The 70672-nt window shown below is 38.3% G+C and overlaps 4 protein-coding genes, 1 non-coding gene and 2 pseudogenes across 5 annotated transcripts in view; 4 read left to right on the top strand and 3 right to left on the bottom strand.

The window, feature by feature from the left end:
- The window catches only part of LOC122061924 (zinc finger CCCH domain-containing protein 64), an 11792-nt gene extending 8515 nt beyond the window's left edge, over positions 1-3277 (bottom strand). Inside the window, exons 1-5 of the mRNA XM_042625495.1 lie at positions 3035-3277; positions 2656-2929; positions 2394-2523; positions 2171-2290; positions 155-272 (exon numbers count right to left, since the gene is read on the bottom strand). Coding sequence (XP_042481429.1) covers positions 155-272; positions 2171-2290; positions 2394-2523; positions 2656-2929; positions 3035-3112 — 720 coding nt within the window. The 5' untranslated portion in view covers positions 3113-3277. The remainder of the gene's footprint in view (positions 1-154; positions 273-2170; positions 2291-2393; positions 2524-2655; positions 2930-3034) is intronic.
- Positions 3278-19586: 16309 nt separating this feature from the next.
- LOC122060942 (pathogen-associated molecular patterns-induced protein A70-like) lies at positions 19587-20596 on the top strand. Its single transcript, XM_042624056.1, has one exon. The coding sequence runs from the start codon at positions 19703-19705 to the stop codon at positions 20399-20401; it is 699 nt and encodes a 232-aa protein (XP_042479990.1). The 5' UTR covers positions 19587-19702; the 3' UTR covers positions 20402-20596.
- Positions 20597-25863: 5267 nt separating this feature from the next.
- On the top strand, positions 25864-25937 carry TRNAV-CAC. Its single transcript has one exon. It is a non-coding gene; the product is annotated as a tRNA-Val (tRNA).
- A 69-nt stretch (positions 25938-26006) lies between these two features.
- On the top strand, positions 26007-35050 carry LOC122060908 (annotated as a pseudogene).
- LOC122060626 lies at positions 29126-34268 on the top strand (annotated as a pseudogene).
- LOC122060625 (ATP-dependent DNA helicase pfh1-like) lies at positions 34635-37075 on the bottom strand. The gene is made up of 2 exons (XM_042623756.1): positions 35644-37075; positions 34635-34747 (listed from the first exon to the last, which is right to left on the bottom strand). Exons 1-2 carry the CDS (start codon positions 37073-37075, stop codon positions 34635-34637), a joined length of 1545 nt encoding a protein of 514 aa, XP_042479690.1.
- Positions 37076-37570: 495 nt separating this feature from the next.
- LOC122060624 lies at positions 37571-41736 on the bottom strand. Its single transcript, XM_042623755.1, has 5 exons — positions 41537-41736; positions 39929-39969; positions 39573-39771; positions 38629-39486; positions 37571-38549 (listed from the first exon to the last, which is right to left on the bottom strand). The coding sequence occupies exons 2-5, from the start codon at positions 39929-39931 to the stop codon at positions 38209-38211; spliced, it is 1401 nt and encodes a 466-aa protein (XP_042479689.1). The 5' UTR covers positions 39932-39969; positions 41537-41736; the 3' UTR covers positions 37571-38208.
- Between the last annotated feature and the right edge of the window lie 28936 nt (positions 41737-70672).

Here is a 70672-nt window from a genome sequence, read left to right as displayed (position 1 = left end):
AAATGAGCAGAATGGGTATGTAACACAAGCCTTTTACAGACACTCAGTAAAACCAGTTTGAGAAACAAAATATAATGGTAATTCCCACTATCCAAATTAATGCAAAAATATTTGATGAAACCATTTCAAATGAGTTCGAGATGAAGTACGACACCTGTTTATCCTTATTTCCAACTGATGCAAGGCCCACGAAGCGAGTTACATGGACAGCGTTATCATTAGAGTAGGGCTCCCGTGCATAAAACACACCTTTAGTACCTGCAATATGATATCTACAAACAAGATAACAATTACCAATACAAAACAACTGGCCCCAGCCTGACAATTGGCAATATAGTCATCTTCGACATCAAAAAATCCATAGAGAAGACGCATACCGCAATTTGAAGCAAAAATTAAACTGATAGTTCAGTGTCAATGAAGTCAAGCGAAAAAGTAACCAGAAAATAACCAAAAAATTATTAGAGCAGGAAGAAGAGAAGTAAGAGGAAGAAAATAAAAGGTTAACAAAAACAGCAACTAATCACCAGGACACATATCTATGAAAAGTTGACAACTTTGGCAAGGAGGCCTACCATACCATTGGTTGACCTCAGAACTTGGGAGAGCAGCAGACGCAAACTTTATCGAAACTCATAGAATCTCTTGATTGGCATTAGGTTAGGCTTTCTTACTACCCTTTCTATTGTATGCCTACATTACAATTTTTATGTTCACTGACTGCTAAATCAAACCACAGACACTGATTTAGCACTCATGGTTCTTCTCTTTACCTCCCACAATATACGGTATACAGTCATCTACTGGGCAAGACAGCCTGGTCCTGAGTTTTATACACCTAGCTCTACGTGAAAAAGAATCCAATACACACAACAGAGTTGTATTAATATTATTTTTGGTCACTAGAATGAAACTCCTTAACACGAGCTTTTTCTTTCATTATGTGCGACTCCCCATTTGCTTAAAAAGGAAACATCGTCGTATTTTAATATTAAAGGGGGGAAAAAAAGACCAAATCCAAAGTATTGCCCACATACGACCAGGATATGTAAGTGCATATCTGTTTATTCTTTATTTTATCTATAAAGTAGTCATTCATAAAATTCTTGGTTACCTAATAATGATAAGATTTTGAAGTTTCAATAATGTGCATGCAGCTAATAGTGGGTAAGAATCACTGTATTTGATGCCTAGCTGTCACCAGCATAAGGAATAGTAATGTCATGTGTGAAAGCAAAATACATGAAATTCTTGTTTGTAAGGTGAAAGGAGAGGCATGAAATTACTTGACACAAAAATTGAATGAAAGAAACAAAAACTATTGAAGGAACCAGCATGAACAGAAACACGCTTATCAAATCTGGATGAGCATTCACATAATGCTCAACGCTCAACCATCAACCATCAACCATCAACCCTCAACAGGAAGGAAGAACCAAGGTAATGGTGGCGTAAAATACAACAAACAATCAAGCAGGTTGAATTTTGGATCTCCTATGGATTACCCAAGTCTGCAACCAAACCATAGGAGATACCAAACTTGTCTCAACCAAATAAACCTGAATCCTCACCCACATATACATCATCCATAATAATCACCAGTGCAAGGGATACAACATCAAAATTTGCTGCATGGGCTCTATGTATTACCTTGAATGAACAATGTATTCTAATGGAATCCAATTATTGTTTGACAGGAGAGGATGGTGAGGCAGAGGCTATAGGGCTGCTATATGGACTAACCAAGGCCAGAGCAGGACAGCTGAAGATTGAATCAGTGTGGAGTGATGCTAAAGAAATCGGATGGGTCATAGAGAAAAACTACAAACCTCTTTTGAATTTATGGCCAAGAACTATAATATCTTTAGATGTAGAACTTGATAATCATGCTATACACCCCAAATTTTGTAAGATAACTAATACTAGTTACATAGGGGATCTCAAATCGCTGGCCAGAGAGGCATTAGCGAAAAGACAATATTTATATAAATTGGATATGTTATGTAATATGACTATGACTACCTTTAAGTAATCTACTTTTATTTTGTTTGAATAAAAAAAAAAAAAAAAAAAAAGGTAATGGTGGTGTTTAGCAATCTTCAACTGTGATAGCTACGTCACACTTGCATGCACAACAATTATCAAAAGAACAACAATGTCAATGTCATACCGAGGCTTGATCTCAGTAGCTAGCTCTGATACAATACGATCACTACCAGCTGAATTTGAGATTCCAGGTGGAGCTTCGGATGTATTAGCCCTGTTCAAGATTCCACTGGGCCATTCATTAGTGCTAACCAGTCAAGGAAGTCAAAGAAGGTAGAAACCATTTCTGGAGCCAAGCCAACTACCATAAGCATTAAATTGCACAACCATGAGAGAGTGAAGGATATGTCAGAAACAGATCAACTACCCCAGGCTCTTCAGCCAAAGCTCGTAACGCATCAATGTCATCTTGACTATAAGTTCCAAATGGTTGACCATCTGCCGATTGTTTTCCCGATAAGTAGACCACAGATAATCCTATAAAAACGAGTTCAACAGATCAGCGTAACAGAAAATAAGAGCAGGCTACATATAGCGAATGAGCTCACCATCTTCATGACAAAAGGATGCAGAAAGATTGGAAGCTCAAATCTGAGGAAAGAAGAGTACCATGGAGGTTGAACTTCCCACTCCCTTTGAGCCAGTATAAGTTCTCACATATCTTCAACCCGTCCATCTTGAAACCTTGATTCGCCGAACCCTTTGAAGCAGCAGTGAGAAACTTTGCAGCACCAATGCCGTAATCGCCGATGAAGTAAGTTGGGATAGGGACTTGCGAGCGCCCTTCGACGTACTCCAAGAGCTCGTCAAGCCGATCAGAGAAGTCGGCGAAGAATTGTCCCACACAGATAAGCGCATCGAATGGGCCAGTTGATTTGTTCACCTTCAAATGAAATTGAATAATTCAAAATAAGTCAGTAAAAGATTAGGATATACGAAGAAACCCTAGAAATGACACAGACGATTAGAGAGAAAGAGAGAGAGATACCGATGAGACTCGCTTGAACAGCTGATTGAGGCGACCTAGAACATCTCCGCATAGTAGAATCCTGGGAGGAGTTGCCATTAGAGCTGAGACTACGAGAGAGCGAGCGCGGCAGAAGAGAATCAATAGATGCAGAGGAAGGCGGGAGGATGTTAAGAACTTTCACAACGGCTTGCAACCTGAGATTCTCTACGGATCTTCCCCGTGCGGCTGCTCTGTGATCATGGTTTCAAGCATCGGAATCGGAATCGGAATCGGATCAGAATCGGCAGTCACCGATCTTGATTCCTGAGTGAAAACATTAGAATCATTGGAAACAAATAAATGAAGCCGATTCTCTTCCTTTTCAGACCGATTCTGGCTGATTTCGAAATTATTTTCCCCTGATCGATTCCAAGTTTTTAAACCTTATAAGAGTTAGATCGGTCTTTCGAATTTAAAAGGTTTTCTAATTATGAAAATTTTATTTTCTTAATCAGCCATTGTTAAAACACATCTATTTAACATTCTATTGTAGACCAGACCTTGTTCATCAAGGATTCAGATGTTCTCTAGTGGCATTGGAGATTCAACGTGCATCCGATAGTTAAGAAAACCTAGGGGTGTACGCTCGGGTCCTCCCAGCCGTCAAATGCATGCTTAGCCTCCAGTGACAATAGATAGGATATGTTTCCTTTCCTCAACCCTCAATCCTCAGCTCCAGTCTAGCCCAATATCAGACTAAGGATAGCCCAGCCCAACCAAGCTCAAACTGGGCCAAGCCTGGCCAAGAATTTGATAGATTCCTTGTTGAAGTTTGGATGAAAAAATTGTGAGGAAAAAGATCCCTGCGTCAACAATGTGTGAATGCTTTCTTATGCCCTTTCACATTCTGATCATGTGGGTTTCACATTGGCACACATCTCTCTCTCTTTGAGAGAAGAATCTCTCTACTAATAGTCCATGAACCCTCCGTTTCCTGCTTCATGATTGTTATGGCATAGGAGATTCACCCCACCACGATGTCTATGCGGTGAATCCTCTCCCTACAATTAAGGAAAAAAAAACCAGTCCAACTCTAAGGTCTCTTAACTCAACCCAAGTCATTCCCATCCCTATGTCGAGCTGGGATATCTCACACAGGCCCAACCCAACCTGGCCTGGCCTGGCCTTGGGCCTGAAATCTCAACATTAGCCCAACCTATGGGTTGAAATCTCAGCCCAGACCCTGTTTGGGCACAAGGCCAACTAAGACGAGATCGGGCTGATTGAGGTTTTTTAACACCCCTACCCACAACTATATTTTGATACACACGTATTCCAGTGTACTAATTCATCAAAGATTAGGGGCCAACTAGAGAGTCAGCCCTACCCCAGCCCATGGATTCGAAATCTCAACCCATAACTTGGGAGTCATGGTTTTTGTCATTGAATGCCCGTTACATTGTGTACTTTGGAATTGGTGCTTATTATTATTATTATTTGTTAAAGATAAATAGTAGGACTAAGTTTCCTTTCAAATGTGGGGAAGAGAAAATTTCCTAATTAATAAGACAATAAGACTTGACCCATGCGATTGCACTGAGAAAAGATATTTTAGATATTTTGAGAAAAGATATTTAGATATTTATAGATAGAAATAAAATTTAATGATGACATTTACTGTTCTAAGCTTCCAATCATAGCACCAATTACCTTGGATGAAGAATTCGCTCCTCATTTCAGATGGGGGAAAACTTTCTCCTAATAAATATTTATTTTCTTCATGGTTAGGACAATGTAACTAACCACGCATGAAGTGCCTATGAACCAAAGGGAAAAACTATGATGGATGGAAGATCGCTTACTTGGTCATGTGACCATTATACAAGCTTGGGGACTAACTAGGGGAGGTATGCATGCATCCAACCAAGGGGCGGTGTGATTTTTTGCCAATGCCTATTTTGAGACGTAAGAACACTTCACCAAATAGTAATCTTTTCCAGAAATATGAAGAAAAAAAAAAAGAACTTATTCTCAAATCTCATGGCCTATGTCAGCCGAATTGCACCCTTATCTAGTGCTTTTTATTAACTTGTATTTCTCTTCCCAAAAAAAGAAAAAAAAAATCACTTGTATTTTACTTATCCAATGAATGTACGGCTGGAGGTGTCAAATTGGGGCCCCAAAACTGTTAGACCGATCCAAGACCGACCGAATGAAACCAAAATCGACCTGGTTTTGACAATAGCTACTAAATTACTGGTTAGGATGATATTAGGACCAAACCGAATAACTGATGGGACAGATCGAACCAAAATTTTCCATGTTATACTTTTTTTTTTAGTGGAATCCTCCATGATCTAATGTGCCATTAAGCCAATTTTATAGAATATTCGCACGATGGACTTAAAATCACGGATTGAACTCCTTTGTGACACAACACAGTGTTTGGCGTGTATCCAACAGTCAAAAACGCATTGGTACGGAACTCAAGACGATCACATGCAACCCAAGACGTTTATGGGCGTTGAATGCGCACCAGACACTGTGTTGCGCTACAGAGGAGCCAAATCCCAAAATCACTTGCTTTTGGGCTCAATTAACAATTTTTAGTATTTAAGACCATTATTAAATACCCTCCTATGTCCATTTATTCTTGTATATATATATATATATATATTTAGTTGGCCATACATTTTCTCATACTCTTTAGATTTTTAAAGTCTTTTCTTTTCAATTGGTGAAATCCGTATGGGTTGATACTTGATAATTAATATATAGTCGGGGAATTGCGAGTCTACTTGTTCACAAATTTTGAACCCCATCTAATATATCATGTAATAAACATTTGAGACATCTTCATAAATGATCGCTCTAAAAAAATTCCCACTATTATTAGTGGCACTTTCCCATCTCTTTTGGTAAAACTTCAACACAATACCTGTTCTATGCATGCATTGAAAATATTACAAATTTGTATTTTTTTCTTTTTTTTATAAAATTTTGTCAACCCTCGAATATCTAATATATCAAAAACTTATATAAGACTGAATTTGGTATTCATTCTTGGAATGTATTCTAGGTCAGTTTCGCATTCTTGTTTTTATTATCTCAAAATGAAATAATGAATTGATATATGTATATACAATATGTGCCAAGGTCCCCTTTCTACCACATATTCACGTGTGGTTTAGTGTTCCACGGTCCCCTTTCTACTACATATGCATAAGGATCTCACAATCAAGGTGGTCATAGCTTCTGATTCCCTTTGGCTGAATAATCAGAATTGACAATACTATAAATCCTAAACGGTTGTTCAGTTAAGGGACCACGTTTTAGAAAATATTGAGTTCGACCCTCCTTGGGCCCACTTGCACCGCGCATGAAGCTTCTATGGCTCTCATGGCCTCAGTATTCATGTGGGTTCTGTTGTCTAATATGGGCCCCTGGATTGTCCAATTTACCCTTTAAGTAGGTGTGCCATGTTTCTTATTACCAAAAAAAAAAAAAAAAAGGTTGCAATAGTATTAGCCACCAATACACAAAAATCTGAAGGTACAACTTACTTCTCATAGGCACTGCTCCCTTTGAAAATGCTTAGGGACTTGGTTAGTGGATTAAGTCTCTTGCGACATAAAAAATGACACTTGATCTATTGGCCCATTATGTACTATTTTCAGTTTGGCCCCAATTCTTGCCAGTCCTCCTAGACTCCTATGTGGATCCCTTGTATGACCCCTCAGTGGGTCTTTTAAAAAAAAGAAAAAAAAAATCAAATCAAACCAAACCAAACCTTATTGGAACCTAGATTACATATTCACAAACATATACGTTTCACGTGCCCATGAATGATGATATGTATTTTTTTGCTTACATAAATATTCTTCCACACACTTTTAGTGAAAACATGGAAAGGCATTTAGTGAACAAAAGCATACATCATGGCTTAATTGTATGTGAAGTGCACCCCTATGGTATGGGCGGTAGGTGATTTAGACTCTACTTTTGTTATCAAGGCTCTAATATATCTTTTTCAATGCTAATCAAAGGTCAAATATTTGTGGTGGGAAGATTCACATTTTACCATGGTGTGGAAAAATTGGGTTATAAACAAGACACTTATGATAGAAAATATACATATAATACATCGCATGGAGATCATATAAGTATATAATATAATTACTATGGAGACAAAAATGAAGTACCTGAATCAATTGTTGACGCAGAACAACCCATCACAATCCATCATCGCAATTCGAACGTCGTCGTTGGTTTGGTTTACCCTCTTTCCCTTATCATTTTAGATTTTTTTAGTTGTTCACTTAATGGACCCAATGATAATTATTTATAAGGGTGAAGGTAGGGACCAACCCTGCAATGAAATTAGGGTTTTCTTCTCATTAAATAAATAATACCTTAAATCTAAATATTGTAATGTATATTTCATACTATAAAGGTGCGCTAATAGAATCTAATATTTTAGAAATCACTTACCAATATTGAATTATTTATTCTTTGTAGTCAACACCATTAAATCCATTTTAAAAATAAATCTTATAACATATGTTGCCCAAATGAGAGATTGAAGGATTTTCAATTGATTGAATATGATTTCAATCTCTTATTGATATGATATAAGATTCAGTTCGGTTTACGTTTTATATATATATAAATATATATATATATATATATATATGTGGGAACTATATGCACAAGCGCCACGTGTTTAGCACATGTCGGTATGAGGTATCTGTTATCTAACGTGGTGACCAACCAAAGGTCAGTGATTACATAATACATTTATTGACCGTTAAACGAACCCATTCATGAGTCAGATTCCTTCAAACTTCAATGTTCTAACGCTTAGCTTTCTAATTATTTTAAAAGAATGGAAAGTCGTTGGAATGGCCATGAAAGACGACACAGTTTAAATTTACACTACACGCACTTACCCACCCTTCCTTCATTAATTGGATTCACACTTATTCATACTCTCGTTGCTGCTGCCTCGTTTTGCTTAATCGAAGTTGACTTTTCTTATAAACATTTTATATCTCTCTTGTATCCATCTTGCAACTTTTTTTTTTTTTTTTTTTTTAAGACCTACAATCGGGATAGAGAAGGCACCCACAAGAGGTCAACAAGCCAATCAAAGACCCACAAAGGCCAAGTAGGGAGTTGGGACCTCTGTTAGTTAAAACGGGAACGGCAAAAAAACAATGGATTCGGTACAGGCATATTTTAAATGGATCAAAACGTGAACGGGATGGTCAAAGATACGGTCAAATACGGTAAAAATGGAAAAAAATAAAAAACGAACGATACGTGTTTTAAACGTTTATATTTAAATAATACGGTGTCAAAAAAAGGGCAATATATAGACATAAATTAGCATAATGATTCTCTAAATACCTAGATAATAATCAAAACAAATAGCCCCGTTTTAAACGTTTCTATTTTAAAACGTTTATATTTTTTAAAATCCGTTTTTTTACTATAAAAAAAACGGGACGGCGTTTAAAATGGCAAAAAAACTTCAAATAGCCCCGTTCCTGTTTTTTATCGACTTTATGTGAAAAATTCGGCAAACGGCGTTTAAAATTTAAAACGGCAAAAAAAGGGGACGCCGTTTTAAACGCGTTTTAAACGCGAATAAACTAACTAGGGTTGGGACCCCAATGGGTTTGACGGTAGGATCAGCTAGAGAGGATCCGGGTTTTAGAACAACTGCTTAGTGTAATTGATAGTGAGTGGTACTGTGAAGCTCATCTTATCAAGAGGTCTTGAATTCGAGTCTCTTAGACCACTTCATGGAGAAATTGTATAATTCATATGAAACCCACATGATCGTGAAAGAAAAGAAAATAATAAAAGTGTGTTTTTCTTTTACTACTTATAAATTTCACGGCTAACTTTTGCCCCTACCAACAGAAGTCTAAAATGCTCTTTTTAATTCAATAAAATGGTTATCGACTGAAGAGTTTCTCTTCCCGGCCATCGATGAAGAAAAATTTTGTCTTTACTTCTTATAAGGACACTATTTTCAAAAGTTTTCAGAATCCAGGGAAGGTGATCCCATGGGGAAATTTGATACGACCAGGATTTTAAAATTAGGAATTGGTTGGTAAATTGAATGAATCGATTATGATTGATTCAGTTGATTTATGTCGATTCTATCATATTTCTGCCGATTCTTACCTATTTAAATTGGAATCGACACTGCCCAATTCGATCCCCTAGTTCAAACTATCAAACCCACCACAATGAGAGAAAAAAATAAAAAAGATGTTACCTTTTTGAGAAATATTAAGGAGGTGCACCAAATTGAAAAATCACATATGGATTTGGTTTTTCATTATTGGCACATTACAACAATGTTATTCTATATGTATATAAAAAGATGGTTGAAGGAGTCTTGATGTCCTGTAAATATTTATAGTTCATGGAGGGCCATCGTCAATAATGGAATTAATGTCATGGTTAGATACTCAATGGTGTCATATTGTGAGTTGCGAGTCTTGCGAATGGATCACCACCTCATTGGATTAGAATTTAGAGTGGACTTTCTTTCATGCCCTGGTCCTAAGTCCTAAGTCCTAGCTACTATTGGACGGTTCAGATTTTGTTTAAATTTGAAGATAAATTAAATTTCAATGATGTGATTAGCAAATGATTTGGTGGTCCGACCATTGTTTTAAAATTGAATCAGTGGTTGTATCGGTTTATCACATGTAAATTCAAGAACATTTTGCTTTTTGGGCAATTTTTCTTATCTGTATCAATGATATTCATACATATTGATCGACATAATTGATACGATACTATAGTTTTATAATATCAATATCGACAATGACAAATATGATACCGATACACATTGGTGGCCTTACCAAAAAAAAAAATACACATTGGTGGTATGGTAAAAAGAATGTAAAAAAAAAAATCTCATACTAGTGTCAGCAACAATTAATAGATGCAATACCAATGGTGATTAAAGGTGTCAACATCAAATCGAAATCGCTCACAAAATTCAACTGAATCATTTACATTAGAACCATGAAACTATATAATAAATGTTTCAATTTTGTTTAAAAGATGAAACCATTTAATCCAATCACAATGGATTAAATTTTGATTAGTTATATTAAATAAAAAAAAAATTTCTAAATCTTCGACATCCCCATAACTTCATGCATCGATCCTTATATTGATGAATTTATTTATTTTTTATTATTATTTTTTTAACAGCCATTCAAAATTTAATCTTGTTTGATCCGATCCAACGACCACAAGGTTTCTCTACTACTCTTAGATGACATGGGTTATGGGTCTTCCTCGCATTGATCTTTAAAAGATCATGGACGTATAGTCCATGACGTATACCCACCATTAAAGCTTCAAAGTGAAAAAAANAGATTACATATTCACAAACATATACGTTTCACGTGCCCATAAATGATGATATGTATTTTTTTGCTTACATAAATGTTCTTCCACACACTTTTAGTGAAAACATGGAATTTATTGAACAAAAGCATACATCATGGCTTAATTGTATGTGAAGTGCACCCCTATGGTATGGGTGGTAGGTGATTTAGACTCTACTTTTGTTATTAAGACTCTAATATATATTTTTCAATGCTAATCAAAGGTCAAATATTTGTGGTGGGAAGATTCTCATTTTACCATGGTGTGGAAAAATTGGGTTCTAAACAAGACACTTATGATAGAAAATATACATATAATATATCGCATGGAGATTAGATAAGTATATAATATAATTACTATGGAGACAAAAATGATGTACCTGAATCAATTGTTGAAGCAGAACAATCCATCACAATCCATCATCGCAATTCGAACGTCATCATTGGTTTGGTCTACCCTCTTTCCCTTTTCACTTTAGATTTTTTTAGTCGTTCACTTAATGGACCCAATGATAATTATTTATAAGGGTGAAGGTAGGGACCAACCCTGTAATGAAATTAGGGTTTTATTCTCATTAAATAAATAATATCTTAAATCTAAATATTGTAATGTATATTTCATACTATAAAGGTGCGCTAATAGAATTTAATATCTTATAAATCACTTACCAATATTGAATTATTTCTTTTTCTATTTGTAGTCAACACCATTAAATCCATTTTGAAAATAAATCTTATAACATATGTTGTCCAAATGAGAGATTGAAGGATTTTCAATTGATTGAGTATGATTTCAATCTCTTATTGGTATGATATAAGATTCAGTTCGGTTTACGTTTATTTATATATATGGGAGCTATATGCACAAGCACCACGTGTTTAGCACATGTATCTGTTATCTAACGTGGCGACCAACCAAAGGTCAGTGATTACATAATACATTTATTGACCGTTAAACGAACCCATTCATGAGTCAGATTCCTGTAACTTCAATGTTCTAACGGTTAGCTTTCTAATTATTTTAAAAGAATGGAAAGTCGTTGGAATGGCCGTGAAAGACGACATAAATTTACACTATACGCACTTACCCACCCTTCCTTTATTAATTGGATTCACACTTATTCATACTCTCGTTGCTGCTGCCTCGTTTTGCTTAATCGAAGTTGACTTTTCTTATGAACATTTTATATCACTCTCTAGTCTCCATCTTGCAACCTTTTTTTTTTTTTTTTTTTTTTAAGACCTACAATCGGGATGGAGAAGGGACCCACAAGAGGTCAATAAGCCAATCAAAGACCCACAAAGGCCAAGCAGGGAGTTGAGACCCCAATGGGTTTGAGGGTAGGATCGGCTAGAGAGTATCCGGGTTTTAGAACAACTGCTTAGTGTAATTGATAATGAGTGGTGCCGTGAAGCTCATCTTATCAAGAGGTCTTGAATTCGAGTCTCTTGGACCACTTCATGGGAAAATTGTATAATTCATATGAAACCCACATGATCGTGGAAGAAAAGAAAATAATAAAAGTGTATTTTTCTTTTACAACTTATAAATTTCATGGCTAACTTTTGCCCTTACCAACAGAAGTCTAAAATGCTCTTTTTAATTCAATAAAATGGTTATCGACTGAAGAGTTTCTCTTCCCGCCATCGATGAAGAAAAATCTGTCTTTACTTCTTATAAGGACACTATTTTCAAAAGTTTTTAGAATCCAGGGAAGGTGATCCCATGGGGAAATTTGATACGACCAGGATTTTAAAATTAGGAATTGGTTGGTAAATTGAATGAATCGATTATGATTGATTCAGTTGATTTATGTCGATTCTATCATATTTCTGCCGATTCTTACCTATTTAAATTGGAATCGGCACTGCCCAATTCGATCCCCTAGTTCAAACTATCAAACCCACCACAATGAGAGAAAAAAATAAAAAAGATGTTACCTTTTTGAGAAATATTAAGGAGGTGCACCAAATTGAATAATCACATATGGATTTGGTTTTTCATTATTGGCACATTACAACAATGTTATTCCATATGTATATAAAAAGATGGTTGAAGGAGTCTTGATGTCCTGTAAATATTTATAGTTCATGGAGGGCCATCGTCAAATAATGGAATTAATGTCATGGTTAGATACTCAATGGTGTCATATTGTGAGTTGCAAGTCTTGCGAATGGATCACCACCTCATTGGATTAGAATTTAGAGTGGACTTTCTTTCATGCCCTGGTCCTAAGTCCTAAGTCCTAAGTCCTAAGTCCTAGCTACTATTGGACGGTTCAGATTTTGTTTAAATTTTAAGATAAATTAAATTTCAACGATATGAATAGCAAATGATTTGGTGGTTCGACCATTGTTTTAAAATTGAATCAGTGGTTGTATCGGTTTATCACATGTAAATTCAAGAACATTTTGCTTTTTGGGCAATATTTCTTATCTATATCAATGATATTCATACATATTGATCGACATAATTGATACGATACTATAGTTTTATAATATCAGTATCGACAATGACAAATATGATATCGATACACATTGGTGGCCTTACCAAAAAAAAAAATATACACATTGGTGGTATGGTAAAAAGAATGTAAAAAAAAAATTGCATACTAGTGTTAGCAACAATTAATAGATTCAATACCAATGGTGATTAAAGGTGTCAACATCAAATCGAAATGGCTCACAAAATTCAACTGAATCATTTACATTAGAACCATGAAACTATATAATAAATGTTTTAATTTTATTTAAAAGATGAAACCATTTAATCCAATCACAATGGATTAAATTTTGATTAGTTATATTAAATAAAAAAAAAAATTCTAAATCTTCGACATCCCCATAACTTCATGCATCGATCCTTATATTGATGAATTTTTTTATTTATTTTTTATTATTATTATTTTTTTAACAGCCATTCAAAATTTAATCTTGTTTGATCCGATCCAACCACCACAAGGTTTCTCTACTACTCTTAGATGACATGGGTTATGGGTCTTCCTGGCATTTTATCTTTAAAAGATCATGGACGTATGGTCCATGACGTATACCCACCATTAAAGCTTCAAAGTGTACAAAAAAAAAAAGAAAAGAGAGACATTCCAAAGTGTGAACACTGACCACCACCTTTTGCATATATAATATAAGACTTTGATGATTTATTTTAATGATGACCGCTGAGATCCGGAAGACTTCGAAAACGACCGAAAGTATAAATTCAATAATGAATGTATGTAAATACAACAAAAAAAAAAAAATTCGCCAATCAAATGACCAAATTTACCGGAGGGCAGAGGTTGGGCACGTGGAGCCTTGCGACCTGCTTATACAGGAGGAAGTTTTCTTACACCATAGGTGAAGATCAACTGTGATGTAAGTTTGATTATTAATTCTTCCAAAGGTGATCTTGGATTTATTTGCCGTGGTCATGGGGGTATCTCAATTTTTACAGTCTCTTCTCCGCATCAAGGAAGTTACTGCAATGAGATCAATATTGCTTGAGTGCATATTTGAAGGATGTGATACACTCATAGTTGAATGGACAACTCCAATAAGATTTCCAATAAGATTACTCATGCAGCAGGATATCTTTGCATTTATTTTTTCCAAGGAGGGGGGGCTAAATGATATCTCCATCTCACCTTGATGATTCACTCTATTTTAGATGATGTATTATTTTCGTCTTCTAGTTTCCAATTTGTTCTGAAGGAGCACAAGAGCTTAGCTGAGATATCAATAAACTGTTTTTTCTACCCAAAATATAAAAGATAGTATCATTTTATCTAGGGGTGTCAATCGATCAGGTCAGACTGGGCCAATTTCGGTCAAGCCTAGCCGGGCCTGGCGAGCCTATATCCTCGGACCATGACCTACCTATTTAAGGAATGAGTCGATCTCGATCGGTCTCCTGTGGGGTTCGATCGAATTTTGGGCTTTAATCAAACTTCTCCTAATCGGGGTAATTGGGCTATAATCAGGTCTTAAACGGTATTTTATACTTTTCTTAGATTTAATATACTTTAATATATTTTTTTAAATCATCAGCAATTTTGAAAAGATATTACACTTAATTATATTCAATAATTGATAAAAATATCAATATATATATATATATATTCTATTCTATTCAAAAAATAAATAAATAAATTCAAAGTATACATATAAACGGTCGGACTAAATGTGTTGATCCAAGTCAGGCTTGTAAATGGGTTGGTCTGATCAGGAGACCCATCTGGCTTACACTTTGCACCGAGTACTACTTGTTTATAAATGGGTCGGGCTTAGGCCCAAAACATTTAATAATCAGTGCAAGTCAGCCCGATCTTTAAACGATCAGACCCCATCGGTCCAACCAATGCGGGCTTGGGCTTAAGACCCCTAACTTTCTCATTCCGAATCTCAATGTCCTCTCAATACCTCAATCAAGGGATCCTTCCTTGATTGTTGCTGAAGCTAGAATGTCTTAAAAATATATATACTTCGGAAGAAAATTTATTAATCATAACAAAAGGTAATAAATTTGTAAGATTCAACATAATTAGGAGGACAAAGTTTCTCTTGACCGCACAGTGAGGTTCATCGTGTGATCCAAGTGTTGGAGATCTTGCACCCTCTCCTCCCCCCTTTAAGTGGCCTTGATAATGCGTGGTGAATGAATTCTCGTTCACTATAGCTTTAAGGAAACTCGATCCTAATTAGAAAAAGAAAAATGATAAAATAACGATTTGAGTTTGATATTGGATATATGGTATTCAGCCATATTAGCTTCGAAAAACTACTTTGAAACATGAGGATCCAAACACCTACCCCCTCTTATGGTCTCTCAACAACTTTTGAAACCTTTTACCCCACTTTTGTTTCTTTGGGATTTCCAGAAAAAGAAAAAAAAAAATTAAGCAAATAAATAAAAATGAAAGCCTTTAGTTATGCTTGTTACAAATTACAAGAGAAATTAAAGGAAGAGAAAAGAAAATTTTCTAATCTAAAAAACAAACTTTTTTAATCAATATTATATCACTAGCTCCATATTATTTCATATTTATTTATAAAAATTGACTTTACTTTGCATCAAAATGCTTTGGATTTGAAAAATAACATAAGAATTACGTCTATAAATCATCACTACTAAATATGACAAGAAATTTAAGTAGTTTATACAATCATGTTGGATAATGTTTTTTAAAGTTTCAACTTTAGATTTAAAATATTATACCTACCGTTTTTAATTTCTCTTACAACCAAAATGGAACCCATGCTTTTTATGAGTTATTTTATCATATGAGAATAAGATAATTTTAAGAGAAATTTAGAATGAAACAAAGAAAGATTCTATTAGTAATGGGGAAAAGATTCCCATAACTTCAGTATATGTAATCACCTTTTGCAACATCCACACATATTTCACTATTTTTCATCTGGAAAATGTGAAAACTTGCAAAGAAACACCCCCCATTACAAGATTCAAAAGGAGGAACCCTTAAATGGCCACATAAAAAAATGGACATAAAAGGAAATCCTCTCTCTAACAGATTGGTCATGTCAGTCATGATCGATATTAATATCTAATTGATACGGATCGTGACGTGAATATTTTTAAAAAATGATACTATACTTAGAATTAAACGATACAATCGACGGTGATTGATACTGTGAACTAAATCCATCCTCCCTATTAACACCCCCTCTAAAAAGAAATGGCCACGATAGGCTTACTTGTTCAGCCATATCATGGGTGACGTGGTAAGTTTCAAGTATTGAACGTCAGAAAAAAATTGGGCAATCACCTATACTCATGACTTTTAACGAACCTATTTGATTCGTTGCTTTGAATTCTACGTTTAATTGTGGAATTAGCCTTCACATCAAATTTAAGTGGTTAGCAAGCCACCACGTGGTAACAATGACTGAAACTATATCGTTCAACTATCTTTTTCGAACCTTTTCTTTCCAAATTAGAAAAAGACAAATCTCTAGATAAATATATCTTCTTGACCGATCATTTTGATATACTATTAATAGTTGGAAACCTTGATTTGACTCTTAGGCATATCTGGATAAAGATATCTTCTTAAACTTTGATTTGCTGTTGTATATGTTGGTAGCATCATTAATTATCCACAGAATTAACTATTAAAAGACAAATTTGGAAAAAGATTGGGCATGCCGCCGATATCATGTAAGCTAGCACCCATTGTGTCTATCTCTCTTCTTTTCTTTTTCTGAAATAACGTTCATATCCTTCCTAAATGATACTCCATCATGTGTTCCCATTAGTGCTATTTACAAACATACTTGATATCGGTGACATACTTATCCCTCTCCCGACAAATTCACATGCACACACTGAGAAGAAAATTAGTTTGTGAGCCAAGGTTGGTTGGCCGGCTGCCTTGCCTGGCCCACCCACCTAAGTTGAAACGTCATATCTTCTTCTAAAGAAATAATTGCACGCTAGTCAAGCGGTGTAGGAGCCACCTTTGTATCTCCTATAATAATTAAGATTGCTACAGAAGATTGTTGTGGGAGATCATGGTTTAGGAGAGGATCTGGTCTTCTAAGTTAAATGAATAGCACATCTATTTCTACCATGTGGTATACTCACCGGTTGAAATTTAGTGGACAAATAGATCTTAAGGGTCAGCGCTCACATGTTAAATTTCAGCACAAACAGAGTTTGCTAAGTGTTTAAATAAAAGATTGCAAAACCAATGAGTACCATAAGAGAGAATTATCAAATTAGGCCTCACAAAAATCGACTAATTGACACCCTTAATGTGGATATACATTGAAGAGTTTGACATTATATGAAAGGATAAATGATTGAATGTGAAGTTGAAGCGTGAGTGCACCACACATAATCTAAGGTTATAAAAATCTGAATTGAGGATCAAATAGGTCAGAATCAGCTGAATTAGTTTAGACACCTTAGAATCGGTCCACACCTTAGAATTATCGGTCCCTAAAATATGAGAACCCAAAGATACAATGTGAAAAACTTTGAATCGGCCGATTCGGAATGACCACATTCAGAATTGGTCGGGGCAATGTCATTGGAATTGGGTAATTCAGTCCATCCCATGTTCCAAACCAATCTCAAGACATTCACTAATTGAAATTGACACATCATCATTTCATGTGGTAAGTTTTTTTTTTTTTTTTTTTTTTTTTTTTTTTTTTTTTTATAAATAATGAACCCGACCCACCTAACCAAACTTAGGTGAACAGGTCACCCATCAACCTTTTGCCTTAATTTGTTGACACTATGAATTATGAGAACCACCCATGGGGGGATCTAGCTCCTCTTCATAGAGCCTAAGGACCAGAGAGTTATTCCACGGTTGGTCATTGGGTTCTATGGAGAGGAATCCTATTCCCCAAAGGGAGACAATGAACTAAAATTGTATTAAATTTACTATCTAAATGTCATAACTAAGCGTTAATGACAAATTTTTAATTGTTTAAATGCAATAAAAATTTATAGATAACTTACTTTATTTTGTTTATATATACCATATTATTATTTTTTATTGATGAAAAGTTTGTATATCATATTAAATGTGAATAAATACATCAAGCACCCTTCAAAATTTAATCTTGAGGGAACTCGCATAATAATCTCTATTGTTAATAAATATTTTAATATGGATATAATATAAGTGGGTGAGCCACCCACAAAACCAGTCACATTAATATTAGTCACTTATTATTTATTAAAAACATTAACTTATGCATTCATGTATTTTTGAATTAATTAGTTTCACAATCAATTAAGAAGTATGCACATTCAACACTCAGTCCCTACTCCCTAATATGTATAACACTAAAAAAAAAAAAAAAAAAAAAAATCCAAGACAAAATAATATAACATGCCTATTGAAGACAACTACTAGCATAATTGGTTTCTCAATCTCCCATTGTATAATCCAAAAATAATAATTAGGCCCACAATCAAAAAATTAACAACAAGATATTAATAGAAAGATAAGTTAAATCATTGCATTTGCTAAATTATCATTTTTTCGATTGGTATATTCAATTCATTGAAAGATCATCTCTATTTCTTTGTACATTATTTATTTATTTATATATTTTCATCCAAACTTTTATATTTTTCTTATGCAAAATTTGCATGACATTTTAAATGTTTTATATTAATTAACTGGCTTGATGTTGAAAGTATACATTAAAAATATCATAAAAGCTGAAACATGCCACATTTCAAATATAATTTTTCTCAAGTTACTAAACAATGGAAATATAAGTTTTTGAACATGAGTTGAAGAAACAAGTCTTCTCATTAAAAAAAATCACACATCACCTATTTCTAGGTCACATATATGAATATCTTCTTTGTGCCCCATCCCTACAAAATAAGAATACAACAAGAAAATAATGCCATAGTAGCCAAAAACTTGAATCTTATAACAATACCAACATTTTTAATAAATTCTGACTGATAAATAGGTAATCAATTCTGAAAATCTTACAACCTAAGATTTTAAAATTGAAATTAGAGTTCAAATCCGTCCATTTAAATTCTAATTCGATTGATTTCAAGAACCCTAGAATCAACTCTTCAAATATGAAAATTCAGCGATCAAATTCCCAAAATCCTAAAATCTACCACTCTGAAATATCGGGAATCAAAATTGGTCATGATTGACATTGTTCCTATTTTAATTTTTGAAATATTATTTACAACCAAGTGATTATATAAAATAGATTAATCTCCTTCACTGATCACCATGGTGAGGAACACTTCCATCACCAAATTCAACAATATAAGATTGCTAGTAGTGTGCAAACATATTGACTCAAAAATTCTAACCATTTTTTTCTTTTTTATTTCCAATTGTCTATCGTCTGTCCTTCTATTATCAGGATTCGACTCCTCTCCTTAATGCTGATCATTCAAATTATTATAATTATCTAAATGAACATCACATGGCCAAACGATGATCCAACACTTTAAAAGAAGTGCGAAGAAGAAACCGAGTTGTCATCAATTGTTATTATCTTCCAGACTGAATGAAGAGTCCCAATTTATCAACATATGTGTCTTTCGAGATCATCAAAATTAAATTATTTTTACATCTTTGCAACGGAAAATTTGACCCTTTTGCCCCTTACAACATTTGGTTTGGACAAAGGTGAGTTGAGAGTTGAGATAAAAGCCCCCCTTCATCTCAAATCTTCAGCCTCTGCAAACCACAACCTTCACCCTCTTGGAGTCTCTGCAAGTCTGCAACAGAGTGAGCTTAGTGGTGTAGAGACTAGCGAAATCATGCTCGAAGACTTACTTCCATCGATCTGGGCTTCTGTGTATGGTTGGTTTACCCCAACTGTGCTTTTCGTTCTTTTGAATCTGATGATCGGTACCATCTTCTTCACTTCAGGTTTTGGAACCCAGAAAAATCAAGCTATGGAAGGGAAACAACCCCCGTTAACTCGAGCTCCTTCCGTTCTGGAGCGACTCAAATCCATCAATCTCTACCGCTACAGATCCGGAGAGATAAACCCATTTCCCTCCGTCACAACCACCGTACAGCCGGCGGAGCCGTTGACCTATCAAACGATGGAGCAAGAGCAACCAGGCCATGAGGAGGAGGAGGAGACCCTAGATCACCACCTAGAACATGGAGATGAAAAGCAGGTTGACGACCATCACGTCAAAAGGTCGATGTCGGACACGAAACCGGCCTCCGGCGACATTCCGGTGAAGCTGCCTCAGAAGATGAAGAAGTCGGCGAGTTCGAAATCGGCTTTTGGTCATTTCGAAGAAGAGGAGATTGTCGATCGTCGTAGACCGTCGACTGTGAAGGAAAGGAAGAGCAGAGCAAATGAATTACAACACTTTGGAGAGGACGATGAGGTAGATGCGAAGGCAGATGACTTCATCAACAGGTTCAAGCAACAGTTGAAATTGCAGAGGCTTGACTCGATTATCCGATACAAGGAAATGCTTACCAGAGGAGCCAAGTGATGATAAGTGAAGTAGTAGCAAACCCTTTTTTTAGTTTTTCTTCATGTTTACCTTTTTCAGAATCTTAGGAGTTGATTCCAAGTTCCAAACTTCTTTATTTAGGGTATAATTGATGCTTGTAGATCTAAATCCATCTTCGACTCAGTGTTTTATACATATGCCCGCTTATTAAATTCCGTAATTTTTTTGTTTCCATTTTCATTTGTCTTCTCCTGGGTTCATTTAAGGATCATGGATGGATCTTTGATATCATCTCCTTAAACTGATGCTGAAACATTTGGGCTTTTTTTTCACCAAAAAGAAAAAAACATTTGGGCATTTTTCTCAGTTCATATCATCTGATTCTGGGTTCCTTCATTTCTGAATTCTGATAGATACATCGATTCAGGTTCGTTTATGGGTTTAAAGGAGTAAAGTTATGGAAAAGGTAGGAGGAGAAGCGAGAGCTTGTTGAGTCAAGATGGGTCCATGCCTCCTATGGTGGGCATCTTTCATGTTCCTATAATGGCTTTATCGTATATTTCGCCGCGAAGCTAGTGACGGTAGTGTGTCACTGTGTTGCAAAGTCCATTCCTTTTGTGATAATTAAGTAAGCATAATATGTTGGGAATGGTAGTCATATTTAGGACCTCCTTCTCTCTTTATCCAATTTTTAGGTTAACTGGGTTTTTTTTTGGTAGAAATATGTCAACTGTGTAAGGACCAAGGACTAAGGACCAAGGAAGGGTTGGTAACTAGGTAATTAGTAATTACCGTATTAGCATGTGAAAGTCAATTTATTTGAAGTTTATGAACTGTATTAGAACAATTGAACTCGACTGTGATGGATTATTTTTTTAGTAATTATGGATTTTTAAGTAGTTGACACGTGTTTGGTTGACTTATTTGATGCTCTTGCTTACGTGGTTATATAAAATAGTATTCTTAAATATATGAATAATGAAAAAGGACAGGGACAGGGATAGGGATAGGTATGCCGACGATAGATAAGTTAGCGAACAACATCAATGGGGTGCCGAAAAAGGTATCCTACATGAAGAGTAGGGGTCATTTTCAAATGGGGAAGAGAGAGTTAGTCACAGGGGGTGTTAGCCTATGATATGTCGGCAGCATGACCAATCTTTTTCCTAATGAAAATATGAGTAAAATGGTATTTTATGTAATCTGATATGAAGATAAGATATACTTTCCATAATATATATTCTATATGTGTTTTAATAATTTTTTTTTCTAATTTTACAATGCAACATTTTTTTTTTTTTGGATAGAAGTATTCTATAAGAACAGTAACACATTTTTTTTGACTGGGAAATATTGAGGAGTTTAAATTTTAAATTTAAATTGCCATAGAGCCCCTAGTTGTCATGGGGAGATTCCCTAATGTCATTTGGATGGAAGGTTTCGTCTAATATGTAGGGGAAGTTTTTGGTCACTAAGGTGGCTCCCAGATCCTCTATGGCCGCCGCAATATGGGTGCAGTGAGCATCAATATGGCAGCTGCCGTGGTGGTTGCAAAGCTCTATCACGGGCTCAATGAGTTGAGTAGGCGGGTGAAGTGGTAGTTAGCAGCAAGGCCCAACAGCTCCAGCTGTCAGATGCAATAGAGGATTCGGACTCACTGATATGGGGTTTGATATGGGGATTTGGTTGGTCTCCAATTCTTCACCTTCCAGTTCTCTATCAATTTTCTTTGTGATAGTGACACGTGTACATTATCAATCCAATGCTTGTTATTCAAACCCTTTCCCTTCTCAAATGGATCTGGTTCTAACCGGAGAGAAGCCCTTCCATCGTCTCTAGAATCCCATTTCCAAACCTGAAACAGAGGGAGGGAATACCTTTAACGAAGGAGAATGGAGAATGAGATTGTGAAAGCTATTAACCTGAAATGAAGAAGGAGAAGGGGGTTTCTATTTCAGGGGAGCCCCCTAGAGTCCTAGAGTTTCAGCTTTCAACCTGAAACGAGCAAGAAGAAAGGGTGTTTCTGCTTCAAGGGAATCCCTTAGGTTTTTGGCTCTCAACCTGAAAGGCTGAGCATTTGTTCATACTTTGGGTGGAGAAATCATCGTTCTGGATTTTCCATTTTGATTTCTAAGTTTTGTTCTCTAAAAGCCCAGTTTTAATTCAACAATTTTCATACTTTAATTTCCTGTCTTCGGAATCCCATTTGTTAATTTTTGTTTTCTCTGGAAGATTTTTGTGGATTTTTGAAGAGTTTGTAGATATGATCTTCGTGTTTCCTGGTGAACAAAGGAAGGAAATGAATTTTCTGGTTTTCCCTCTTCTTCATGCTTCCTTCGTTCTTCCCCTAATGGTTGCTCCATATTGGTCTTGGCATTGGCAATGACCAATGTGGTATCTGTTTTACATCAATGCCTAGATAATAAGTGTCTGGGTCTTGGCATGGGCGGTGACATGGGATAAAAATCGTCTGCTATGAGCTAAGTGGGTGGGTCAAGTGGTTCCGCTTCATGGGGTTTGAATGAAGTTGAAAATCGATTCTTTTTTGGGAAAATTACATGATTACCCACTTTTGGGTTTTCCTTTACAAAATTACCCACAAAAAGTTTTGGCTAACAAAAATAACCAAAATTGAGTTTGAGTTTACAAAACTATCTACCCAAAGTTTCAGTTAACAAAACTACTCAAAATCAGGTTTGGGTTTACAAAACTATCCAAAATAGTGAGTCTTCATCTTCCACATATAATCATGTATTTTTTTATTAGTGAAACTTTGAGTGGGTAGTTTTGTAAACCCAAACCCAATTTTGGGTATGTTTGTTAACTTAAACTTTTAAGTGGGTAATTTTGTAAAGGAAAACCTAATTTTTGGTATTTTTGTTAACTGAAACTTTTGGTGGGTAATTTTGTAAAGGAAGACCCATAAGTGGGTAATCAAGTAATTTTTCCTTATTTTTTTGGGTAAAAATGGATTCAAGCTGCTCTCAACCGTGGATCTCAGTAAGGACAAATGTACTACGCCGAGACCTTCATTGCCAGTCTTTGTCAGATTAGCTCACAATAGATTATTTTTATCTACTAATATGGTATCTATGGATGGAGCCATGAAGGGGATATGCGACTTTGATCCGATTGGTTTTAGAAAGCATTGAAGCAACATTGCTTTGGATATTCAACAGATAGGATAGAGAGGAATCAGTCTATGATCTCATGGATGTTCTCTCCAAAAAATAATAATCTATTACACGTCTAACACGCTTAAACTTTGAAGTTAATAGGGAAAAACATCGCAATTCAAGTGGGGGTTTTGGATTTATTCCCCAAAATACCTTTTGATTCTTTTTCCTTTAATTTGAATGTGACATGGAGAGCTATCTATTGCTGGAATCCACGTCTTATGACTCAAAAGTTGAAAGTATTTTTCTATATTTGCACACAAAGTGTGGGGTCTATTTTGTTTGCTCATGAAGGGGTTAGCCGAGTAGTTCTTCCACTTGAGCGATAAACTTTCTATTGGTTTGATTAAGCATAATTTGTTCAATTGTCTTTGTCGGTTAAGGAGTATAGCCATTAAGCCATTGAAATGGAAATGGTCTCAAGCAAGAACACTACCACGTGGCAAGAAATCGTGGCCTTACAACAAAATCAAACATCTAAGTCGTATCTATATGTTCTCATTTTATATTAATAGTATATATATTTTTTTTGTTGACATATATTTCTAGTATACATATATGTTAAAAGTTTATTTATATATGTGTTATGTATTTTTAACCCTTGTATAATAGATGCACTAAATATTAATACATATAGAACCATCTTTTATTAATTTTTGAAGGAACTTTATCACAAACTCTTTAAATCTTAAAGTATTTAGTAGTTCCATATTTTTTTAATCCCTAAAACATCCTACTAAATTACCAACAATGCCTAAAGAAACCAACAAATAAAGCATTAGCTACTTCAACTTGGTTAGGATTTAAGAGCATAAAAATGGATTTAAGAAGGAACATGTATGTAGAAATTATTTTTTCCCCTCTGCCCTCTCCCTAAAAAAAAAAAAAAAACTCTGAGTTGTCGATGGAGGTTACACTAGCGACTCCTCTCTCTATCTCTCACCTTTAGTCACATAATGACGAATTTGTAACCCATCACGATTAGTGAATTCTCTGTATTGTCAATATAAAGTACTATCTTTCTATAAAAAAATTAGCATATTTTCTTTTTCTTAAAAAAAAAATCCCTTCTTAGAATAACACCAAAGGATTGGATTACTGAAACTATCATAAGCAGATTATTTGATCTCTCCAAATGAGAATACATAGACTGGGTTGCCTACCTATGCGACATATACATATGGAAACTAATTAGAAACCTACCCCATGGCAATTTCCATCACCAGGCAGTGAAGATCAGTAGCAAGAAGTGCGACAAGAACAATCATCCTGGTAAGAAAATTAACACATAGTTATCAAAATTAACATTGAATAAAAAAAAAAAAAGAAAAAGAAAAGGAGAGACATGTTCAAAATTATAGACAATACTTTATATCTTTTTAGGAAAATAAAACCTTGCCAATCTGGTATTGCCTACGCCTAGACATAGGTAGGCACGAAAAGATCATGTTGCCCCATGCCCCATATGCACTAAAGATACTCTCGCGAGTCCTCACATTGGTCTGATGCTCTAGTGTTGCCTACATAAGATCGACATGGTTCTTTCTCTCATCTTTTTATAACTATGTTAGTTATAACGAAAGTTGTAACCTCTCTTCTCAATCCTCCATCTCATATTGTTATTATTCTCACTTCTGCTGCAATTCCGTGACTGCCTCTGCAACATATGATTTTGATCTTATAAATTAGAAAGACGAAGATTTTATTTTATCTTTCTTTTTTCCTTTTCTTCAGAATATGGATACGATAGGAGACAAGGTGGTTGAGAAGCTATAACTAAGGCAAGGCCTTCTAACTAGAAGTGCAAAAAATGTATATGATCTAAACAAACAACAAACAATTCTAAATAACATGAAACAAGATACAATAGTATTTGATCAGTTCCTTATTACAAAAAATATTGTCCCTCATAAGCCTGGCTTTAAAAAAAAAAAATCCAAGTTCTTGTTTAGGCTTCACTAGAAGGTTAAAAAAATTCCACATATCAAAAAATCTTTGTATATTCTATAGAAACACAATCCTAAAAGTGATGCAAAAGATAATTAAAAAACAAGAACAAACAATGCATGGAGGTTTATGAGATTCGAAACCTCCCCTCCCCCAACTTGTCATGATTAATCCGAAATGGTGAAATATTTATAATAGTTCCTTATTGAAAGATTCGTACAGGAAAACCCTCAGACACCCGCATGGGATGGAACTCTCTCCCTTTTTTCATACTTGGTCTCAGAGTGTAACTTCCATATTCTTGTCAAAGGTATGGGTGGGAGGATTCTTCTTTTATAGATAGACAAAGATTAGTTATTAGAAATTATACGCATATCCGTCTGGGTGGTGTAGTTGGTTATCACGCTAGTCTCACACACTAGAGGTCCCCGGTTCGAACCCGGGCTCAGACAAAATTATGTTTTTCTTTTTCTGTTTTTGGGGGAAAGTACCCTAAAGAGATGATGTTTGAAAGAGGAACAGAGGAACAGGGGTTGAGAAACAAAATCTAAAATATGGTGTCTACTCCCGAATACGCTAACGTCTATGCTGGAACTGGAAACACTTGCAACTTCGCCCTCCCTAGTCCCGGTTTGCCGCTCGCCCTCGCAAGTTGCAGCATCGCTTAATTAGATGATAGAAATTTGAAAGTTTACAACGGCTCCAACGGTCGCAAGCCACTCACAATATGACTTTCAAGGCTCATGGCACATGTCATCTATCGCTTTTCTCTACTCAGGGTGTTCTGCCCTTGCCTAACACTTCGACAGATCAACCTTCCCTTCATCACATTCTCTACATTATCATCAAAGCAGTCCACACCCACGAAGAAGAAAACCTTTTGCTGTATTTTTCAAGATTGTGCAGACCACAGATCCCTGGACATAGGGAAACGAGCCCATGCTTACATGATCACCTCTGGTTTCGGCCCGACTGTATTTGTCTCCAATTGTTTGATTTACGTGTACATCAAATGCTCGGATTTAGAATATGCTTCCAAAGTATTTGAACTTATGCGTCAACGAGACACAGTTTCTTGGAACGCAATGATCTTCGGCTATGCTGGGTCTGGAACCATGGCCCTTGCACAGTCCATTTTGACTTGATGCTCGATAGACATGTCATCTCATGGAATACCTTGATTTCTGGGTACTTGCAATCGATCTCTTCTTACGGATGAGAGTAATGGGAATGGTGTCGGATCGTACCACTTTTGCGGTTGTTCTTAAATTGTGTTCGGCTTTGGAGGCATGTGAGCTCGGCATTCAAATTCATTGTCTCATCGTCAGGATGGGTTTTGACTGTGATGTAGTAACAGGTAGTGCTCTTGTAGATATGTATGCGAAGTGTAAGACCTTGAATGATTCACATAAAGCTTTCCTTGAAATGCCTGTAAGGAATTGGGTTTCTTGGAATGCAATAATTGCTGGCTGTGTTCAAAATGATCAACTTGTTGATGGTTCACAACTGTTTAAGGAGATGCAGAAAGCTGGAATTGGGGTTAGTCAGTCTACATATGCTAGTGTTTTTAGGTTATGTGGGGGTCTGCCTTCATTGAGACTGGGCTCACAAATGCATGGACATGCTTTGAAAAACAATTTTGGATACTATGTCATAGTTGGAACCGCCATTTTGGACATGTATGCGAAATGCGATTTTCTAATGGACGCTCGAAGGGTGTTTAATAGGTTGCCACTGCATAATTTGCAGTCTTGGAATGCCATTATTGTTGGGTATGCACGCAATGATCGAGGCTTTGAAGCTTTACAACTATTTTGGCTCATGCAGAGGTCTGGTGTTGGTGTGGACGAGATCAGTCTATCTGGTGTTGTTAGTGCTTGTGCAGTGACTCAAAGGTTTCTTCGAGGGGGTACAAATTCATGGGTTAGCAATTAAGAGTGGTTTTGAATCTCATATCTGTGTGGCAAATGCGATCTTGGACATGTACGGGGAATGCGCATCTCTGGTTGAAGCACGTGGTGTGTTTTATCAGATGGACAGAATAGATGCTATCTCTTGGAATGCAATTATTACTGCTTATGAGCAGAATGAATGTGAAGAGGAAACACTGTTGCTCTTCAGTTCAATGCTCAATTCAAGGTTGGAACCCAATGAATTCACTTATGGCAGCATACCAAAGGCATGTGCAGGTTGGCAAGCCCTGAACTATGGGAAGGAGATCCATGGTAGAATCATCAAGTCAGGGTTGGGCTTGGATTTATTTGTTGGAGGTGCTCTTGTGGACATGTACTCTAAATGTGGAACAATGGAAGAGGCAGAGAAGCTACATGACAGAATAGAGAATCAAACAATGATATCATGGAATGCTATTATTTCTGGATACTCACTGCAGAAACAAAGTGAGGAAGCCCAGAAATTCTTTTCTCGGATGTTAGAAATGGGCTTTCAGCCTGATAACTTTACCTATGCAACTGTTCTTGATAGTTGTGCCAATCTGGTCACCATTGGACTTGGGAAGCAAATCCATTCTCAGATTATCAAGCAAGATTTACACTGATGTTTTCATATCCAGCACTCTTGTTGACATGTATTCAAAGTGCGGAAACATGCAAGATTCTTGACTTATGTGTGAGAAGATGCCTGAGCGGACTTTGTCTCATGGAATTCTATGATATCTGGCTATGCACAACATGGTCTGGGAGAAGAGGCCCTGAAGATATTTGAGAAGATGCAACTCAAGAATGTCAAACCAAACCATGCAACCTTTGTTGCAGTCCTTCGAGCTTGTGGGCATGTTGGCCTGGTTGAGAAAGGGTTACACTATTTCCATTTGATGCTTCAGGATTATGGGTTAGATCCTCAGTTAGAGCATTATACATGCATGGTTGATATAATTGGACGATCAGGAAAGGTTGACGAGGCATTGAAGCTATTGTCTGAGATGCCATTTGAAGCTGATGCTGTTATATGGAGAACTCTTCTCAGTGTTTGCCAGATCCACAGGAATGTAGAAGTGGCAGAACAAGCTGCCAGATCTATTCTGGATCTGGACCCTGAAGACTCTGCCGCTTATGTTCTCTTGTCAAATATTTATGCTGAAGCAGGAATGTGGGGTGAGGTTTCAAAGATAAGGAAGATGATGAGACAGAACAGGCTGAAGAAGGAGCCAGGTTGTAGTTGGATTGAGGTAAAAAGCAAGATGAATACATTTCTTGTTGGTGACAGGGCTCATCCAAAGTGCATAGAGATATATAAGATGCTTGATGAGCTGATCAGAGAGATGAAGTGGGTAGGTTATGTACCTGATGTTGATTTTGTTCTTACCAATGAGGAAGAGGAACAACATGAGCAGGTTGAAGAACATGCATCCTGTTTGTAGTTCATGTGGCTTCACATGGTTAAGCAAGCGTTGCAAAATTTCAAGAAAAAAATCGATTATTTTGAATTTCCTCTCTCTCTCTCAAACCAGTCACATGTAAGGATTCTGGGACCCATTTTCAGGTTTCTGAAGAATCCAAGAAAGAAAGGCAGAAAGCAAAAATATTTTTTTGAGGGGTGGGGGATTCTAATTGGGAAAGCAGGTGAGATTTGAGGAAGAAAGAAATGGGGAAAGGAATGGTGAAAGGGAAAAGAATAGAAGATGAAATGGTATGGGTGGTGTAACATCATCTCCCCATCACGGGAAGACGTCTATGGGGAGGGGCATTACTGTGTTGGGTCTGTTGCTCCCAATATCCCTCACTCCCTCAAACACCATATCTTCTCCAGCATGCATAACCTCTTTGGTCAGTAACACCACTTTTCTCTTTCCTTATCTTTTATAACTTGTCTTCTCTTGTTCAAAATTTTTTCCCTTCTTCTGATCTCCTTGTTGTTTTTGTTTTGGTTTCTGCAGGAGTCCCCATACTTTGAATGTCATAACAAATTTTCCATTTTTGATTATTAATGTTTTGGGTTTAGTCCTCTGTCTCCAATTCAGCTCTTTTGTCATAAGGTATGTCTTCTTGTACTCTCATCTTCTGCTTTTCCTCTTCTTCTATCTCTTATTCAAAATTTTTGGGGTGATTCTTCCAAAATGGTTTGGTCATAGTTTGTGAGGGGAGGCTTGGAGTTGGGCACTCTCCTACGCAGGAATAGCTACGATAGCGTTTGGGTCTGTTTATTATCATCTAAAGCCTGATGACAGTCGGCTTATGTGGGATCAACTTCCGGCTGGCCTTCTAATTCTGTTATCATCCATTCCATGCTTTAATTACTTCACTGAGTTCTTGACGAATTGACCGTTTTCTTCTTTCCTAGTGATGATATGGACACTGCATTGTTGATTGCTTCCACTTTGCTTCTTTCTAGTTTTATGGTTGAGAGAATGGGTACGAGGATTGGACTCATGTGTTTGTTTTTGCTTCTTTTGATTGGGTTTGTTAACCTCTGTTATGAAAGGTATTGTAGTCATAATTTTCATCTGAATATGCTATGTTAGCTGGTTGCAGGACTTTCAAAGATCTTCGATTGTCCACGATGTTCCAAATGGTTCCTTGCATTGCAATTCCTGTTATGGCATCTATGTATCCACCTAAGTATACACATTCAAGATACTGGCTTTGGGCCGTAGGTATGAGACTTAATACTTTCAAAACCTAAGTGCTTTTGAAATCTCTCTCTCCCCACCACAGACTACCACAAGCTCTACTTGAACAAGAAATCTTGTAATTGTATTGCAGAGAGTTAAATTATTATTCTTTTTTTATTAGGGAGTAAAGAAACTTCAGGTTCCAAACTTCTAACAAGTGCCATGTTCACCATATGGGAGAAACTAGTGGGCTTATAATTTGTAGAATGTTGGAGAGAATGCCTGAGCAAATGGTTTTAACATATTATTCAATTACATGTAGTTCCATCTGGTAAATAATCATAGTATATTTTACTTGGGTAATGATTTGTTGCTGCATTCATCAACTCATTAAGAGAGATGGAATAGAAGAGCTAATGGTTTTCAGTCCCATAAGCCCATAAGAGAACACAGACATTGTCATGGCTTAACTCCTAGCTTCTGATTCTGTAGATGGTCACTGCATGACTCTAATAGGTCAGCTGTCATTTTGAAATTAGCTAGTAAATTGCTTTAGCAAAATGGACATTGAAAATTTAAAAAAATGTCCTCTGCTAGTCTTCTTTGGGTCGTTTCCTGGGAAATTGTAAGCCTTATTTGTTTCCATTTATGCTCAAGAAAATGGAGCATTAATGTTCTGATGCAAATGGAAATTTCCTATGTGCAAAGGGAAATTTAAGGGAGCATGTCTTCTGTGATGAAATATGAGTTATGGAATTAATTCCATGTTCCTAGAGTCACAATCACATGACACTACTTGTGGCCTAATTGTTCGGTGCCAATACTGTTGCCTTTGGTGATAAAAATACCATGTCTAGAGTTTATGATGATATGCTAGTGTTTCCCAGAGTTGATGGATTATCACTAGTTTGGGGTGAAATTTAACTGCCTCAAGAGATAAAGAGGTTCTATAGATGCTTGTTATGTTTGTAACATTTTTCTTTCCCTGTCATCCTTTTCTTTGCTGTAGAGTTGTAAATCACATTCAGGTGCTCCCTCCCCCCTTTCTCTCCCTCCTTGAAATTCGTAAAGAGAAACAAAATTTACAACTAAACCACAACAACCTGTTGGGATATCTCACTAAAATTTTGTTTTGGTTCTGAAGAAGAATGAAGTGAAAAAAGGATTGCTATGTAACATGGTTGACCTTTTGCTCAAGTTTTGTGTAAAGAAGATTGGTGGGTTTCATGAGTGATTTGGCTGGGAACACATTAAGCTCCATTTTTGTAGTTTCTTTACTCCGATTTTCAGATTTCTACAGCTAGCTTGACTGGGATGTAGCTCCATGTGGGTGAACCTCATGTAGCTTGGGTTGTGGGCTTGTGGCATCGTGTTTTTTTTTTCCCGCCCATATTTTTCTCCGTGTTCTTTTTGCCCATTATTTCGTTTTACGTTACTGAAAATCAAAACTTGTAATTCATCTGTTTGATTTCAGCTACCAGACCTGTGGTTGTAGCTCAAGTTTAGCTGCTGCAAAAACTTGCCCAAACTTTATTAAACATTAAGAACCAGTACTTATCCTACAAGCCTTAGGCCCTCTTTGGTATCTTTTTTTTTTTTTTTTTTTCACAAAAATAGTTTTGACTGCATTTGGTATCATTTATGGAGCTTGTTTCTATTTAAAAAAAAATTGATAAAATACAAAAACCAAAAAGAGATCAAGTCATTTATATGTTTAGGCGAAAAATGATTTTCAGTTATTTTTGCGCTGAACTTTAATGAACATGTGCATAAAGTCCCAATATGGAGGGGTAAAGTAGTCATTTGCTTTGTAATTAGAAATCCAAGCCCCTTGCCCCCTCTTTTTCAGTCCAAAGTGGAGAAAAATAGTTATAAGAAAGATGGACTAAGGGAATCTCTTCACCCATTTCTTCAAAAAACCATTTTGGCAATAGAGAGACGAAACTATTTCTCACAAAAAATCATTTTTGTCAAGTAATTACCAAACCAATTTTATGTTTTGATACAAAATGGTTTTCATTAATCATTTTTGTTAAATAGGTAAAAATTAAAAAGAAAAATCATACCAAAGAGAGCCTTAGATAACCCTGTTTGGAAATAAGATTAACAATGTTCCAGGATGGAAGTTTCAGGCCCCTCATTGCTATCTTATGGCCTTGAATATTTTGTAGTCTACTGAGTTGATTCATTTTGAGGTGCCAATGTCTGATGTATGGTTAGGTGCACAGAGACTGCTTATCATGCAGTAGATGCAGTATACTTGCATTGGTTCCTTTAACATCTGCAAACCATTTAGTACAGGGTTTTACCTTCTTGCCAAGTTTCAATCTATTGCTGACTGGAAAATTTGCTAAGCAAATCATTACATTATCAGCGGCACTCTTTATAGCACTTGTGCTTAGTGATGGGTCCTGTTGTGCTCACTTTGATGCTTGTGTGTAGAAGCATTAAAATTCCAAGATATTTATATATTCATAAAATAAGAATTAATGTGTTCTTCCTTTTTTCTTTGCAATGGACATCCAGTTGATTTTAAGATTGACTATGTAGTCTATGATCCAACTTTTGAACCTGTGGTTTAGATAACTTTAGCAAGATTACTTCTGTTTTGTATGGTCAGATCATTTCCTAGAACTTTTTTTGTTTTAATAAGTTGTTTGGTCATATAGATAAGCTATGTGTAGTGGAGATGAGGATGTTAAGATGGATGTGTGGGAAAACTAGGAAGGATAAAATAATGAATGAACGTATTAGTGCGGATTTGGGAGTTGCCCCAGTCCATGATAAGCTTCGAGAAAGTCGTTTTGAGGTGGTATGTGACCATGTGCAAGGGAGGCCAACGGGTGCACCAGTAAGGAGGAGTGATCTGATTCTAAAAGAGCTGTGGGCAGGTAAAAAATGACCATAGGAGTAATGACGAAATACATGCACAGATTAGGGCTTGTTCCAAGTATGACCTTGAATAGAGCGGATTGGTGGGATAGGATCCGTGTCGCGGACCCCATCTAGCTGTGTTCTACTTCGTCACTGTTTTTGTGATCTGTTTTCCTTTCACTGTAACTTTTCCTTTTCTTTGCCCTTGCTTGGATCCATGTAGCCGACTCATTAAGTTGGGATAAGGCTTTGTTCGTTTGTTGTTGTTGTTAGGTCAGAAAAGTTAAGGCACCAGAAAACCTGCTACAAGGTTGTGCAATTAGCAATCAGGGCTAACATTAGAGTTTAAATTTTGGTTCTCCTCTCACTTGGCTAGATGACTGCTAAATTTTTCTCCTAATCTGATGGCAGCCACGGTTAGAATTGTATGCAATTACACCAAGAAGTTAAAAGCGATCATAGTAGAGTAGTGTTCTCTAAAGCAATTGTGAAACGTCATCAGTGATTGACGTATAGGATTATATTATATATAACTCTAGGTTCCTAGCTTTATTATGACTCGGGAAATAGAAATCTAGCCACATGCAGATGGTCAATATTTGGCCGTTACTTTCCAAAATCTGTTCGAATTTTTGAGACCTTGGCCTCTTTGGTGAGGTAACTGAATTGAAGATGATACTAAAATCATGCGAACTGTGATAGTTTTTAGCTTCCTTAAAACTGGGTTGAAAACTGATGCGAACACCAAATTTAGAATTCAAAAAAGGGAAAAAAATCCAGAAATTTTGAGGAGTTGAATGACAACCCTAACAGTACTAAATAGACTTTAATCCAACCTGGAATAAAGTTATAAAGCACAAAATACTCAAAAATAATCTTATGATCAGATTTAAATGAAAAATAAGTAACCAGAAGACAGGTTTGTTTGGCCTGTGAATTCAATCATTCCATATGACATTGGCCTGTTTTGTGAATTACCATGAGCAAGAGTGATGTAGATCGAAGCATGAAGAAGAAGAAGACTGGATTAAAATATAAATTATTTTATTTTATTTTTACGTTCACGTGAACAGTACCATGTTTTTCATTCATTATTTCGTTTGGAGACCTCTAAGGGTTGATTACATCATTACATTATATAGGCAAGGGATGGTTTCCTCCAAATTAGAAACTAACAAAAAGGAAATAAATCTTTGAAACAAAAATCTTCTAGAAGAATCCGTCAAAGAAGTCACCACTCTAGTAGTCCAGTCGTCAATCTATGTGAAATTGATCTCTTTTTCATCTGGTTACTGTTTCACTTCAGCATGGGATTTCAAAATCTCATCAGGATAAAATTTGTGAATGTTTTTTGTAGCACATTAGATGAAATGTCAGCACAAAATTGACAATGCCCGCCTCGTGTTAATCACATTTATCTCATGCTTGGTGAATGACTGCCCTTCATATCTCACATGTTGCTTGGCATGGATGATGGATGCACAACAGGTTGGGGGAGCTCAAAGAATGTCTTAGAAACAAGGAGAAGACAATAATGTTCCTGTGGCCGGTACAAGTTATGCAATGCAGCTGGTGGAGTAGATGAGAAATACTGAAGCAAATGGTGGTTACTGGAGGAAGAAGAAGAAAAGGAAAAAAAGAAAAAGAAAAAAGGGATGACCTCATTAACAAATGTCAAAAAAATCATTAAGAGCCGGATCTCATCTCAGAAGCCTATTTGCTCTCTTTCATCCCTCCTGAGGAGGGAACCCTTGTTGGCACCACAGAATAGTGTTTTAGAGTTTGAGACTGCAATCTGGGAAAACTCATCAGCAGAAACTGAAGAATAAAATGGAAATTAGTATAATTTGATTGCTAACTGAAATCAGATGGAGGCAGTTTGAAGATAAGTTGGGCAAGGGACTTTGGTCAACTCTTTCTGCATGAATTCATTGGGAGGGTAGTTTCTATTCAAGCTCTGTGATTACATTGGTTGCCTCTTCCCTTTTGTATGAATTCAATGATTTGAAGCAGGTTGTTAAACATGCTTAGTTTGAATTTTCCCCTCTCTGACACAGTAAATAAAATGGATAAAGTAACCAAAGAGGATGCACTATTATTTGAAATCCTAGTGTTGGAACATCTGCAGAGCTCTAATGAATTTGTTTTTTTTTGGTAGAATCTGATGAATTTGTTGAGGTGACTTACAAAATTGAAGCAAACAAGATACTACCACAAGCATTGTCTACATAATACATCTTTTGTACATTGGTTTACTTGCTTGGATCATCATAAAGCTAAACTGATCTCTTTGCACTCACTATCCTCTGGATTGGATTCTTTCCACTCACATGGCAGATTTGCATTCATTATCCTCTGGACTGCATTCACCATAGAGAGGAATCCCTATATGGATAACCCCTATTTCTGCCATGTGGAGGAAAATGTTGAGCCAATCCCAGACCATCAAATAGCTACTATGGCTCTCCTTCAGTTGGGCTTGTCCCCTCGATAGATATTTTCCCTTGAAGAAATTCCTGCAATATGGAGGAAAATATTTCATTACTTTGGCCAACTCTATTATTTCATGTGACAAACATTAATACTAGGCTTGGGAAACATTCTAATCTTGCAATAATAAAAATATTAATTTTTAATAATTAAAAAAAAAAAAAAGTAATCTCTGCTAGGATAACATTTTTTTGAAATTGACGATAAACTACGGGTTCCATTACATTCTCCATGTGAAGGATTCAAATTCCTTAAAAGCATTATTGGACAATTCTTCTTCAAAACTAATTTATGAGGTGGAAGTCCCTTCGGAGCCAATGAATTGAGGAATTCTTCTGGATATTGAGTTTCTGCATCATCAGTTGCTGAATCAAAGCTATAATACGTAACACTATCTCCTGGAAATAGATCAATAAGTTTGTCATTTAATTTGTCTACTGTTTCGTTCTTTGTAGCTAAGATTGCTCGTTGTGTAATGTATTCTGTCGAATATGCATGCTGTTGTAATGTAGGAAATATTGCATTTATCAACTCATCTTCAGATTTTTTTTCATCGTCATATTTTATGACCATTTCATTTGGTATGTGAATCAAATCTTCATATTCAGTTGGCTCTTCCCCATTACCAACACGTAATAGAAATTCACTGAAAGAAGAATCACTGATTGCCCTCATATTGGTTGTCAATTGCAATTTCTTCATTTTTGGCCATAAATATGACATTACTAAACTTGCATCCACAGTTTCTGTTCTCGTACCACGAGGAACCACTGGAAGTACTTGCCTAAAATCTCCTCCGAATATGACAACCTTTCCTCCAAATGGTTCTGAGTTGTTTGTTATATCCTGCAATGTCCTATCCAGCGCTTCAATTGCTTGACGTTTTGCCATTGGCGCTTCATCCCAGATGATAAGTTTTGCTTTTCTTATTAACTTAGCTGTGGCACTTTGTTTTGAAAAATTGCAAACACTTGAATCATCGATACTGATTGGAATTTTAAACCTTGAATGAGCTATCCTACCTCCTGGCATTATTGCTACTGCTACCCCTGAGGTTGCTGTTGCAAGAGCAATTTGATTCTTTGATCTTATTGTTGCAAGTAGTGCACGATATAAAAATGTCTTTCCTGTACCTCCTGGCCCATCAATAAAAAAAATGCCACTTTGGTTATCATTCACTTGGTTTAGAATTTCATTGTCTGCATTGTATTGCTCGGGCTTCAACTTATTTGTCGCATCATAATCTTCTAGAGGAACTTTTATAAAAAATTCATCTACAATTTCTCTTGGTTGCTTTCCATTTAACTGATTGCAATTTTCTTTAAGTTGGGGAAAATCATAATCTTTGATACTTTTTCCCATGCTTTGTAAGAAAGAATTCACACTTCTTATTGTTTCTAATGTATGATATTCAGAATCTGCACTTGTTTTCTTAATGTCTTCAGACAATGCTTCATAATGATTATTCCATAGCTTTCTAACATCACCAGGCTCACAATAAACAAGTATCGTTGCAAAAAGTTTACGAACTATAATTGGCATGTTGAAGAAAGCTGAATCTTCTAAACATTCTGAGATGGCATTATCACTTTTAAGAAGACCTCTCTTCTGCACAACTTCTTTGAAAGATGAACATTCGATTCCATCAATAGACATTAGATTATGAAAGGATGTCGGCCCTCTTACATGATTTAATAACAATCTTAAATAGAATCTCTCTCCTTCAGAAGGTTTGGTTGAATTAACACGGCCTATTGATTCTTTTATCTTCCTTTCTGTCCAGCATTTTTTTTTGCCTGTTCCACAAATAATGCTTTGGAAATTCTCTATACAGAAATTTTTTGGCTTTCGGATCTACACAGTTCATTTGAAAAAACTCAGTCAACATTGTTTTATATGTATTATCTTAATGAAGAACATTTTTCAAATCTTGTTTCTCCCAGTACCATATCATTTGCCTATTGGGTAGATGCAATTGTAAATTGATAACATATTTCATTCAAATTGAATTAAAAAATTCTCCACATGGCTTCTGGTGCTGACACCCATCTTGCATCTCTGTATTGCTTGATTTCATCAAGTAAATATTCTGCATTACCATGTGATATAGAAACAACCACACGATAATGTTCTTTATAAAAATATTTGTATAGGTACTTTACTGCCTTCAATCCAGAACATATCTCAACATTAATATGGCAATCATATCTTGTCAAAAGGTATGAATTATAAGGAACAACCCATCTGTTATCCAAATAATGTCGTCGTACCTTAACTTGTATTCCAGTATTTCTTCGTCTATAAATAGGGTAAGAATCTTTATCTTACATGGTATTTTCAATAAATGAACGAGGATATCGACTCTTACACACTCCATTCCTCATACAAGCATTTAGTTTATTCAAATCTCCACAGGGTCCGTGCATCATATGTTTCATAAATTTCTCATATAAAACCAGATCTTCATTAAAATCTGGGATTTCTGCACATACAAATTTATCAAAAACATCAGCATTTGTTATCTTGAAGTCCTTGTGCATTATTATCAGTATGTGTGTATGTGGAAGCTCCCTTTTTTGAAATTCAACAACATGTACGTGTGCAGCCACTTTACCAAGGATCCCTTTCTTGAATAATTGATCTTTTAGATCATGTAACTTTGCTCGAAATATCCTAGCTGTAAGATCTGGTCTATCTTGTGGAACTTGTCATTGTTTTAATTCTTCTTGTATCTCAACCCAATCTGGATTGCATGTCATAGTGATGAAAAGATCAGGTTTTCCATATTTTTATACTAAAGCTATAGCATCAAGATACCTTCGACGTATATCTCTTGGTCCTCCAATAAATGATGCATGTAAAACAAACTTTGTCCCAACTTGATCACCTCTTGTTTCTCCAGCTAAAATACTATCAACTATTTCTTGATATAATTCTGCTCGGATATTTGACTGTTTTGCTCGAAAAAAATCTAATCGTGTTGCTTCAATTTTGATATACATATCTACAACATATTGATGTAGCAATCGACCAGCATATAGAAGAATAGAACGATGACCATCTCGAATCTGAAGCTTATGACAATAATATGCTCTGGGAGATACCTTGTTCTTGTTACTCTCATCAAATCCTATAATTTGACATATATAAATTATTTTAACATTTAAACCTTAAACATTAAAAAATATAAATCTAATAGTTAAACATACCTTCAAAGTCGCCTTCTCTATTAAATATAGACTCCTCGCTTGTTAAATCATGCAAAACTCTACCTGTTACATTCTTTTGTTTAATGCTCCTGTGCCAGCCGACTTCCCCATTTGGATATAAAAGAGGATATTGTAAGGCATCATAACAACCATAATAATGTACCACTCGATGTTTCTTCCCTGAATGTCTTTCTATTACTATATCACAATTTTCAGTTCTATGGGGATTATTTCCATCTACCCAAATAGCTGCAACTTGGTCGACTGATGGTAAATTGTAAACTCTCTGATCAAGATGTACGTCACTTGTGATTATAATCTCATTATTCTCCAACAAATGAACGTCTTTCAAACTTTTAAAGAACCTTGCGTATTGATTAATTGATAGGATATCCATTAGTTTTGACACGATAGGCTCTTTGAGTTTTGAATATTGTAACATTTTCATCCTATTCTGAAGTTCATTATCAGTATCATAAAAGTATAATTGCAAATAGCATGGATTGTATTTTTTCGGCAAAATTGGAGGCAAATCATGATATAATTGTCCTTGAGCTCTAAAGGTATATATACCATCTTTTCCATTTGCAAGATCTTTGTCGACATGAACTCCAAGAGATGTGAAGGAAAATATACTATTGTAAGCATGTATATATCTACGGAATTCAATGGCTTCAGATGTTTGAGAAGTAAATAAAGTATATAATTCATCTGGAACCGTTGTAGATGCCAAAACAACATTTCCATTACAACAACAGAATGAAGGTGGTTCATATTCAAATTTCTTTGCTCCACAATGGGTACATGGAGGTACTTTTTTAAGTACATGTACTGTAGAATTTTGTGGTTCAAATACTCCTGTGTCCCAAAAAAAAATAATAATAAATAAAGAAAAATCAAATTAATCTTAATAATTTTTAAAATATAATTATTCTAATACTAACCTTTCAAACCAGATGGTTGATTTTCAAAATTTTCAGAATTTGAAGATGTAGAACTTGATTCGACAAGTTGGGCTTTCAGTAGCCATGCCTGATTTTTGTTTCTTTTATTTGTATGCAGGGTTTCTCTAATGGTCCTTTTATTTCCATTGTATCTTTGACGTTGAGTGTCAGTTGCTATATATTTTGGTGGCATAGTGATCTAATAAAGGAAAGGCAATTGAGTTACAATTTGAACAAGCCTAGATTTTAAAAAGTAAATCTATTGGAAGTAAACACTATGCTGAATGGGGGACATGTTTAAGGTTATAGACCCTATATATGGAATTCAAATAAAAAGGTAATCGAGAAATCCATACCATACCAACTTCACAGAAACAACAAGAAATATATCAACAACCTGGACAAAAAGATTAAAAAAATTAGAAAATGTGAGAATGTTATACCAAAATAAAAAAAAATTTGTGCAACAGGACATTTAAATTAAACCCAAGGAATTTTCATTCTTAATAACAGTTTAAGACTCTCAAAAGAGAAAGAAATACAACTTGAGAGATGCTTACAGTAGATTTAGGTAGCAAGATTGCACATTAAAGCAGGATATAAATAAGTTCTAATAATTGTAAGAAATTGAAGATGAAATAAAACCCCAATCATAGGTCGAGAGAGAGAGAGAGAGAGAGAGAGAGAGAGACCAAAAATATCACACCTCACAACGTCTATGACGACCAAAGACATTGTCTTTGCCAAAATGGAGGAAAGGAAAAGGAAGAAAGCATGACCACCTATAAAAAAAAAAACCTAAACCTCCCACAGTTCTAACTTCCTATCATTTGTTATTTTATTTTTTCATATGAGGGGGGGAGGGAAGAAAATACCAAAACACCAAATTAACGTATATAAAATTCCTAGGAGTTGAAAAGATTAATAGAAAATTTCAAAACAATGGGGGAAAAGGTAAATTCAATATGGGAGGGGACCATCGCTGGGTAACCATCAGGACCTGTTGCTTTCCATCCTCCTATTTGAAAGGCCTCCTGTCCGTTTTGAAAAGCCAGGGCGACTTCTGCCGGTGAGACCACACCATTTGTCCAGTAAGCCTAGAGAATCATACAAATGGAAAGAATGCAAATATCAAGTCCAAGAATGTCTATCAAGCTCTAAATATTATTGAGAACTTCTCTCAAGTGGAAGGTACTGAAAGAAGAAGACAGTAATACTTGCTAGCAAATTGATCAGCCAAGAGAATCTTTTCAGAAGAGTGTTATCATACAACTCCTCAGTTTACATATATTTCTTTTCCCAGTAAGCTATATCTGCTACATGAAGAAGCAACCATAGTGAAAAAAAATGAAGCTGGATGCAACCCTCGTTCACTGGATGGGGAGAGGTTTGATTGGTATAGCCATGCATAATCACATGACATCTAATGGAAAAAAGCCCTTTTTCAACAGTCAGAGGGTATAATTATCCAATCCATCTATAACTTGGGCAGGCTACCAATGAGACAGTAAGGTACTTAGGTGGTCTAGGAAACATTACAATGCTTTCAGCAATCCCACAAGACAACTCAAGTTAGTCTTACCCAAAAAGTTCAAATAGAGTAAAAGAAAACAACTTGAGAATTGACATCGAGAGCATCTGAGACCACAATAATCTTATCATGAAACAACAATTTATTAGAACTTTATTACACCATCGAATGCAAGATAAACGTAAAATCCCTAGTGTAACTAAAAATTAAATTTACACTAATCATCATTTTATTCATTAAAAGTTAAATAAATAACAAAAACCTTCAAGTCTTCAGGGACCAACACTAAGTAATGCAAGAAAAGGATAGGACACATCTCTCTCTCTCGTCCTACTCCATAATTGCTTTTATTAAAATTTTAATTTAATTGGTTGTTCAAGTCTTGCAGATTAGTAACTGGCTAGTATCTATTGCACTTCAGATTTGATTTTACCTTTGTATATCCAGGGTTTTGTATGTTGAATTTGGCGATGATGAAGGAATGGCCACCAGGATCGATTGGAGGCGGCAACGCACTGGAGAGAACAATGCTAAGTAAAAAAAAAAAAAATCAGGATCGATTGCGAAAAAAATTTCTTATCACCGGAATTCTAAAAAGACCCAATTGCCAACATTTGAAATCTCTCTCTCTCTCTCTCTCTTTCTCTCTCTCTCTCTCTCTCTCTCTCAAATACTATCTCTTGTTTGCCTTTAAATGGAATTCCTCCTCAGTTATTGAATTGATCAGTGCCGTTTTACTAAAACAAACTTTAATTGACTATTAATCCATACAATTAAAAATGGATGAGTTAATCATTAGTATTCAACCCTCTTCTAATATCATTAATCCATACAAAGGGATGGCAACAAAGCAATGTGGGACGGAGATGAAGATGGGTAAGAGAAGTGAGAAGGGGTTTTATCAAGTTCAGTTGCAGAAGTAGAGAGGGATGATTCCATCAATACCTTAGCCTCTACATATCGTCAAAGAGCAATACCAATGTTTAGGAGAGACTGAACGTAACAGAGTTGAGCAGCGGCAGGATAGTACCTTGAATCAATCGCGCAAAGGCGAATCGAAGCAATCGAAGTTTGAAGAGGGAGAAAATTGAAGGAGCAACTTATGTGCCGCTGAAGGAAGTGAGTGATCTCTGATTGCGTGAAGATGCGCTTGATGAAGGTGAGGCAGGGGATACCAGGTCTTGGTCGGTTAAACGTCAGTGGTTATTTATCACTATATTTAGTTATAGTAATTAAATTTTAAAAGATTTACAAGATTTTTTATTTTTGGGAAAAATGGATGCATTAAAGATTTAGAGAAACTGGAGGGTACCAAAAAGAATAGAAACAATAAGGAATATGAAAAAAATGATAATGAAGAAGTTAAGGTATTTAAATAAATAAGAAGGATAAAATAATTCAAGGAAAGATTAACCACGAAGCATGAGTACATACTTTTATATAATAGTATGATATATATATATATATATATATATTAATAAATAACTCTACTAGTTGAAACTACTCAGTTTAACTTAAAATCCTAGAATCCAGGTCCTAATGGGATTTCCATTACATAGTCCCCTTCCTTACAGACTTCTTGTTAGTAGGGCCAACTTCATTAAAGAGATATGTCAGTGGGACTCACATTTGGACAAGGTACCATGTGGCCACATCAGTCATTTGAGGTTCTAAGATCCTCATCACAACCCTTTTTCCCTACTAGGAACTAATTCTACTGAAAAAGGTGTCAGCAGACCTTAACCATATATAGAAGACCCACTAGCCACATTACTAGCCATTCTGGGTTCTGGCCTCACTGGTAGGTCAGCTGGGTATCCATCAGCCGATCGCTCACAACTGCCAGTGCCCCCTTTTCTGCAGAATTCAATTCTGGCAATGTGCTACTATGAATTGCATCCTCAAAATTGTGTTCAGCTCTTAACCTGGCTACTCTGTCTATACAGAATGGGTCTTGTGGGTAGGTGTGGTTGTCTATTGACCCACCTTCAGGGTCCAATTAATTAACCTAGGTCTTACACATCCCATTTTACAGAAATTTCAGAAATTAAATAGGAATTAAGGTATTTCTGTAAAATTGAACCATTTCCCCTAATTTAGTCACTTAATTAGGGTTGGATACAAGTGTTTACAATCATAGAATTAATGTTCTAGCCCTAATTAAACTTGTAATAGAATTTCAGGAAAGAAATTAATTAAATTCTCATAGAAATCCCAATTTCAATATGGAATGAAATTCCTTAAAGTTTTTGGCAGAATTCTACCTAATCAACTCTATTCCAGCCTCAGTTACATATGATTCCACTGAAATGATGAAAACCCTGTGCTTTGGGGTTTACAGGGACAGTCTTCAAACAATTATAGTCCCTGAACCCTCCCGAATTTGGGGATTCTTCTACAGGGAAGCTAATCAGTCCACAGGGACTTGATACGGTCCTTAATGGACTAAAATCCCTAACCCTAGTTAGCAATTCAGTTGAACCAACTATTTCTCTTATTATACTTGGCAGATTTCCTTACATGTGTGCAGTACTGGTCCAGGAGCTGCCTCAGGTGCAACAATTCCTTCTCTATTTCCTCTTCTTCCCTTCTTTCCTTCTCCTTCCTTCTTATCTTCTCCTTAATGTAGTAGCAGCAAATCGATTGAGATGAGTGACTTTCTGCTGCCATTTAGTTTATATAGTACAACTAAAGCAGACCTAGGGGTCTGTTTGGCTGGTACCTTCTAAATCACCTAGTAGTGGGCACGCTTGTGGCACAACGTTTAAGTTGCACTACTGCAACCTGTTGGTCATAGGTTCAAAACTTGGAAACAACCTCTTCTGCAAAGCAAGGGGTAAGGTTGCTTACACACTTGCCCCTCCTAGACCTTGAAGGAGCCTCGGGCACTGGTTTGCTCTTTTTTTTTTTTCTTCTAAATCACCTAGTATAGCTAACTAGGTTATTGATTTATAACTTTATTTGTACATTTCTGCCTACTGAGGTATAAGGTGGGTTATGATCCCCAACCAAATCTTTATTCATGGTAAAAAAATTGGGAACTGGTCTGCAGAGGTGTGCCCTACTAGGCAGACTAATAAAATTTTTGGTTTCTGGTAGCCCCACCAGCCAGCTGTTTGGACCTGTTGGTTACACTACCTTTTTGACACCAACTTTGGGTTTGTTCTTCTATCTAAGGTACACTTGCTCAATATGGGGTTAGAATTGTACCTGTGTGCCCATGCTTCCTGATGAGGTTTCCAGTGATGCAAGCAGGCTGGGCATCGACAAGTAGGGTCATCTTTGCCCTTCAAGCACTCTACAACAACCCACCATGCCAATGTTGCCTTGTTTTCCTCAGCTTCCTTACCTGAACATTGAATATAAAGTAGGGGGTTTAATCAAATTACGGAGTTACACCTATCCCTTCCACTGCAATCCAGCAATACTCCTTACGATGACTTCTCTGTGCTCACTTCTCCTCAATTCAGAAACACCACTTGGTCTTTTCCCTCTGCTCCTTCTATGCCTGTGTCCTGCAATTGCAATTTAATTTATTCCCTTTTTTCTTTTGGTTTTTGGGTGGGTAAAAAAATGTTAGTTGATTTAATCTCATTACTCTTAAGCATCAATTACTTTTGAGGGGTTCTTCATTTCGTTAGGCTTTTTGAAAATTATTCCCATATTGATTAAGTTTGCAACCTTTAAGCTTTTGAGTCCCCGATTTGGGGAAGAAGTAGTGTAGACCACCTCCCGTCATCGCTCGTTGCTGGTTTGTAGTTACTACTCTTCACAGAGAGAAATCGCCATTCTCCATCCATCGATGCTTTTCACAGAGAGAAAACGATTTGGGGATGAAGGAGCTCAATATCAAATTGGGGTTTGGGGGTTAAGAGTGAGTACATTGGGTACTTCACTTTTTATAAGGGTATTTAGTAAAAAAAAAAAAAAAAAATAGACCAGCTGATATCAGCATTTAAGGTATATTCCTTAATAGAGATTGGTAATAAAGGGTCCTGAGCGTAATTGTAAGTTATACAGGGGGTGTCTCTCTAATAGTGGCATTCTCTAAGGGGTCAAGCTGTAAATTTTCCTTGAAAAAGTGGTTTTAGCTAAGTCAAGGCATGTCTCGGCTTTTACTTCACACGTTACCACGTTTTCCTTACCTACAAAGTTTTATTGCAAAACAGATATAAACAATGAGTCATCTCTATATATAAGTGTAAGTACAAGTGGGGTGATGGTGGTTGGGGGTCAGGTGTTATGGGGCTAATAACCCACATAAGCTCTTGTCCCTCATATCTTAAATCACAGATTTATATATTAATAGGGGGAACCAAAAGTGGTGGGGGAAAACGTTGAATGCATCTTTAGTTCCTTACTTACTTTTAGTGAAAGTTGAATGGTTCTCATTCAATCCTGGTGCGATCCAGTCAATGCGGTTGTGGGGTCAATATGGGTCCATAGGACTAGTCAGGTCAAAGGCCTGGATGCCCTGTGTTAACCAAAAAAAAAAAAAAATGCAGCCTTACCACGAGAATGTCAAGACTGTTTCGACTGCTTGACCACTAGGTCGCAACATTTGCACCTTACTTGATTCTCGAGGCATCCAATTTTATCAACTATATCATGTATAACAAACAAATATCTTACATGTGGGGTAATCCTTAGACCCTTGGCTCCGGCTATGAATGCATGATATAATATGTTTGGTTCATGAGATTATAGAGTCAATTATTGCAAGTTTTAACACTCATGCCTTTGGTTGAACTCAATATGCACTTATGTGATGGGGCTAAAGTCAATTGATTGAGCTTGTATTTGAAACTAAATTTGACGAGGATGAATCAAATTGTATTTAAGTCTCCAATTCCTAAGAAATGTGTTTAATATGAGGGTTCACGGCGTTAGGACTAGACAAACTCCTTGGTCAGTCTTACATTACTCTCTGATCCTAATTTTTTAATCAACCTTCACTTTCAAACACTAGGGAGAGCATCGGTAAAAATAATGCAAGTTGTCAAAAAATTTATTCTTTGCTCATTCTTTGTCATTGCAAACTAACTCAATAAAACCTATTTTAAAAAGGTTGTCGTTTAGGTACTTACATTGAGAAACTAAGGCTGCGTTTGGTAACGTTCCAGAAAAACGTTTCTGGAGTTTTTTCGTTCTATAAGAACGAAAAAATGGAATAAAGCGTTTGCTGCATTTATGGTGTGTTTCCAAAAAAAAAAAAAACGCTAGAAATGAGAATTGATGGAATGACAAAAGGCATTTCTTCGTTCCATTTTTTTGGAACAAAAAGTGAAAAAAAAAAGAAACTAAAATTTCAATTTTTTGCACGAAACATTTCCAAATGCAGCCTAAGTCTGTAATAACATTGAAATATTAGAAGAATTTGACTATCATAATGGATACAAATATTCAACCCTTGGGTTTAGCCGAGTTGGCAAGGGACCCACACCTTAGGAAGCATGTGGTTCTGAGTTCGATTCCTCTTATCTCCTTGAGGCCTCTCACAAGTAAGGGTGTCAATCGGTCTGGAACCAGGTATTCGGTCTGGTTTCGGTTTTGGTTCCAAGGAGTGTTAGTGTGATCCAGAACCGGACCAAGTCCAGTCTCAGTTTTGAAAATTGGTACTCATACCCGACCTATCCGGTTCCAGTCCGGTTCTGGTTCCTATTCGAGTTTTGTATTTGGTTCTTATTTGGTTCCAGTTATCCAATTTCAAATTCAATTTTTTTTATGCAGCTGCTATTCAGATTACAAAATATAAATGCTCATTCACTAGGTTATTGGTCTCCCCCAACAAAAGAATGAACAAAAAATCATGAGCTATCAATGGACATGTATCCATGTTGAATGATCGTAAGCAATCGATCATCTATTGAACTTCTAATATCGTTAATTTCACTACTTAAAATTCTATTAGATGATTTATCATTTAAGTTATTGAAACTAAATATCGTTAATGATCTTGAGCAATCAATCTCCTAAATGATAATTGACAGACAAGGGGTTTTAGAGTTGGGCTATAATTGAAACTCTGTTGGATGATTTATCATTTAGGTCATTGATTATGTCGGGTTTCCATATAAGTTACGTCAAGTTTTTAGTTAAGAGGAAAAAATGATATTAAGTTATTTGGTCCGCTTTCGGTTAGAACCGCCAGTTATTGGCATAAATCCAGATCCGGACCGAACTGAATTATAATTACTTATTTCAGATCTGGGATTTAACCATATTATAATGGGTTGAATTTGGTTTAGGGTATTTGATCTAGAACTGGATTCGGTTTTCGATTCCTATTCCAATTTGACACCCTTACTCACAAGGAGACAATAGATCTTTATTCCTTCTAGATCATGAAAAGATAAATGATTACATAACAATATCTTTATTTGTTTATTTATTTATTTACTGGAATGATGATTATTAAACCTAAAAACAATCAAACATAATGGTTATCAAAATGGGCCTTCTTACTCCACAATGGAAAAACAACACTCCTCTCCTCCCATGTGTCACCTCTAACTTTTTTTCCCTCTAATCTACTCCCTCACTTGTCTCTCTTACTTTGTCGCTTCACCTTCTCCCAACTTTACTTGGTTCTAGGTAGTCGATCCTCTTTTTACCATTGGCAACACATTCCCTCTAAATGACCGTCTCAACTGTCTAGCTGTTTCACATTTACTTTTGCTTTCATCAACATTCAGCCCTGTCGATTTCCGTCATTACTACCGATTTATTACCCTCTTGCCTATTCTTTATCCCTTCTCATAGTTTTAACCCTTCTCACCTCAAACCCTAAACAGTGGAAAATCACCTTTCAACGCCTCATGCTACACTTGTTACCTCTCTTTGCCTCATCGGTTCCTCTGTAAAGGTCTCCGCTAATACCAAAATGGTTTCCTCATCATCAAAACCCAAGATTTGTGAGTCTTGGGCTCGAGCTGTGTGGGGTGCGCCCTCCATGAACACCAATATCGATCTTTTGGCTAAGCAATGTCAAGCCACACTCTTTTCGATTCTGTGGTGGGGTATCCAAAGCCAAGCAGAGAAAGGCTTTGTGATTTCTTGGTCTCTTTATGGGATACTGGGGAGCGATCTTTATTTGTTGTTTCAAAAAGAGGTTTTTTTCTAATTTGAGTTCTTACTTTTGGGATGAGAGTTAGCCTTAATGGGAGTAGTTAAGGGTTTACATCCTAACATACCAGTCTCTGAGAGAGAACAATACCTTTGGTCGAATGTGCAACCTTAATACCAAGAAAGTATTTCAACATTTCTAGGTCCTTGATCTCAAACTCCTTACCAAGATAGGTTTTGAGCTTTGAAATTTCATCTGTATCATTGCTAGTAACGGCAATCATCCACATATACTATCAGCACAATAATCTGACCACCCACCTTTTTAATAAATAAAGTATGATCAACAATACACTAAGTGAAGCCGCCTGCTATCATGGCCTTGTGGAAGTGACCAAACTATGCCCTGAGAGATTGCTTAAATCCATAAAGAGCTCTCTTCAGTCTACACACTTTGCCTTGGGTTTCTGGACTAGAGTTATCCTGGTGGAATGTCCATACATACCCCTTCAGTCAGCTCTCCATGAAGAAAAACATTCTTGACATTCAATTGCTATAGCTCCGATCCTCAGTTCATTGCACAAGAGATGATGACTCGAACTATATTCATTTTTTCCATAGGAGTAAAAGTCTCACGATAGTTAATTCAATAAGTCTGAGTAAAGCCCTTTACCACTAGTCTTGCCTTTTACCTATCCATAGTCTCATCAGCCTTATGCTCGATCGTGAACACCCATTTGTAGCCAATTGATCACTTTTGCAGGGAAGAACAATAAGATCTCATGTGTAATTCTTGTGAAGAGTTCTAATTTCCTCATTCATTGTCTTCTTCCACTTAGATTCTGCATTTTCCTCTTTCTAGATTTTAGGAATAGAAATAAAAGACAAAGAAGACAGATGCATGATATAATGGGGAAAGAATATATGAAACCACATTGGAAATAAGATAATGAGTACAAGTCCTATTACTTTTTCTATGAGCAATAGGAACATCAAGAGACTAACCAAAAGTAAGGGGAAAGGTTATACCTTGGAGTGAAGACTCAGGATCAGGAAGCAGTGAAGTAGCAGTAGTAGTGTGAATGGTAGTGTCAGTTCTCCTTTTCTTAAGAGAGAATACCTGTATCACTGGACCATCTTATGTTTTCTACTGAATCGTGGCTCCCCCTGAATGGGAGCCTCCTACTCCTTAATCGATGGCTTCCCTTTAATAGGAATCTTTGGACCAATGGGGACCTCTGGACCAATAGTCTCTTTTTCAGTATCCCTCTGAGTATTACCATCATCTATGGTAAGGAATAAAGGACAATCAAAAGTACGAATCTGATTCACCTCTTCTTCACTACTAGATTACTCCCCTTGAAGGTAGAAAGTAAGCCTTAGTCTCACGAAAGATCATATCAATGGAAACAAAGAGCTGTCAAGAAGGTGGATGATAGCACTGATATCCCTTTTGAGCGGGAGAGTAGCCCAAAAAAATACAAGGAGTCTATGATGGTCTAGCTTGCCTAGAACCTGATGATTACAAACAAAACAAACACAACCAAACACATTGGGAGAAACAAAAAAAGTATGAGACCCAGTTAACAACTCAATGAGTTTCTTAAGACCGAGTATATGTGAAGACATCTCACTCTAATAGGGAGCAGGGACCTACATCTCAAACATCAAGGAGCAAGCCATCGCAGGTCGAAAATGATTCTTACATTCAGCCACTCCATTCTTATTACACCCGTGCCCTGGCCCAGTCTATTTTGAAATGTTGTGATAGGTCTTAGACTGGAGATCAAAAGTACAGCCGGGTTTTGGCTCGCAGCAGCCCATTGCTAAAGAGGGAGAGATAACCCCACATGTTCATGCATCGTGTGCCAATCTAACTAAACGGGGTTCGCACCTTCCAATCCCAGATGGTAAGTGACCCGACTCCTCACACATAAATCTCGGTAAGTAACGAAGTTATCGAGGGACCATGAGCACGACCGAGGGAAACTAACCATGCAAGGCCAGTTGGTGGACAACAAGCAGTCATGATAGCAAGTTGTCTTGACCACCGGAAATAAGCCATTGGAAATAGCCTGGGCCTGAATCCGTTGACTATTTTCGGTGAGTCAAACATGTTGTTGTCAAGGTTCCGATGCCCGTGGGTCTTGCCACTCGCAACGTAGACAGCTTCAGATGATCCCAAATCATCCTCCACATCTTCCTCATGATGTGAGCACATTGCAACCTATGTGGTCAGATTCTCAAGCTCCGAAAGTCGTATTAATCTGATCGATCTGGATAGGGTTCAACCAAACGGACCCTAAGGCCTATTTAACTTATAAGTTAGAAATGAAGATTCATTCCTCATTTCCACTTTTCTCAAACGTAGGACAGGAGTGAAAGAGGAGAAGAAGGAGAGGAAGAAACGGAAGAAGAGGGGGAAGAAGGAATTGATATTTTATTGTCTTAGAATGATGCTAGGAACATTTCCTACAAACTCCATGGAACAAATCCCTATGATCGGGCCCGAACCGGAAAGCCCCAATTTGAGTTGGGCAATTCTGTATTGCCACCGGAAGTAAGTCACCAGAAACACTGGACCTACTTCTGGTGGGTTGTTTCTGGTGAACCATTGAGCCTTATGAGTTCTCTACCAGTTCCACCGAAAACAGGACTGATATTTTCAGTAGAAATACCCTGTTTCCGATGGGTGTTTCTAGTGACATTACTGTCACTTGAGGACTTTGTCTATACCCTTTGGGGGTGACCCCTGTTGGCCCCTCTCGGTGTTTTCGATACGTATTGATGTATGGTTACGTTTGTGACTAGGACAGTGACGCACGTGAGCCCTGAGGTCGAAGTTGAGTTGATCGATCGGTGACCGTACTTGAACCCTAACACACAAGAACATAAACCAGGTGAGGGATGGATTGCCTTATTTTGGGAATGTTTATTATTCTAGAATTGCTCACAAGCGTAGATTTAATATGTTTAATTATATTGCTCATATGATGATGATGATTATCATATGTTATAATATTATGGATTTGATATGAAATGTTTATTGATATATATGACGGGATCCACTATGGCCAAGGTGGTACTGGTACCGTGATCACCATATATTTATTGTATGTATGAGACAGAATCTGGCGTGGTTGAGGTGGTACTGGTGCCGTGATTGTCATATGTGTATTGCATTCATGCATTTATTATGTGTATTAGAGTTAGTTGTAGTCACGGATTACACCTTGTGGCCGATGTGTTACTGGTATCATGTGCTTCGGGACTATATTTGGAAATGGATACGCTTCGTGGCCAATGATTGGTACCGGTGTTGCGTAGTCCATACTAAACTGTTATATGCATGCTAGATTAGGTAAACGATCACGGTTTATACTTTGTGGCTGAGGTGTTACCAGTATTATATGCCCTGCGACTGTATTTGGAGATGAATCACACTTTGTGGCTGATGTGTTACCGGTATCGTGTAATTCATACTGACTGTATCATTATGAAGGCATGTAGCATATATATGGCTAGGTGTCATTCCCTATGCTACGAACCCTTGCTAGCAGGGGTTAAGGTGTTAGATAACCCATTGTGGTATGTTCGATGTGCCTTTCTGGAATGCTACACCCACGGAATGATGTGATTGTTACGGGAGGCAGGAATTGTTAGGCGTGGCTGATGATTGGTACCAGTGCCATGACAGTTAGGAGGGGGTTATCAGGGTTTTGCTGGGTGGTCCATGGACCCATACGGGGACCGATAGGATTCTATTCATGGCTAAAGTTTGTATCCCTGCATAGTAGATGGCGGTTTTGAGACAAGAGACATAACCTAATGTGCCGTACTAGCATTTACCAGACTTAGTTGTATTGGTAGGTGGATAATAAAATAAATGAATTTCATCACGAACATCATGGACTATGTATTTAATTTTTATAATCATGCATCATAAATTATTATTGCGATTGTTATACTTGGATGTGCATGAACCCCACCCCTCACTGAGAAAGTTGGAAAGCTCACCCTACGTATACATACTTTTTAGATGATGATGCAGGTACGGTTGTGCCTATGGCTAGTTATTCTCTTTCCTCCAGACCTGAGTATGGAGTGAGCGACTGGTGGATGCCAGAAGTGGAGGAGCATGGCTAGGACCGTGCTTGTGATTTCTGTGCATAAGCGGCACCATGAGGTGTTCGGCATATTTTTTTGGTGATTTTGGTACAAGCTTGTGTATGGTACTATTTAAACTTATTAGTTGTAAGTCATGAATGATTGTAAATAGAATAACTCGGTTATGAATATTATTTATTATTAGACATTTTTCCTATTTTATTTATGATTCCGTTGCTTTTGGTTGGTTTGTGATGTGAGATTGTGAAATGTTAAGGTACTGCTATTAGAGATCCTGGTAGGTTTGTAAGACAGATATGTGTCTTACTCACACCACCGGTATTCCTAATAATAAGTTGGTCTACTAGAAGTGGGGTGTGACAATTCTACTTTGGGATAACCACACAACTAGTATGATGGATAATCCAATGATCAACCAAATAGGATTGGAAGGAACCATCCATATATTCCCTACCATCACCAGTACGAAGGATCTTGATTTTAACATCAAACTGGGTCCTAACCATCCAATGAAATTCTTGGAAATACTGAAAAACCTCACTTTTATGATGGAATAAATAAATCCAAGTAGAATGAGTATTACAATCAATAAAAGTGACGAACCATCTATCGCCAGAAACAGAGACACGATAGGTTGGGTCCTAAACATGAGATAGATTTAAATCAGGAGGAACAAAACTTCTATTTTGAGAAAGAGGATAGACATTCTGAGTTTGTTTTTTCAGAACACATGCATCACAAATAAACTAATACGTAGTACAATGTCTAACTATCATCGGAAATAATCTAGATAAAGTGTCCCAAAAGCTCAGAGAGTGCCAAATCAGATAAAGTATATAAAGCCCGTGAGGGAATAGTGTCTTAGGTAATAGAGACCGGCACTCATCCTACTATTACCAATCTTTGCCCTTGTCACCAAGTCCTGAAACATACAGTGAGTAGGAAAGAAAGTGACTTTATAGTTGAAATTTTTAGTAATACTACTAGTAGACAATAAGTTAGTATAAAACTAAGGAACATGTAACATAGAGGTCAGTGACAACGAAGGAGAGCACTGAATGGAACGCAATCCAGCAATGGGCAAAAGAGAACCATCAACAACATGAACTTTGGTATTACCTGAAGAGGGACAATATGTAGAAAGAAAGGTCTACAAACCAATCATGTGATTAGTATCCCCAGAGTTGATTATAAAAGACTGGGAGGCAACAAATGCATTATAACCACAAAATATAATACATGACTGGGCTGAGTGAGAGGCAATGATTGTTGGTAGACAAGAGCTAGCATCTACAATGGAAGATTCCATATAAGTCAGCATACGACCAAGCATTGCCATTTTTCAGTAGAGAAGGAGCCTGCAGTAGTGGAGCCATCAGAATCAGCTAAAATCTTAAAATTTTCCCGAATGTTCTTTCCATGACCTTGACTACGCCCACGAGAGTTGGTTGGATGTCTATGGAGTTTTCAAAAATCTCCCTGGTGTGATGCTCCTTGCCATAATAGTCACATTTGACAACCGATTTATCAGGTGAGGATGTGTAGTAGCAGTTTGGGAACTTGTACAAGTAGTAGAAACCAAAGTAGATCGATCCGGAGAAATAGGTTGTAGCATCTCAGATTGATGTTCCTCAGTATGAATTATGGAATAGGTCTCCTCAAAGGGTGGGTGAAGGATCATGATTGAGCACGTTAGACCTAATTTGATTATATTCCACATTGAAACCTACCAGAAAATCATAAATGCGGAGCTCCTCCTTATGCTTCTTAAACCCAACAACATTAGTCTCACAAATAGGTTGATAAGTCGCATAATAAACAATATCATTCCACATACCCTATAGATTAGAGTAATAGCGAGCCATAGAAAGCTCATTCTGAATAGCCCAATGGAACTTTTTCTCAGTTCAAAATACTGGGCACATTTATCGATATGGGAATAAGTGGTCTTCGTAGCCTTGCAAATCTTAGCAGTAGAATCAAGTAACAAATATGTCTAAGCAATAAAAGGAGACATATAATTAATAAGGTAGGATATTACCATCTAATTAGTAGTTTTCCATTTGTCCTAAGCAGAACCAGCAGTAGCAAGGGCATATTGAATCACTTATGAGAAATTTAGTATAACTACAATTAGCAATCGACAGATGGTAAGACTAAGACCACATCAAATAATTTCTCCCATCCAACTTGATAATAGTGAAGAGAGGGTAGTTATGATTGGAGGAACGACCCCTCCTTCTTGAGTAACTGATGTCCCAGAATCTTCAAACGTCATGGGTGTAGATTCAGTAATCAATCACAAGAAGAACCACCAATCTAAATTTAAACAATTATAGGGATCTAGATTAATGATAGAGCCACAAAGAAAACCAACATTCTAGATCTAAATAAGTATATGGATCTAAATCACGAGAAAAACCAAGTAAGAGCCCTTGGTGGGATAACACTCACCACCAAGAGAGAGATCCTAACATAGGAAAATCTCCCCTTACAGAGAAACTGTGGGACAAAAGTAGAGAGAGGAAAGGTGGTGGGATAGGCTAGGGTTAGGTTTTGATTTAGGTTTTAGGTAAGATAGGGATTAGCACATGGAGGTTTAGGAAGGGTTAGGTTTTGATTTAGGGTTTGGGTAGAATGGGGTTTAGCGCATGGAGGATTAGTATGGGAATGGGAGCTTTATCACAAAAATGAGAGAGAAAAGGTTTAGGGTCAAGTTTTAGGTTGGCAGTGAAGTTTTTAAGTAGGGTTAGGTTTAGATTAGGGAGAAGAAATGTGTTGCGTAGGTTTAGGTTTAGATTGGACTTACGATAGGAGGAATGGGAGGTTTATTGCAAAAAACGAGGGAGAAAAGGGGTAGCGCAAGTTTAGGATTAGGTTTTAGGTAGGCGGTGGAGTTTTTAGGTAGGGTTAGGTTAAGGTTTGGGAGAAGAAGTGTGTTGCACAAGTTTAGATTTAGGTTTAGGGCATTGCACATGTTTAGGTTGGTGGAGATCGTAGAGGAATAAAAATAAGATGATGAAGTGGATTTGGTGATTATACCTGCTCTGATACCATGAAAAATTGGGGAATTAGGATTTGTGCATTAATGAGCATAGTACTCTTCTATTTATAATAAAATAAAACCCAAAAAGGACTTAAGGGTCTATTTGGATAGAACCCTAAAGCCTATTATTACAACATTATTCAACAAAGAGTTATTAGAAAAACTCATTTATTTCTCAAACAAATCTCAGTAAAATTAAGTTCCATATAAAGAGTTATTAGAAAAACCCATTTATTTCCCCAAACAAGCCTTAGTGAGCTCAAGTTACCATATGAGAAGCTATTAGGTCATTCATTTTTCAAAAACTATTTTTGAAGGCAAGAGAGGAAGAGAAAGGAGAAAGAAGAAGGAGGAGAGAAGAAAGGATGGCAAGTAGGAGAAGAAGGGTTGGAGGAAAAAGGGGAGCATCCCCACTCACCTACACCATTAGATGTGAGTTTAATGCTCTCTCTCTCTCTCTCTCTCTCTCTCTCTCTCTCTCTCTTACCTCTTATATGTTCTTGCTTTCTTACCCTATTTTCTCTACCAAAGCTAGTTGGGGCAACCCTAACTAAAATCTCCACTACCCACCTCTTTGGTTTACTGTCACAGTACCTTATTTAGCTAGGGTATGTGGCACTGGACACTTTACTGTCTCTAGTCAGTCTGACTCTCTAGGATCTCAAAGTTGGAGACTGATAACCACAATTCCACAAGATAACTAAAATCATGTATATAATGGAATTAGTATATAAGTCCAATGTCAATTACATGATAAAGGGAATATATTACATCTCAAAAAGGTGAATCACAATCCATCTCCAAAAGATTATACATATCCATCAACCATCGGAGTATATCTTGTAGCAGCAGAATATTTATACGAGTATAATAATTAAAAAGAAAAAAGAGAAAGAATCTCAAAACACTTAATAACTCCAGCCTCCAAAAGCACAGTCATCACATCCACAGTCGGGTCCATACTCTGTGTCGACATTTGGAATATCTGCCAGAGTGGTGAAAGTAACTCCCGAAGGATCAGAACTGGTACCTGGTAACTTAGTAACTTCTCTATCTAAGAAAAAATATAAATGAATGGGGTGACCTCCACATTGCACGAACCCATTGAAACATTGAACTATGAAAAATCTAAAAAAAAAAAACATTTATGATTGATTACGAACTGCTCAGTGAGGGGTGGAGGCAAGCAAGCAAACACAATACAAATGATGCAATGCATGCTCCACACCTTATATGATGCTCATGAATTCATTTAGCTACACTACTTCCTATTCCATTATTAGGTCCATAATAGTCGTTTTAGTGCTACGCAACATAGGTGGTATCCCCTCCCCATTACTTAGGGCTCCAGAGATACAAGTTAATTGCAAGAGGGAGTCAATCAGTCCCGAAAAGAACCTCAGTCCCCTAGCTAACCCCTAGGTTAATAACCCTGATAGTCATGCATATAATATGTTGTACCATGTCACAAGCCGTCACTAGGTATAACCCGTCGTACTCCAGAAGTGTATTACTGATTAGGCAACCACATAATGAAATTAGCCAATACCTCACCCCCTACAAACAAGGGGTTATAGCACTCAGGATGTGAAGAACCTAACCCACAAACCTTTTATATGATGTACTCCATCCTTCATCCATCATACCAAACAATCTCAAACATCGGGCATATGGTGGCGGAATTATCCCTTTGGCCCTTCCATGTCCCGTCTCACCTTTCTTACCTCCACAACATCACAACATCCAGTTCCATGGTATCACATTCACACTGATCAATAAATAACAATAACGCCATAAAATGCAGCAATTCATCATGCATGAGTACCAAAATTAAAAGAAAAAGGAATAGTAACACTATAAATTGAGGATCAACACCCACTCACCTTATCACCGAAATCACGAGTATGGTAAATTCCCAAAATTAATATTTGTATCCTCACTGATGATTTAGGTTCCGAGAAACATAATGTATATCTTCATGCTAATCAATTAGATACAATAATCCTTGGTTTGCTCATTATTAAACTGAAATTCTATTTCACATCCTAGGACCCCTTTCCTTAGTTAGCTTTTGATCACACAATAACCCTCGGGATACTCCTCCCCTGAAAGGCTAACATCATGTAAGGTGTGTAGGTAGGCCCCACATAAGGGTAGGGTACCCACAACAAAAGTAGAAGTTAATTTGGGGTACAAAAGCTCCACCGGCAAGTTGGCAGCACATCTGTCGGCCGACCGCTAGCACCTGCCGGTGCTTGTCTGGAAAATTCTGCATTTTGCCACTTTGCTTGCTGAACTCTGTTGGCCATAGTTGAGCATAAGGCCAATGGCCATAGTTGAGCATAAGGCCAATGGCCATTGCACCACATAATATAAGGAGGGTCTTGTGTGCCTCTAGGGTCCACTGTTGCCTCACTCAAGGGCTTAATTATGTGACCCATAGCCTTGCTCATTCAATCCCAATGAAATTCTGTGAATTAAAATTGAAAATTACTAAACTAAAGGGCTGGGCTCTTCCCTTCAGTAATACCACCCAATTGGGATTAGATTGACATGAGTAGAGAAGTATAGGTCTAATCCCAATTCTAATTAAGCTCAGAAGTAGGCCATAGGAAAAAAAAAACATATAATACATTCTCAAATTTCCAAAACAATAGAGCAATACGATTTTTGCATACCCAATGGTAGAATTCATTACATGCATAGCCGAATTCTAACTCCAATTACAAAGAATTACACTCATATGGAAAAATCCCTAAGACCTAGGGTTCACAGGGATCGGTTAGAAGCAAACTGGGTCCCTGAACCCATTCTAAAATTAGGGATTTAGTTCTATGGAACCGAATCATAGCTTAGGGACTCAATTCTAGCCCCGACTTGCATATAAATCCTAACCTTAACATGCTACCATTGTTATACTAACCGAATACACTAAATTAGGAGGGCAGCAGCACTCATCTAGGTGTAGGGTTGTCCAACAGCCTCCTAAGATGTAGCAATTCAATCACTAACTCCTCTTCTCTCTTTTTCTTCTCTTCTGTTCTTTTTATTATCCTTTCCTTCTTCTTCTTCTTGATGCTCCAATAGTAACAATGTGTGTAAATTGAGTGAACAGTGCTAACATTTCATATTTATAGTCCAGTCAAATGGACCTTAGGGTCTTTTTGGCTGAACCCTTAAACTTGATTTGTTTACTTTAATGCTTATTAACTATTAATTGGGCCCACCATTTTCTGATCTGAAAGTGGTGTACAGTCAAAAAAATAATACTATCCATTAGGTAAAAATGGTAGGCTGAGCTGTAGGTATGCGGGCCCCATAGTAGACAAGAGGAGATTTCTGCCTAGGAAAGCACCACCGGCTAGTCGGTTGGACCTGTCAGTGGGCTGCTGTCTAGCCTAGTAAGGCTGGTCCATTCCACTGCCTAGCTTCTACAGACCAACTAGCTATGGTCTTACCTTCTTTTTTACATTTCTTGGAATGATTCCAATGGTGTTGGCATAATGAATACTGACAGGTAGGATCATCCTTGCATTCTAAACACTCCACCACTGCCAACCATGTTATACCCGAACCCTAAAACTTCCTATTTAATGTTCAGGTGCGACGTCGGAGGACATCAGTACCAGTGAGCACTGGGTTGCATCCGTCTTTTGCCGACGAAGGAAGGGCGACCCCACTTGCACCTGCTACCCATGCTTAAGTAATTGGAATGGATTCCGGACACGAAGGGTAAGGTCAGCTGAACCTCACACAGACTAGAAACCTTGGAGAAGGCCCCACTCAAACAAAGGAGAAATCGCTATACAGAGTGACCAGTTCAGCCTTTACCGACTAATGGTCACCGGTGGATGGAGCATCCACCGATGAACACCCTCCGGTGAGAATACTGGCCGAAAACGGGTTAATTTTCTGTGGGAGCCGGATCTTTGCACCCTTGCACATCAAACCACCCCCAATAGTTGGTACAACCTATTGGGGAATAGATGAACGTATCCGGACACCCTAAGGTGAGCCCGTTAGTGCCGAATAACGGAATAACCCGGTATTGGGTAAAAACCCATTAATTCCCCAAACAGCCCTTAGTGGGACATAAGTGGCTATAAATAGGGCTCTTACCATACATTTCTTCTCCTACCAAAATAGAAAGAAGGAAAGGGAGAAAGAAGAAGAAGAAGAAGAAGGAGAAGGAGAGGAAGAAAGAGGAAGGCTAGGGCTCCATTCTTGAGGTAAGCCCATATGCTCATCTCTCCAAACACACACATAAATCTCTATCTATCTCTCTCTCTCCTTCCCATTTCACTCTTTATTGGGAGTAATGGAGACCCAACCAAATTCCACCTACCCAATCATAAATACTACATAATGGGAGAGGGAAATTAGAGTAAGAGACCTACATTGGTAAGGTTATTCACTCAACCTTGGGTCTAAGGACAAGTCCCTATGAAATCCCTACCCAAAACCCTAGGATTTGGGAATTTGAACAAATCCTCTATGACCTAACATCCTAACCTAATCCTAAGTTGGGGAAAATGAAATTAAACCTAGGTATAGTGTGTGAGAGTGATCTCATGAGCCATTAATGACCATTCCATGGGATCAACCTAAGTCTTCCCCAATGTATCCTAACCTAGACTTGTGTATTGAGGAAATTGGGTGTATCTTCAAACCCTATGTTGATCCACTCACTAATTTAACTAAACCTAAGCTAAGTGAAGTGTGTGAGGATACCCTACATGAAAAACCAACCCTAAAATCCTAAAACCCAATTTGTAAACTATACAAAAGAAGGAGAAAGGGGAATGTAGTTGGAAAATGACACCCCACTGAAAAATACGTATTTCCACCACCATACAAAGGGCCACAGGGCCAATAGGGCTAATCTGGGCAAGAAAATCCCAATTTTACCTTCACCAATGGATGGTCACCGGCCAGCTAGTGAAGGCAGGAACCATCCACCGGTGGAAATATTACAAGATGTGCATTCCGTACAGATTCATCCACTGGTGAACCATTTTAAAGTTAATTTTGAATCCTTTTAATTGGGGCACGAGTCTTAGTGTCCCACTCCTCTATGAATAACTGAATAACCTAAAAACACTATGTATCCTAGGAGTGGAACCGAGAAGTGACGGGGACACGTAACACGAAACCATCAACTATCTACCGCCATCTAGAACGCGAGGTGAGGGGATTTTGGGTGTTTCTATGGAATGCTTGCATCATAATGCATATGTGAATGAATTTTATCATTTTACATATTATTATATTATTCCTTATATATGGTGTTGATGTGGCATGAGAATGTGGATTATGATTGTGCATGTGCGCATGTGTGTGTGTGCGTGACTGGGGTGTAGGGTGGCCAACGGTTGGTGCTAGTGGCACTGCATGCTCAGGGTGCATGTGTGACTGGGGTGCAGGGTGGCCAATGGTTGGTGCCGGTGGCACTGCATGCTCAGGGTGCATATGTGTGTGTGGGTGTGTGACTGGGGTGCAGGGTGGCCAATTGTTGGTGTCGGCGGCACTGCATGCTCAGGGTATGTGTGTGTGTGTCTGTGTGTGTGACTGGGGTGCAGGGTGGTCAACGGTTGGTACTGGCTACACTACATGCTCAGGGTGAGTGTGTGTGTGTGACTGGGGTGCAAGGCGGCCAATGGTTGGTGTCGACAGCACTGCATGCTCAAGGTGTGTGTGAGTGTGTGAATGTGATTGAATTGTGTTGTGGTATATTAGAATGCATTGGGCTAGGATAACCACCCTGGTGCTATAACCCTTGCCAATAGGGGTTTACGTATTGGCTAATCCTCTCGTTCGACGATCCGTGGTTGGGGATGATTTCTGGTGACTGAGGTACGAAGATGCCAGCGTCGTGATAGACCCTCACGCGATGTTTGATTCGGTGACGGGTATACCCTACATGCGATGTTGGATTCGATGTAGTGGTATCATGGGAGGGTTATTAATAGGGGTTTGCTGAGTAACGATGTGGTTCCGGAACCGACACGCTCCTGACTCGCAACTAGCTAGTATCCCTGGGGACTGAAAATGTACATTCATGACTGGGGATAACATCTACGTTATAGTAGCACTTATACCCCCTTTGGACTTAGAAATTATCGCTTAGAATTGCTTGATAATAAATGGATCATGTCATTGCACTTATATAATTGCATTCATATTGATGTGGTCGGGTATGAATATTCATACTGTTGCATTTTCTTGGATTGTCATGATTGCTTGTGTGTGTTACCCTCACTGGGCTTCGTGGAAGCTCACCCCCTGTTGTTGCCCCTTTTTAGATGTTGATTCAGGAATCCTTTGAAAACTGTAATCGAGGTCCCGGCTCTCTACGGAGGTGACCTCTGGGATGAGGAGCTGGTTACGCATGAGGATGGATACAATAAACTACAAATGACCACAAGAGAAACATCACAATCACATGGAAATGCTATTCTATGGAAAGAAATGTGGGAAGAAAGCCTAGATTAAAGTCTACACATGCATTTTACTCCCCATGAGGAAATTCGGAGAAAGGTGAAGAAGAGACTTACTTGGAAGTGGGGGAGTTGAATCTTCTTAAAAGCGCCAAGTTGATGAGTGGAACCGCGAGTGGAAGCGCCGAGGAGACCTCCAAGATCGGCCAAGGAAGAGAGGGAGAGAGAGAAAGAGGAAGGGAAGGAAGTGAGACAGAACAGGGCCTATAGGGCCCTGTTCGTGATTTTACTCGGCCAGGACCGGCGGGCCGACCGGTGGGCCCCCCTGCCCATCGGTGTCACCCGCCGGTTTGGGGTTCTGGGACCGGCGGGCCCCTACCCACCGGTGCAGCCCACCGGTCGTGTAAACTTGGGAAATTTTGAAATTTTTTTTATATATTATTAACATATTTATATTGATTATTATTATTATTATTATTCCTATGTTAATGTGTTATGGTCAAGTGGGACCATTGTCATATCGGTTGGGGCATTGGCCCTGTATCTTGGAATTAAGTTACGGTTAATTGCAGACTATCATACACTACAATCCCTTATGTGATGGCATATAATTGTGTGCCGAAATCAATTCTACGGTGTTTAACCAATATGGTGTGTGATATGTTCCAGGTACAGGGATAGGATGGTACGTACTAGATCCGGTAGCAATGCCCGAGGTACCTCGCGGGGTCCTCGTTCGGTCGGTCGACCACTGAATCCCGGGAGGTCCCGCTCTGTGGGGCAAACCTCACCTCCACTACCTCCAGAGACCCTTGGTCAGGGTGGGGCACATGGGGACCCACCTATGACTACACTCCCGGACCCTCCACCGGTCATTACTCCGGGAGATGTTGCTACCATAATTCAGTAGTCACAACAGGCTTTTTAGCAACAAATGCTTCAGCAACAGCAAGCATTTATGACTACTATTCAGCAACAATTGGACATTTCTCAATCGGGTCAACCTCCCCTGATACTTACTCCACAGGACCCGCCTGTAAGGTCTGGTACGGGACCACAAGGGGGAGGTACACCTCCAATTCCACCATTCAATATTCCTCAGTATGGGATGCCTCCTCCATACTCTTACTATCTGGCTTATGCTCCTAACTTCCCGCTGATGAATAATACGTCAAAGGTAGGGGAGTCATTCAAGAGGAACTTACCACCTGTATTCTCTAAGGTGGGGAGTGATCCTCTGGAACCAGACCAATGGATCCAAGAACTAGAGAAAATATTTGAGGTGCTTGAGTGCACGGACGCACAGAAACTCATTTGTGCTGGGTTGCAACTCAAGAAGGAGGCAAATTCTTGGTGGCAAGCCTCCAAGCCCATATTGCTGGCTGCCCATCCAGAACCCACTTGGGAACAGTTCAAGGAGTTGTTCTTGGACAATCATTACCCGTGCAGCTTCAGAGACCGCAAGGAGACTGAGTTTATAGCTTTAACTCAAGGAGGTAAGACTGTCCTTGAGTACCAACAACAATTCGAGAGTTTGTTCCATTTTACCCCAAGGCATATGAGGACAGCTGAAGAGAAGGCCACGAGGTTCCTAAAAGGCCTAAAAGCATCCATTGGGTCTGTACTTGAGGTCTTGGATTTGACTGACTATGGCCAGATTGTGCAGAAGGCCAAGACCATGGAGGATAAGCAAAGGGTAGAACAGTCCCTCACCCCTGGACTGTGGAAGAGAACAAACCCATTTCCGGATATGGGGAACTCCTCCAAGGCATACCGTGGATCGTACAGTTCTGGGCTTATGTATAGGCAGCCCTATAGGCCATCTGGCTACCCTCCTAGACCAGCTGGTGGTTCGGGTTCCACCTCTTTTCGCCCGAACACTGGTGCGACACCTACAGCTCCAAGGCCACCTCGACCTCCATCTGCAACGGGTCAAGTGCAGAGGGGCCCCGCCCCAATCCCGACATCTCAGATTCGTTGCTTCAACTGCCATTCATATGGGCATTATGCAAAAGACTGTCGGGTCAGACCAGCCTTGCCCTCTAGTCATCCCTCTGCGTACCGATCTCCCTTAGCTCGGGGGAATCAACCGTAGGGAAGGATGTATGCTCTATCAGCTGAGGAAGCTGAGGCCAGTACAGAAGTAGTAGCAGGTACATTTTAAATTAAGAAATTCATTATGATTAATATTGATGACCTGCTGAAATTATATGCATTGTTACACTAGGTATCCTATCTATATCAGGCATACCAGCCTATGTTTTATTTGATTAAGGAGCTACTCATTCATTCGCATCTAAGAGATTTGCAGAGAAACTTGGGATGTCACCCAGGATCCTAGATCACGGAATGATTGTTAGTATGCCTATGGGTAAAGTTACACAGTTGAAGGAAGTATATGGGCCGTGCCCAGTGGAAATTAGTGGGAAGAATTTTGAGGCACAACTCATTAAGTTCAATATGCAGAATTTTGATGTTATACTGGGTATGGATTGGTTGTCGACTCATCGAGCTAATGTGATGTGTGCTGAAAAGCTGATTAGGGTGACAGATGACGAAGGGAAAGAATTGGTATACCGAGCAGATAAAATGAAACGGGTGAGGAAGGTCCTTGTCTCTGCTCTTCAAGTGGTAAAATTGCTAGAAAATGGATGTCAGGGTTACTTAGCATCGGTACTTGATGTTGATGCAAGGATTACACCTCTAGAAGAGGTAAAGGTGGTTAAAGAGTTTTCCGACGTTTTCCCAGATGATCTGATGCATTAACCACCTGATAGAGAGTTAGAGTTTGCCATAGATTTGACTCCTGGAGCAGCTCCAGTATCTAAGGCTCCATACAGGATGGCGCCAGCTGAATTGAAGGAGTTGCAGATGCAGTTGTAGGAACTATTGGAAAAGGGGTTTATTCGCCCAAATGTTTTACCTTGGGGTGCCCCAGTGCTGTTTGTCAAGAAGAAAGATGGCAACTTGCGTATGTGCATCGATTACCGGGAATTAAATAAGCTAACCATTAAGAACCGGTATCCATTGCCACGCATTGATGATTTATTTGACCAGTTGCAGGGAGCCAGGGTATTTTCAAAGATAGACCTTCGGTCAGGCTATTATCAGCTCAAGATAAAGAGCAGTGATATACCCAATACAACATTTAGGACTCGGTATGGTCACTATGAGTTCCTGGTGTTATCTTTCGGGTTAACCAATGCACCGGCAGCATTCATGGATCTAATGAATCGAGTATTTCAGGATGTGCTCGATAAATGGGTAATTGTTTTTATTGACGACATCTTGATCTACTCCAAGACCGAAGAGGAGCACACTCAACACTTGAGAATGGTGTTACAGAGGTTGAGAGAATAACAGTTGTTTGCCAAGTACAGCAAGTGTGAATTCTGGCTTGAACAAGTTGGATTCCTGGGGCACGTAGTGTCTAAGGCCGGAATCGAAGTAGACCCTGATAAGGTGAAAGCAGTAGTGGAATGGGAAAGCCCCAAGAATGTCACTGAAATTAGAAGCTTCTTGGGTTTGGCTGGATACTACCGGCGTTTCATCGAGAATTTCGCCCGAATCTCAACACCAATGACTAAATTAACCAAAAAGGGTGTGAAATTCGACTGGGCAGAGGAATGTGAGAAGAGTTTCCAGGAATTGAAGAATAGGTTGGTGTCGGCCCCTGTGTTGACCATCCCTGAAGGCACAGGTGGAATGACAGTCTACACTGATGCTTCCAAAGTTGGTTTGGGTTGCGTTCTCATGCAACGCGGTAAAGTAATAGCGTATGCATCCCGACAACTAAAGGAGTATGAGAAGAACTACCCCACTCATGATTTAGAACTAGCCGCAGTCATTTTTGCCCTTAAGATTTGGCGACATTATTTGTATGGGGAGAAGTGTGAGATATACAGTGATCACAAAAGCCTGAAGTACTTCTTCACCCAGAAGGATCTGAACATGAGACAAAGGAGATGGATTGAGCTCATGAAGGATCATGATTGCGACATTCAGTATCATCCCGGTAAGGCAAATGTAGTGGCAGATGCGTTGAGTTGGAAGGCACAGATTGTGTCACTCTCATGCTTAGTAGTCAGCCCACCACTGGTGCAAGAGGCGATGCTAATGGATGAAGCCCTCTTGTATGAAGGAGCAACCTTAGAATTGGAACGTCAACCAGAAAACCTTAAATGGTTGATTGTATCCTTGACGGCTCTACAGGTGCATCCGGCTATTAGGCAAGAGGTAATAATGAAACAACCTTTGGATCCTGAATTGCAGCGGATCAGAGTTAAGGTTCAAGATCGAACAATGAACGACCCAGATTTTGTTTTAGCTAGTGATGGGGCATTGATGTTTCGAGGCAGACTGTGTGTACCCGATAATTTGGATATACAAGATAAGATAGTACGAGAAGCACATAGCTCCGAGTACTCACTTCACCTAGGAAGTACCAAGATGTACAAAGACCTCAAACAAAATTACTGGTGGCCAAGTATGAAAGTCACAATAGCTCTGTATGTGGTGACTTGTCTCACATGCCAGAAAGTAAAAGCGTTGAGGCATCGACCTTATGGTACTCTTCAGCCACTCCCAGTACCAGAATGGAAGTGGGAGAGGATTACAATGGACTTCATCACCGGATTACCATGTACACCTAAGGGAATGGACGCGATATGGGTGATCGTTGATCGGCTTACCAAGACTACTCATTTCATTCCCATCAAAATCAAGTTCTCTATGGCCAAACTAGCACAACTTTACATGGACAACATAGTGTGCTTACATGGAGTGCTAGTGAGCATTGTATCCGATAGGGACCTAAGGTTCACTTCCAGATTTTGGAAAAGCTTCCAACGTGCCTTGGGATCACAGTTGAATTTGAGTACTGCCTTCCACCCACAGACGGATGGTCAGTCGGAGCGAACCATACAGATATTAGAGGACATGCTCAGGGGATGTACAATGGAGATGAGTGGCAGTTGGGAAGAATATATACCTCTTATGGAGTTTGCCTATAACAACAGTTACCAAGCTACAATTGGGATGGCTCCGTATGAGGCATTATATGGCAGGAAGTGTAGAACCCCTTTGTATTGGGATGAGGTAAGCGAACGTCGAATGTTAGGACCTGAGATGATACAGATGACTTGTGACAAAGTCGACGTTATTCGAGAACGGATTAAAGCAGCTCAGTCCCGTCAAAAGAGCTATGCGGACACCCGCAGAAAAGACATTGAATTTCAGCCAGGAGAAAAAGTATTTCTCAAGATCTCTCCTTCAAAAGGGTTGCAAAGGTTTCACAGAAAGGGAAAATTGAGCCCAAGATACATTGAACCATTTGAGATCTTAGCCCGGGTTGGCTCAGTAGCCTACATGCTTGCTCTGCCACCTTCACTTGGGGATGTTCATAATGTATTCCATGTATCCATGCTGAAGCGATACGTTCATGATCCCTCTCATGTATTACCCGTGGAGCCGGAATACCTTGAAGCTGACATGACCTATACAGAGCAGCCAGCTGAAATTTTGGATCGAAAGGTGAAAACCCTTCGCAACCGCTCCATTTCCTATGTAAAGGTGCGATGGGCAAATCATTCACTTGAAGAAGCGTCTTGGGAGAAAGAGGATGAAATGCAAGCCAAGTACCCTCACCTTTTTTATCAACCAGGTATGCAATTTCGAGGACGAAATTTTTCAGAAGGGGGGGTAAATGTAATACCCTACTTCTTAAACCCGGTCTGATTACATGGTTGACCCGGTTTAACTATGCAGGACCTGAACCGAAGAGAGTTAGAGCGGGCTCCTTATGGACTATGATGGCAAGGGTGACCTTAAACACCGGCTGGCTCGACAAGTCCAAGCCAGTGCCAGAAGAGACGGGAGTGCCCAAGCTGTGTACATGCACCTACCATAAGGCCATGTACGGATAAAGCAGGTATTGTAGCCTTATATTAAGGTATATACGTATACTACATCGTATGCTAGGGGTGAGGTTCGCGCCGAGGCCCAAACTCTGTCAAAATCCCAAGTTTTGGCCCTCAGGTGGGCGGACAGGTGAGCGCACCCACCCACCTGAGTGACCCATCCATGTAAACTATTTAGTTATTTAAGAAGTATATATAGCATTTATGATTTTTCTTTTATTTTCATTTATGGCACTCGTACGTTGGTGAGGATAGTAAAGAGGAGAGAGAAAAGAAAGGGGAGAAGAAGGGAAGAGAAGGTAGAGGAAGAAGAGAAGGATTTCAGCGGTGCCGAAGCTTGATCTTCCCATTCCGGCGCTGGAAGAGTGATCTTCAACTCTAGATTGAAGGGTTTGAAGAGGTATTGACAAGGTTGGAGAAGCATTGTGGGTTTGAAGTGATTCTGAGGGTTTGAAGTGATTCTGAGGGTTTGAAGGTGTTCTTGAGCAAAGAAGGTAAGATGGTTTCCCATCACTTGAATCTAACCTAGATCTAGGTTAGAACCATCCTATAAGACCTTGAAGGTGTGAAGAATGGGTTTGGAAAAGCCCCATTTGAATTCCCAAAGAATGGAGGAAGTTGGGAAGAAATAGCAGGTTTCTCGCCAAGACCGGTGGGCCAAATCGGTGGGCCATCTGGCCCGCCTGTGGGCACCCGCCTGAGAGGGCAGGGCCTTCGGGCACAACCGGCAGGCCAGACCGGTGGGCTAACCGGTGGGCCACCCTGCCCGTCGGTCTTAGCAGATCCCCCTGGCCCAACTGGCAGGCCAGACTGGTGGGCCAACCGGTGGGCCAGCCTACCCGCCAGTCCAGACCGGTGGGCCAGACAGGTGGGCTGTCTGACCCACCTGAGAGGCCTCGAATGTGATTCTTGCGTCCGATTGGACCCAAATCGGATATGCGACCTTCTTTTAACATTCTAAACATGATTTTGTCATCGGATCTCATTAATTTTGATTCCAAAATGGTGAAGTACTAACCCCGCTCAATAATGTTAGGTTCACCAAATCCTATGCTTCTCGCACCGGATCTCACCCGTACCGATCGAGAATCCTTGTACATTACAGGTAAGTGGGGAGAGGACGTTTTGCCTTATTTCAAGGCATTGTTTGGCATTCATTAAACTGTATCTAGTCTAGTCATGCCATCATGAATATGCTATGTAGATTAGTCATCCTCACATTGTTATGCATGTGTGCATGTTTACTTTCTAAATTCCAAGTGATGAGATGCTTATGTGATTGAATGTTGACATCATTGTGCATGATGCATTGATAGACTAGATGCCGTAGTCAGCTTGGAAACGAGTGCATTGGTGGCCTGTGGTATGGGACGTGGTGGCACTATGCAATCGTACTATTGTCATATAGGAGCATGCGGTTTAGGATTTTCACCATCCCATGCTACGACCCTTCCCAAGAGAGGTTAAGGTGTTGGGTTACCATTTGGGGGGAAGCAGTGGTCGCAGTTGTCGGGTCACTGTGGCGGTTAGACATAATGTCTGGTGGGTCATTAGGACAGTCGACAACCCCGATGGCATATTCAAGAGGGCCAATCGTACTGCTTTTAAATTGCTGGAGTTAGCACCTTTAATTTCAGTCATTTACATTTCTATTGAGAGCCGGTGGTCGGCATGTTTTTACTTTTTCGAGTACTCACGGTGGGCCTTCTCCGATAGCCCTATGGGCGTATTGCGGGATGGAGTTCACGGCTCGTACTCGGAGTATACGCGCACTGTGGCTGTAGTAGCACTAAACCGAAGACTTAGTAATGTTGCTTAGGTGGATGTGATTTAAAATGTAATGCATGGCATATAGTGCATATGATTGTGTTTTGATGTGTGGACTGCTGTGTGGTCCATCTTACCACTTACTGAGCTAGTGAGCTCATCCCATGGGTACCCCCCCTTTTTAGATGATTTTACAGGTCATATATCCGAGGAGCACGGGGTGGGTCCCACAGTCGAGTTCCCTGAAGAGGACTGGTGGGCCCCTGAGGAGTTAGAGCATGGCACTGATTGCTCGTGTGAGAGTTGTGCTGCGGGACCGCAGTTCTGATGCCGTGCTGAGTTCCACTTTTGAGGCCGAGCTGAGCTCTACCATGTGATGCCGAGCTGGGCTCAACCCTTGATGCCGAGCTGAGCTCTAGCCTTTGATACCGAGCCGAGCTGTGTACTCTGATTATTTTGATGGTTTCATTTATGTACTTGATATGTGAATTATACTTTTATTGTGTAAATATCATGCCTTCGGGCCCACATGTATATAACTATTGTATCACAATTCGGGTATCAAGTATTATGGAAATATTCACAGGTAAACTTAGTCTTCCGCTGATCTGATAAGTTTTTATTAGTTATGTGTATGCTGTGGTGGAATACAGTATCAAATGATCCTGGCAGGTTTGGGTTAACTGGTGTTAACCCGGTCACTAGCCCGGTTCAGTGAGAACGGGGTGTGACATTTCTTCTCCTACCAAAATAGAAAGAAGGAAAGGGATAAAGAAGAAGAAGAAGAAGAAGAAGAAGAAGAAGAAGAAGAAGAAGAAGAAGAAGAAGAAGAAGTGGAAGGAAGGAGGAAGGCTAGGGCTCCACTCTTGAGGCAAGCCCATATGCTCATCTCTCCACACACACATATAAATCTCTATCTATCTCTCTCTCTCCTTCCCATTTCACTCTTTATTGGGAGTAATGGAGACCCAACCAAATTTCACCTACCCAACCATAAATACTATATAATGGGAGAGGGAAATTAGAGTAAGAGACCTACATTGGCAAGGTTATTCACTCAACCTTGGGTCTAAGGACAAATCCCTATGAAATCCCTACCCAAAACCCTAGGATTTGGGAATTTGAACAAATCCTCTATGACCTAACATCCTAACCTAATCCTAAGTTGGGGAAAATGAAATTAAACCTAGGTATGGTGTGTGAGAGTG

This window comes from Macadamia integrifolia, chromosome 14 (assembly GCF_013358625.1).
Source record: "Macadamia integrifolia cultivar HAES 741 chromosome 14, SCU_Mint_v3, whole genome shotgun sequence".
NCBI classification, from domain to species: domain Eukaryota; kingdom Viridiplantae; phylum Streptophyta; class Magnoliopsida; order Proteales; family Proteaceae; genus Macadamia; species Macadamia integrifolia.
This window is presented reverse-complemented; position numbering and strand designations above follow the sequence as displayed.

Bases quoted from the DNA above. Each gene is read 5' to 3' on its own strand.
- LOC122060942 (XM_042624056.1), top strand. From the start codon at position 19,703: ATGCTCGAAGACTTACTTCCATCGATCTGGGCTTCTGTGTATGGTTGG.
- LOC122060625 (XM_042623756.1), bottom strand. From the start codon at position 37,075: ATGTCTATTGATGGAATCGAATGTTCATCTTTCAAAGAAGTTGTGCAG. The intron at 34,748-35,643 runs GTAATGGAACCC...TTTATTCTTCAG, and splicing joins GAATCCTTCACATGGAGAAT to TTTCTGCTGATGAGTTTTCC.
- LOC122060624 (XM_042623755.1), bottom strand. The intron at 39,487-39,572 runs GTTAGTATTAGA...TTTGGGACACAG, and splicing joins TCAACCATCTGGTTTGAAAG to GAGTATTTGAACCACAAAAT. The intron at 38,550-38,628 runs GTATGTTTAACT...GTCAAATTATAG, and splicing joins TAGAGAAGGCGACTTTGAAG to GATTTGATGAGAGTAACAAG.